This window comes from Amblyomma americanum, chromosome 1 (genome assembly GCF_052857255.1).
Source record: "Amblyomma americanum isolate KBUSLIRL-KWMA chromosome 1, ASM5285725v1, whole genome shotgun sequence".
Taxonomy (NCBI): Eukaryota; Metazoa; Arthropoda; class Arachnida; order Ixodida; family Ixodidae; genus Amblyomma; species Amblyomma americanum.
In genome coordinates this window covers 476,553,399-476,625,487 of record NC_135497.1, presented here as the reverse complement: position 1 = coordinate 476,625,487, position 72,089 = coordinate 476,553,399, and the positions used below count along the sequence as shown (strand labels likewise).

The 72,089-nt window shown below is 47.7% G+C and overlaps 1 pseudogene; it reads left to right on the top strand.

Moving 5' to 3' along the window:
- The first annotated feature begins 27,618 nt into the window (after nt 1-27,618).
- LOC144116522 (uncharacterized) lies at nt 27,619-56,139 on the top strand (annotated as a pseudogene).
- Nucleotides 56,140-72,089: the final 15,950 nt, after the last annotated feature.

Genomic DNA, 72,089 nt, shown 5'->3' with positions numbered 1-72,089 from the left:
GCTGTAAAATGGCCACAGATGGCGGAGATCCGGTTGAAAAGTAATGAAATTATCATTCTACGTGCATTCAAAAAAGGCCCTCATATCAAGAGCCTACAAGCCGTGTTGGTGGGAGCCATGATGCTACGCCAAAGGATTCGTCACCTTGTGTTAACCCTGTAAAGGCGAATGAAAGCTATGCATTACGATGACTGAAGCTGTAGCATCCACACTGAAAGGCACAAAATACTCCCAAGGAATAAACGAATCGCTGAACCCGCGTAAAGCGTTAAACGTTGACCCCCGCTTAGCTTCGTGTTCTTCGTCACAATATTCTGAGACTGTCTCTGCGGGAAAACGTGCCTCCTGATAGTCTTCAGAAAGCATCACTTCCCTTGTGTCTAGGAGTGTACTGCCTTCATAAAGAACGTCATGGGCATCGAAGTCGGCGCTAAGCATGTTCAGCTGGCGTGGAACGCATCGGGGCAGGATGGATGCGGCTAATTGCGGCGAATGCCATTCACGGACACGGATCTTATCCTCATTTGCTTCAGCATCGACTCGCCGAGCTCACTGGTGAACATCCTAGAGTGTGGACGTCCGAGGCAAGCCACGTCTGCTCCACCGTGCACCCACCATCTTCGCGGGGATTAGAACCAACACACCCTGCGGAAGCTGGCTAAGAGCGGTTCCTTCAACGTCCTCTGTTCTTTTGCTTCACATCGGCTTCCACAGGGACCGCATGAGTGTGTGCATGTGTGTGTTCATATTTAATTATTGAATTCATTTATAATTCTTCCCAACCAGCCCTTGAGAAGCAGCAGCGGTCACGGATTCCAGGTGCAGGACACGCAAGACACCACGGCTGTTTTTGCCATTTATTGCTGCAATCATGGAAACTTGTAGCCACAGTGATATAACCATTTTTTTGCATGCTTTTACTTCACTGTAAGCAAATGCTGTGAAATTAGTCATTTTACAGAAAATCTCCGTTGCAGCGAAAATAAATTTCTGTGGCCAAACGGAAACATAGTTCTGGTTTCGGTAGAAACAGAACTTTTCTCTTTTTTGTCTCATTACTCGCACCTGTTAACGACAGTGAAATAAAATCAACTACCTATGCGATTTCCTCTATGGCTAAATATTTGCATCAATATGCATTGAATTGATGTGTGATTTATTGCAGGTAAAGAATACTAGCTGAAATGTCGCAACGCATTTTTTTTCCTGCGGGATCTTGAACCTATGTCGCACCGCTTCTATTTCTGTACTGCGATTTTAAGTGGTTTTTATTTGATTGTGCTCTGTTTTGGCGTTTATGCGCCCGGTAGCGGGAATGATTCATGCGGATTCACATTACTCGGAACGCTGTTGCATGTGCTTATCGGGCTTTCACAACCGTTGATACGAATCTGCTGTTGATTTTCTCTAGATATAAAGTTTGGAATTTGTGAGGCTCTAGCTACTGAAGAATGAATGCTCGTGATTAGACGGTAAGCCATGATGATAGCCGAAAAAAAGGCTTCCGCCATTATGTCGGGTAAGACCTCTTTCGTAGCAATAGCTAAGCTACGCCAGCCACTTCGCGAGGTCAGCGTGGCTGCGCGCTGATTCGTGGAAACCACTCCGCCAGCTGTGCGCATGCGCGGAGTGACATCATAGCCCGCAGCTGGTGTGGGAACCGCACGCCTCGCCGCTGCTCCGACGGCAGAGCAGATGCCGCCCACCTCGTCAGTTGTGCGCATGCGCGGAGTGACGTCAGAGCACGCAGCTGTTGTGCGCGCCGCACACCTACATTACGCTACCATTTAGAGCCTTCAGCTTGGTGGTGCCGTGGCCACCATGGCAGCTACCGGTGGCGCAGCGCGCCGGCGAAACCGACTGGGGGAGGAGTGTAGAGGGGTATTAGAGGGAATCCACGTCCAGGGACGAAGATGAAGAAGGAACTCTCAGCGAAACGCAGCGGCAAAAGCCTTCGCAATTCGACTAAGGGAGTTCCACTGGGCCAGATGTACCTATCGCGGAACTTCAGGTTTAACCAGAGCTGAATCACAGCAGCCAAGCAGACCATCCGGATAATCGAAGGGGACGACGTCCTGTGCCAGCCGACGAAAGCAAGGCTACCAATGTTTGATGGTCTGTTCGCAAGACAAACTTTCTACCCCAGAGTTAGATATGCCAATTCCCGCAAGCGAAAAGAGATGACAAGGCTTCTCTCACATCCGCAGAATAGCTCCGTTCTGCAGCCCGTAACATTTCCAGAAGGACCACGGCAGAACCTGGGAATAGACATTGGGGGATCGCTTGAGGCGGCATCTTCCAATTGCAAATACTATTAACACTGCCCACTACTCAAAGTGGCCTGAAGTTGCATTTGCACAACAAGTCACGTCGCATACATTCTCAATTTCCTGCTAGGAGTATTTAGCTGCGAGGGCTTTCCGCATGAAAGCCCCTCACAGCGGGCCACAGTTGTTCCAAATGCTGCAAGAATTCTTGCGTGAGAGGAGCAATATACAGAGTTGCTCTTCAGTATAATACCCGCAGGGGAACGAAGCAATCATAAGATTCAACCGGGTACTCTAAGAATGGATACATTGGGCGAGGTTGCAAAACGCCCGATGCACGCTTCCTTGGTCGAATACCTAGGCACGTGTAAGTCGACACCGCATGCGACAACTGGCGTGTGACCTGCAAGCTCCTGCATAGGCGCCAACTCAGAACACGACTCAGTATTACCAGAATGCTCTCTATGGGCGACGTACACTCTACCGCTGTGCTGAAACCGGTTCGCCAGAGTGTCCAAGCCATACAGCCATACTCCAAGCAGTACACTGACAGCAGACGCGGTGCTAATTGACCTGGTTCGGGTGAGAACTGCCACAACTGGAAGCAATGCATCGCAATCATGTCTGGGTTCGTTAAAAATACTCAGAAAGAGAGGAAGGATTCCTTCATGCTGAGTGACGGCCGCTGATGGAATGCATATATCTGAATTAGTTCGCGTGACAGGAAACAGGTCTGACTAAGCACCGCCCTGGGCACTGTCTCTAAACAATAGTACAAATACTTCTGGAGATCGCACAGAACCAGCACCAGCCTAAACAAGACATTCACACCACATTCATCTGCTCCAGCGGTTGAGGCAAACAGTTCAACTTCTCAGAGTAACGACACAGGACAAGCGCTGCATTGAAGAACCAGAGAGCGTCGTCCAGCCGACAGACTTCAGTTGTTGTTGACCTCTAATGGAATAGCACATACCCACAGGGGGGGATTGGCCAGAGTGTGTTGCACATTAAAACATTGGGAGCAATTAAGATTGACGTAGGTGAAATTTTGTTGTAGTGGAGATCTTCATATAATTGTAGCTAACAAAGAAATCTCCTTGACGCAATGATGTAGTCGTGAAGGTAATGGCACCCTGGTTTTAGGAAATATCCACTGGCGCTTGTTCCAAATGAGAAGGACCGGAAGAGAAAGTGGAAACCCTAATCAGTCGAATGGAATCTCCAGATGAACTCTACGCAGAGAAGCAAACCGCCGAGTAGAAAGGAGAAAGAGATCAAGTGATTCAATTTTGCCACTTGATTCCCAATGGTTCAACCCAGAGAACGCCGATTGGAACAAATAAAGATTCAGTCGTGGTATTTTGCACTGCAAGGGGGCCATAGACTCCTCGAATTGCTTTGAACTGCATAAGCGGACACTCCAAGGGAATGCCGAAAGCTGAAAATTCGTTGTAGCAAGAGATGCTTATGACTCAAGGAGTGCATTTGCAGGAACCATTGAAATCGGGCTATTGTCGAATGCACTCTGTTAGGAATTAATGGCACTAAAGGTCCCCAAAGCGCAGACTTTGTTAAAAAACAGCCATAACATTAGCATCAGTGCCGCAGTGACCTGGATCCCTGTGAAAACGCACTTCTTTAGTATGTGGTTAAATGAAGAATCTTAGGGAATGGCTCAGAACAGCGGCCCTCGAGCCGTAAAACGCAGTCAGGACAGAAAGGCTATCAGCAAGAATTATGACCTGTTACATTGAAATGCTTCTCTTGTAAGGCGATCTGAATCGCTAGCAATTTGGCAACAAATATAGCCGTAAAATCAGGGTCCCGAAAAGAATAACCGTAATCAAGAGGCGTGGAATTAATTCCTGTAGCTGCCTTTTCGATTTGCTGGGAAGCGTCTGTGAAAACTGCAGTTAGGATAGAAAAATTGACCAGATACTCCTCCACAACACCGTTTAACACATTCACAGGGAAATGTTTTACGGACAAATAGTTGCTTAAATTTCCATTGTAGTTCTCTTTAGCTTTCGATATACTCCTTTTAAATGAAGCTGCAAATAATTTCTAATCTATCCAATTGTTTGGGCACTGGTTGCGCTCTGGGCTCTTCCATGCAGCCTTCCTGCGACGATAGGTCGTTTCGCAGTCTTCATTTCACCATTACGAAGAGATTTTGTTTTTCACAGCTGAAATAACCGTAAACACAGAACGCTGAGTGGCTTGTAACACAGACGTTAAAACTCGGGTGCTCCGGTCTGAGCTAACCAAGGGAGCAGTAGAAGATAATGCCTGACCGAGTAATTTCTTGAATCTTACAGTGTTATCCAATTTTTGCGTAGAGCCAGTCACCCTAAGGTGACTGCACAGTATACTGAAAGGCGTCGTGTAGTAATCACTCGACGTACCGCAGTCAACTGGAAACCACGAAGTCAACTGCAGACCCAACCCTATAAACAGCTAATTGAAAGCGATCGCTGAACGAGAATACGCTTGTATAAAAGTTATAGCACGGCTGTTGTAGCAACGCACATCATTTGCAGACATTCAAGATCAAAGCACTTGCCCGCTGACGTCTGTGCGGAAATCCGATATATCATGATCCGAACTGAAGTCCCCCTAAGAAACCACGCTGCTGTTATTGCGCATTAAAGCGCCCAAACAATCCGTCCTACGGAAGGCAGCGAGGAAGTAGCTATTCGCGACTGTTAGAGCAGTACACTGTGGTACAAGGATATCAACTGCAAAGATCTCGCATTCCGGGCGCATACCTTTTTGCGACATATTCGCACCATAAAAGAATTTGGGTGAAATCAATGTCAACAGGCCGCTTACTCCTGTTCTTCGTGCCATCAGCTCTAAACGCACGAAAATTCTGAAGTGGGAAGGACCGATAAGGAAAAGCCAGCTTTTCTACAGTAATATAATGTCTGCACTATGCATAAGTGTTAGCTTATTTAAATCATCAAAACAAGATGCGATGGAGCTAAAATTCCATTGGAGGACTGTTGATCCCGGCATTATTATTGTTTTAGAAGTGAGCCGCTAACAGCCAGTTTCAACATGTCAGACTTCGTGATATCTGGTGAATTTTTTGGGGGGTCTTTACATGAGTACGTTCAGATTTAGACGGCGAGGACGAAGCGCGAAGCTTGAGTTGGACATGACATTTCTATGTCACAGTGCAAACGGTACAGAGAGGGAGTGTTTCAGTGTCATTCCTCAACACTGCCGTTGATTGAGGAGAGGTAGGTGGTTGAATAGAGTCAACAGTTACACAAGAAGAAAAACTTGTTGGTGGCGCTTGGCTACTCAAAGCAGATGAAGCGACCTGTGCTTACATGACCTGGGAAAGGGCATCGCGGAACGTGCTGATCATACGATCAACGACACCGGCAAGAGCCTTCTCCAGTGGAAACCTTGCCTCACGAACTTGGCCAAGGATGCGCGCAAGAGAGAGAGCACATCCTCTTGGCTGGGGAAGTTCGACGCGCGCTGTTGTTCAGGCGCGGCGCTCCGCTCTCTGTCAGCGGGGCGACGCCTCGTGGCGAGGAAGGTCCTCCTGCATCTGGTCTCGTCCGACCGCGGAGTATCTCCTGTCCTAGCGTGGGCGAACATTCATTCGTAACCCTGCTGGTGAGTCGGACGACTTCGATTCTTTAGCGTGTTTTGTTGCTAGCTGGCGTTATGGTTGCTGTAGCAGTAAAGGCATTGTTTGTGTCATCCAGAGTGCCGTTCCTTTGTTTTCCTCAGAGCAAGACCCGCCGTGGTCATAGTGAGCTCGGTTGCGTACGCGATCACGTGGTGGGGTCCGACATTTTTTAGCTGTGTCAACTGCAAATAAATGGGAGAAAAACGTATTTATCTCCTCTATTACCCCCCCCCCCCGCACACACACACACACACACTCCACAGCAGCAACAACTGACTTCTTCAAACTAGTTTCATCAGTACTAGTTGCGCGGATAATAACTGCATAGAGTGGTTCTTTCTATACGGCAAGGCATACGCATCTCCTCGCGAGCACCTGTCACGCTGAATAATATCTAGGACACTGCTCATTCGCACGCTTCGGACATAAGGGATAGTCAGATCGGTTGGCACAACGGCAACCCCAAGAGCTAGGTGATTTAGAAATGCAGGAATCTGATTGGTGGTCATCACTGCGAATGCGACAGCGCATTCCCAATTTACATGACTTGCTGCAGTGGCCAAATCGCCAGCAGTTCCTACACTGAAATGGTCGTAGCTGCAGTGTGGCTACGCGGTAGACAATGGCACACACCTTAAGTTCGCATGTATCAGAAGACCTGGAGAAAATTGTAATTACATATTCTGTCGGCACACGAGAATCAACAGCCTCCCTGCTACAGCGGTAAACAGACAGAATGCCAACTAAGCATCTTGGAAATCCTCAAGAATATCTTAGGGTGTTGCTCAAGCATCAACACCGCGGATGATACCTTTAGTGCGGACAAGCTGCTAAGAAATAAACGGCTTGACGGGCCCTGGACAGGCACTGGAGCAAATCCGCCACACAGTCTAAATGAGAAGGCCTGTACTCAATATCCCTAATGCTGAACGGTCTTTCTTCTAAAATGTCTAAATGGTGGCTGATCACAAGCTTCAGCTGCTCCTGAATGATGGGAACGTTTTTCAGTTAAATGGTACCATCTCCAATTGGGACCAACGCAACAGGGATCGCCCTGACACCATTTTTACTGAATGACTGCAAAGTCAAGTTCTGAGCCGGAATACAGGCGAACCAGTATGCCGGACATGCGCCTGAGAAGGTCTGGCATTAGCACCAATTCTTACAGGGCAAAAACCTGACCAAAACCGCACCCTGTGGAGTGGCCTCACCAGGAACTGAAGACAAGCGAGAGGAGGTTGCAGCAATGCTCTAGCAGAAGCACGACGCTGGAGCAGGGGCTTTATGAACGGAACCACGGCGGTCTTCACGGAACCTAGTTTATGATACGTCAGTTATAACCTCACTGTGTCGGTTCTTAGGCGTGGTGATTTTTTTGCGTGTGTCGATTTCTTCAAGCAGGAGCTGGTTTTGTATCCCGCCCAAGTTTCGGTTTCGTTTTACCTATGGCCTACACTATCATCGTCAACACTTATCTCTGCTCTGTTACCTACACTCTGGTGAAGATAAACAGTCTACCATGAGGTGCCGTCTTCGCCGGTTGGTTCATTCCGCCCGGATACCGGACACCCGGACCATGTTAATCACATTGTAACAAGAATATCTCGCATAATTCATCTCATTTATTAATGTTGCCAAGTACTACCTGTCAATCTTCTCCTTGTAGTGTATCTATCACATTGCATTGAAAAAGAACCAGCGAAAATAGACGCAAGAAAAGAACAAAGGAGGCACACACCACAACGCTGGTTGTGGTGTGTGCCTCCTTTCTTCTTGTCTTGCGTCTATTTTTGCTGGTTCCTTTTCTATGCAATATGAACCAACTAGCCCAGCAGTTTGCACTCCTGTATCTATCACATTTTCACTCCCACCTTCATTAATGTAGTTTAGTCTGGGCTGCAACGCCACAACAAAATCTTCAAAAGGGATTTCTCCTACAGAAGAATTTTCTCGGGATTATCGAAAATATTCCTAAACATATCATCCCAAGCAACTCTTTGTCAAATACAAATTTCTTCCGGCTACCAAAATATATGACTTCTGCTTGTGTCGTGCCATTAAGCGTTATTTGCTAACACAACACATTTTCTGCATTAATTTTCTAGCATACGAAAACAGAATACGTATTGGCCAAGGGGACATTAAAACATTTAGAAGTAATTGTTGTTTTGAAACACTACAAAACAACTTCCCACGACTGTTTGATAACTTGTATGAATGTAATATTCTTCTTCAACTCATCATGAGTCATAAACTGAAATAGCATTTTCCTTTTCATTACTTACTCTGGCTTTCGATTTATATATTTGTTTTCACTGAGTACTGTGCAACAATGAATAAAGCGTTTATTAGCAATTTGTTTTGTTTCTAACTGCTTTTGTACAATTGTTCCTTAAGGACGTATAATTGTCTATTTTACCTATATTTAATTCATAACCTCATGTTGTAAGCCATTCTATTTCACCAAATTCGAAGGCCGGATTCCGGTGGCATAGTCAAGCTGCCAGAAGATCGCTTTTATTATGGGCACCCTGAAATCATGTACTGCATGGAGGTGAAACGAGCATAATTCTAATTTGAAAGCGAGGTAAAACCCAGAGGACTTACCTGATTCTCTTTACCCCGGTCAACCGCGCTTGTCACATTCGTTTTTTAGTGTTGAGTGCACTGTTGCGGCAGCCGAGGATACAACAATACTTCATATCTGTTTTCCTTCGGCGAAACTGCTTCGGTGATCACGAAAACAGCGCCTTGCGCAACTCGCCCGTCTCACATGCGCACGAAGCTAGCAATGCGGCTGCTCCGGCGCCCCCGCGACTGTCCGCGGTTAATCGCAAATGGAGAAAAACGGCGCTAGCGTCGCGCTCGGTTTCATTATAAAGCTACTGTAAAGTACGGCTATCATTTGAAAGGTCATTCTTCGCTCTTTTTAATGCACATGCTCTCTTTTTTTTTCAAGAGCACTGCAAGGCGCTGGCAGTAGCAAAGAGAGATAACTTGGAATTTTAGAAATAACGAGGCATAACTTGCTAGAAAAACGAAATCGGAGGTGGGATTCACGCAAACTTCAACACGCGACTAATCTAGCATTTTTACCCGCCACCACGTTCGTTCGTCTTTCTGCTTGGAAGTGCTTGTGTGTCTTTTCTCCCGCAAACTGCTGTCTAAGAAGAAGACTCCCCAGGCTGTCGAAATTGCTGACTTTTACAGCATTGGGTTCAGTGCGAAAGCCCGGTCTTTTTTTTGTAAAGCCTATTTACTGATTTTAAATCCATGAATCACTGAACTGAGGCACAGATATGATGACTGATTCAATTTTCTCTCTTTCTTTAGCGGACACGCAAAATACGACTTTGCTCGGGTCCGAACCTCCTGATTAGTGCTACGTAGAAGACGACGATTAGTGGGCAGTGCCGCAGGAAGGGGCTTTGGTGCTATGCCAGCTGTGGACATGCAATATTACTAAGGGTACAATTACAACAGGAAAGAGGCTATATTTCGCGGACAGATCCACCGGATTAATGCTTCGTAGAAGACGGCGATGAGCGAGCAGTGCCACCGGACGTAGAGCTCGGGCTAGGCCAGCAGTGGCACATAGCACGCTTCCAACGGTTTCAGCGTCTCCACAACTCGAGCAATGAGCTTCTCCTTGCTGCAGCGTATTTTCAACACCTGGCATTTCTTAGAGTTTGCGCTTGTGCAGTTCAAGGCAATGTAAGGTGTCCATGACCCTCATTCGCTGCAGCATACCACGACTAAATCTCTCTTTATATACATCAATGTTAACTCGGACAAAACTCTGTGAGTCTTGCGGCGAAACTGAGTCTTTAGATCACTTTTTCCTCTTTTTCCAGCGGTTCGCTTCTATCCGCAGAAGCTACTTGGAGATATCCCTCACTCGACCGGGGATTCCTGTATCTTTTACGATTCTCTTCTTCTTCGGGGCGAGCGCCAAGGGATGTGCTTTGAAACTAGCGTGTGACTTTATTCCCTAATATATAATGGCATCAGGTAGATTCCTCTGTTAGAATGAGAATTCACTGCTTCTTCATTTTCGCTTTCTTAATCGACATTTTAAATCCAAATTCGAGTCAAGGTTACAAAATTGTACAATTACTGCACTCCTTGCCCATGAGTGCGTTTGTATCAGCTATACACCGTGGCCAATCCCACACCGTGGGTGTGTGCCATTAAGCCTGAATACATAGTTAATCATCATCAGCGACACATACCAGCAAGGGACGGTTTTCCCAGGCTCTGAATCTAGGGATTAGTGCTTTCTCACTCAAACGGGAACACGGCACCGCTCCATCAAAATGTGAGGCAAGCGCAGTAGAGGATGCGGTTTGGCGTTTGCTATTTCCTTGCTCTTCTCTCCTTTGCCTAACCATAACGACAAAGCTGGAATGTTTTGTTAAATTTGATGACTAGTTCTGTTATTTTTCGTTTTGCTAGAAAGTCATGACCTTAGGAAAAGAATCCTTTCATATCCAGTAACAAATACGCCCGCAGTGCACCTCCTCTGATTTGAAATTTTATTAGGTTGGCGGCTAATAGTAATAATAATTGGTTTTTGGGGAAAGGAAATGGCACAGCATCTGTCTCATATATCGTTGGACACCTGAACCGCGCCTGTATGGGAAGGGATAAGGGAGGGAGTGAAAGAAGAAAGGAAGAAAGGTGCCGTAGTGGAGGGCTCCGGAATAATTTCGACCACATGGGGATCTTTAACGTGCACTGACATCGCACAGCACACGGGCGCCTTAGCGTTTTTCCTCCATAAAAACGCAGCCGCCGCGGTCGTGTTCGAACCCGGGAACTCCGGCTACGATTTCTGTTTTTGATATCGTTCTTCACAGCGAAAACCACAAAATTTCAGAGACCACTGCGAATATGGGAACAATAGAAGAACCACGAATGTTCGAACGGTTTTTGACGCGATAGCGTTAAGGAGCTCGTGTCTCAGAAAGTCAGGTATCGTCATCGTCGTCGGCGCCGTTGACAGTAAGCGAAAAATCCACGAAAAATCCTCAGAGAAGCAACTTAGGAGGCAGGTGCAGGGCCACCTATGTCGCACAACCTTGTGGCGTCATCAGGACATGACCACCGGATTGTGAGCAAACTGGAAACCGTGGCAGGTGGCGGTTAAATGAATGATTGGTCTTGCTCTGTTGCTCGGGAAAAGGAACATGGGTTGCACGAGTCCCACTGATGGCAGCAACCGCCATCACGGGCCCGGGGCGCATGGCTTAACCGCTACACCACTGCGCCAGAGTGGTATGAGGACTCCCAGGCATCTACGAATGTAAAGTAGAGAAAAAATAACTCTGCCTATATAGGCATTAACCTATTAGCTTCGGGTCATACCCATAATGTGGAGCTTAAGTGACCCCTAATTTTTTTCTCAAACTCTCACGCGTGATAACATGACTGCGCAACCTCCTCGTTACGCGTATTGCTCCATCACATCACACACAATAAACAGATGTTCATCTGTTTGTCCAAAACAATTGATTTCTTAAGCATCCATGCACAGTCCCTTTTGTCTCAAAAGGTGCATGTCTTCTAGCACATGAACACAAAGTTGCGAAATTCCGCAAAAAGTTCCTACAAATTAAATTATTATATACAGAAAGTTTCAGTAGAATTGAGAAAGCGCTTCAAAAGGTGTATTTTTAACGCACTATTTGAGATTGCAGAGGAAAAGTACGGGATATTTTAGCGTGGAGAGCTATTCGATTTGATAACTAGTAACACGAATAAAGCCGGCAGAATGGACGCAGATGGAGTGAAAAACGCAGGAAAATGTATCGTCCCGTTAAGGATGAGAGTTTTGGATACAGGTTGTTCTTGTGAACAACCACTGGGTGCGGTGACATCAAAATAATTGCGGCGAGTGCACCTTGACGTTACTCATTTCGAGAGCAAATGCCGAGTGGCTGCTCGGACATCACAATCATAATAAAATATGTTTCACTCAACCCCTACGATTGAAACTTGCTACAAGGCATATTCTTATGTTCATGAATTATATCCTTATTTTGCGTTCGAATTTTTGCGTCTGTACCGCTTTAACATTGCTTTTGGCCGAAAGAAAAAACTACAACGCGCTTCAATAGTTAGAAGTATATCACAAGGACAACTTCACACACTTATCTTACAAGTTCCTCACCCTCTTTCTCAAAGGCATCAAGCCTTATGTTGTCTTCTCTGGGTTGATTTCGGAGGCAGAAATTTCCCTGCCCAGTGTACCAAGATCTCACACACACACTCGTCCTCTGAGCAGAAAATTCGCCTTCAAAACCGCCAATGGAAACTTTGTGTAACCATTCGCCCAAGTAGTATCCTAACGCCTCGAGTACGGCCAATACGGGCACAACTGAAAGCCCAGTTGCGGAAGCTTTTGGATGCGGTAAAGGGACGATCGCCTGACCGCCTAGCCAGCCCGACCACGTCCAGGAGCATTGCTTCCGCTTCATTCTCAAGATGGCAGAAGTTGGCGTCTGTGATTTCGCCTTGGTGCCGGTTAGGGGAAACACAATTCTGCGGTGGCCGTGTTAGCGAGGCAGTCGCGCCGAGTAAAAGTGGTCAAATCCCAGGGCAGCAGAGAAGCGTCAAGAACTCAGCCTATGAAGTGGGGCTGAAAGTATACGTAGCTGTTCATTATGGGAATTTCAAAACTGCCTAATGCGCTGTGCGGCCTGGGCGGAAGGATGCAGTGAATTTAAGAGAATTCTTGTTGGACTAGTTGGTAACTGATTATTGTAATTAAGAGGCTTCAAACCACACACACACACACACACACACACACACACACACACACACACACACACACACACACACACACACACACACACACACACACACACACACACACACACACACACACACACACACACACACACACACACACACACACACACACACACACACACACACACACACACACACACACACACACACACACACACACACACACACACACACACACACACACACACACACACACACACACACACACACACACACACACACACACACACACACACACACACACACACACACACACACACACACACACACACACACACACACACACACACACACACACACACACGCGCGCGCGCGCGCGCGCGCGCTTTCTATTTTCTCGTGTGTATTTGTGTGGTTTTCGCGCCTATTAATTACGATATAGTAGTGATATTAGCTTGGTTATTGTTCCTTGTAAAGTTGGGCGTAACGCAAATTGTAATTGCATTTTGTTAAGTATGGTTGCGCTGGTGCAAAGCCGTAGCCAATTGACGAGGAAGAAAGTTTTTTATAAACTATAGGAAATGGTATACTGGGTTTGCGTTCCAAAGGCAACATATAGGATATATGGGACGACGTAGTGGAGGGTTCCGGATCCATTTCGATACGGCCGTCATGCATTAATTTCGCCTTCATCAAAACACAGCCACCGCGGCAGCGATCGAACGCTTGGCAATGGTTTCACAAAAAGAGTTTATTTTTCTTGTGTACAGTTTGAGCTGCACAGAAACAATATTGGATCACACACGTTTTATAAAATACATCTTTATACAAAGAGCAACAAGAAAGAACTTATGGTAAAGCTGGTGGCACCATGTAACGAACAAAAAATATTGCACATACTTTCTGCGGGTTTGTCGTCTAAACCATTACCCGTCCGAACAACACAACAGTTGTCAACAGCTAGACACAATGGGTTAAAAGGCACGTATATCACGCTCGATTCCTGCACATCAGGAGCTTTGAGTGATAGGTTCATAGGCTGTTCAGAAATAAAACACGCCATTGTTCATACATCATAGTAACCCAACAGTAAGCTTGCACTCTTCGTAAAATGCGATTATTGCGATTTTTTGGTCAAGATGTAGACACTGCCAAAAAAATCCACCTGTAGCGAGCTGACAATCCCAGAATCCTGTAGGCTGAACAGTTGGAATAGCCGTCTTCTTCAGCGAAGTCAGTCATCCCGTGGTCCGTGAAGTCATATGCCGTGAAATGGCCCCCGCAGATACGGTACTTGGCGTACAGCTGGGTCGGCGACCTTTCTAACAGGTCGTCCCTCTTGGCATACTCGATCCAAGCCTTCGACCTGAAACAATTATGACGCAGTATAACGTGTAATTATTATAATCGCTGGCTTACTAAAATAACATGCGCATAGTAGCCGGTTCTAACAAGGGATTGGCAGAACTGTTTTATGTTTTCTTTAAACTACACAGAAAAGGCTTCAATAACCTGCTCTCACGAGGAATTCGGAAGAACTTCGCCCCCAGCTTCCTTTGTCTTCGCCCGTTGTTCCCACACCATGAAACCCAGCAGGAGCTTCCGCAATTTAATACACTGCGTGTTATTTCAGTGTGGGCTTGTGTACGTACTGCAAAGATTGTTGCAGTCATCAAACGGGAAAGAGAAATATAACGCAGCAAAAGAATAGAAAAGAAAAATAAACTCCGTAAAGATTTGTTTATAATATGTTTGCAGGCAAGAATGTTAACATGTCGTTAATGAAAAATTCTGTCTAACTAGCTTCAATCCCTTGCGGAAGCGAGCTGACGTAAACTGATTTTTTTTATAAAGCATAGACTGTTCTCAATGGTTGTCTCTATGGTTTTCTTCCAAACCGTACCTATATGCGGTACGGACCAGTGATAAATTTCAACTTTAAAGTGATCGCACACAGGTCGTAGTGATTGCGTAGATCGGAGAATCCGCAACGACAGGCAGTGGCTAGTTCTAAGGAACCGTCAGCTGCGGCTTCCATGCTTAGCAGGTTAGACATACCAGCGCCTAGCGAGCGGTGCGATGCCAGCTCATTGGCGTCCGGCGCATCGCTGCAAGATTCTCATCACATGAGTGGTTGGAACACAGTCTTGCTTCTAGGCTGCAAGTTACCTTTTCGGTTGCAATTTTCGGCGTGCTCATGGGAGCGCGCCGACGATGAAGACGAAGTGTGCGTGTGCCGGTGGACAAAGACGAAGTGGGTGTGTGGTTCGGACAGCCATCTTGTGAGTTCCCTGCTGTGCGCTGGACTTCGCTGAGACCGTGATCTGTGCCGGTCCTGTCTTCGTTACATTTTTTGGTGGAGGTGCTGGGTACTATCCAATATCTACGTGCCCCGAAGGCTCTCTATGAACCCGGATTTGACTCCGATTCATCGGAGTACGAGCCGCCGAATCCAAGGTCAGTCACCAGAGTACGGTCCGTTATCCCCTAGGACCAGGGCTCCGGCTGCTACGCGCAGGACTGACGCGGCACCTATGGCTAGCAACGGAGACGCGGCAGCTATGGCTGACAACGGGAACTCAGCTGCTCATTTCCTGGTCCTCCAGCCGCGAACGCCGCCGACCTTCCATGGCGAAGTGTTTGAGGACGCGGAGGACTGGCTTGACCAGTTCGAGCGCGTTGCCAGGTACAACGGCTGGGATGCGGAGCGGAAGCTGCACAATGTTTACTTCGCTCTTGACGACTCGGCGCGGACGTGGTACGAGAACCACGAGACAGCGTTTCCTTCTTGGGAACGGTTCCGTAGCCAGTTGCTGGCGACCTACGTCAACACCGACCGTCGGGAACGAGCTGAATCGGCGCTGCAGTCAAGGAACCAGCGACCCAATTAGAGCGTCGCAATGTATTATGAGGACATGACACGACTGTTCAGAAGGGCGGATCCAAACATGGCCGAGGACAAGAAAGTGCGCCACCTGATGCGCGGGATAAAAGAAGAACTGTTTGCTGGGCTTGTGCGAAACCCACCTAACACCACTTCGGAGTTTCTATCGGAGGCCACTACCGTCGAAAAGACCCTGGAACAACGCGTCCGCTATTACAATCGCGCCGTGAACACCGTATCAACTGCCGACTTTGCGCCAGCCTCCAGCGACTCCGCTGACACCCTTCGGGAGCTGGTTCGATCTATCGTCAAAGAAGAGCTGCACAAAATGCGCCTCTCTGCCCAGTCGCAGCCGCAGTGCCCATCGTTAGCACAAATTATCCGAGAGGAAGTGCAGCAGGTGGTTCCTGAACCTGTTGCCCCTGCTGCCCTTACACCGACGCCCCCGCGCCAGAAGTACGCGTCGGTACTCCGACAGAACTGCGACCTCGCCCCTTGGAGCACAAGCCCATCTGCATCTGCTTTCCAGCCGCGGCCCCCGCCTGTCCCTGTGTTGCCCGAGGCCAGACTGCGGAAGACGGACGTGCGGCGGGCACCTGACCAGCGGCCCCTTTGCTACCACTGCGGTGAGGCTGGCCATATCTTGCGGTGGTGCCCTTATCGTCGAGCTGGAATTCGCGGATTTCATCCGCGAGTCCCCTGTCCGCCCAATGGCGAACGGCCCCGCGAAATTGAGGAGCACCTGTCAACGCGCCGGGATCACACTCACACTGATTTCCCTCGCCCTGACTACCGCCCACCAACCTCTACCCGCTATCGTTCGCCGAGTCCCCGTCCTTCGACAAGCCGTTTCAGCCGCTCACCGAGTCCTCGCCGGGGAAACTAGACCCAGCGGCCTGCGGAGGTAAGGCCGCTGACGAGCGAACAGCCGAACATCCTCCATCGCGTTCCCGACCAGACAACGGCTATCAAACGAGGACACCTGACGATCACAAAGGATGTGCAGCTTCGGACTTACGGGTCGATATCGACGATTTAGTAGTTACGGCATTGGTTGATACGGGAGCGGACTATTCGGTTATGAGCAACGAGCTAGCAAAAGGACTGAGGAAAGTTTTAACCGCGTGGACTGGGCCTCAGATTCGCACAGCTGGTGGGCACCTAATTACCCCTGTTGGCCGGTGTACGGGGAGAGTTACAATCCACGGATTCGTTTACGTTTGTGACTTTGTTGTCCTACCTCACTGTTCGCGCGATGTCATTCTCGGCCTGGACTTTTTACAAGCTAACGGCGCCGTTATCAATTTACAAGAGCCGCGCGTGACGTTTTCGCCGACGCAAGCAATTGAAATAGCCGACCCAGACGACTCCAGGATACCCGCCCTGCGTATTGCTGCTGATGACGTGACGGTGCCTCCGCGGTGCAGCATGATGGTCCCCGTGAAAAGTGACTCGCCCGGTGATCGAGACGTTATGGCAGAGAGAAACGTCAGCCTTCTACTCGAGAAAGGAATCTGCGCCGCAAGAGGGCTTGTTCGCTTACGGGATCGCTCTGCGACACTCTTGATCACCAACTTCGGAACAGAGTTCCAGCCTATTGCGAAAGGAACGGCCGTCGCATACGTTACCGACTTCGTTGAGCCCGCAGAAATATGTGCTCTGGAGCTACCGTCGCCGGACGGACGCGATGCAGCAGCCGTTCTGTCTACCGTGGACATTAATCCCGGCTTGTCGGTGGGTCAGAAGCAGCGCTTGTTAGAGCTCCTTCACGATTTCGCAGAGTGCTTCGCCACGACATCAAAGGTAGGGTGCACCCCGGTAGCCAAACACCGCATCATCGTCAACGAGGAGACTAGCCCCATATCCCAACACCCGTACAGAGTGTCGCCGGTGGAACGGGAGGCTATACGATCCCAAGTGCAAGAAATGCTTGCAGATGACGTAGTCCAGCCGTCCACGAGCCCCTAGGCTTCACCTGTGGTATTGGTGAAGAAAAAAGATAACACCTTGCGATTCTGCGTCGATTATCGGAAGTTGAATCGTGTCACGAAACGTGACGTTTACCCCCTTCCACGTATCGACGACGCCTTGGATCGACTGCGTGACGCTAAATATTTTTCTTCACTCGACCTTAAGAATGGCTACTGGGAGATCGAAGTGGACGAAAGGGACAGAGAGAAGACAGCGTTCGTGACACCTGACGGCCTTTATAAATTCAAAGTGCTACCCTTTGGACTCTGTTCTGCGCCGGCAACCTTCCAACGCATGATGGACACCGTTCTTTCTGGGCTGAAATGGCAGACATGCCTAGTGTACCTTGCTGATGTTGTCATTTTTGCTCCTAGCTTCGAGGAACACCTCAACCGGCTGCGAATGGTGTTACAGGCGCTCCGTTCGGCACAGTTGACGATAAAGCCACAAAAGTGTCACTTTGGTTTCGAAGAGCTCAGTTTTCTTGGTCACGTGATAAGCGCTGACGGAGTCCGTCCTGACCCGGAGAAGACTGCCGCTGTGGCACAGTTCCCGCGCCCAACCGACAAAAAGTCCGTTCGTAGGTTTCTGGGCCTCTGTGCCTATTACAGACGTTTCGTTGAAAACTTTTCCACAATTGCCGAGCCCCTTACAATGCTTACTAGAGACAATGTATCTATTGTGTGGCATGATGATCAGGAATCTGCCTTCAACGAGCTACGCAGCCGCCTACAAACTGTCCCAATACTCGCCCATTTTGATGAACGAGCTGCCACTGAAATTCATACTGACGCCAGTCTCGGCGCTATTCTCGTTCAGTGGCAGGATGGCAACGAGAAAGTCATAGCGTACGCCAGCCGCTCCCTCTCGAAAGCAGAGGCAAACTACTCTACCACAGAGAAGGAATGCCTTGCGGTAGTGTGGGCGATTAGCAAGTTCCGACCATATCTCTATGGTCGCCCGTTTCGAGCTGTCAGTGACCATCATTCGTTATGCTGGCTAGCCAATCTCAAAGACCCTTCGGGACGGCTTGCGAGATGGAGCCTTCGCCTCCAGGAATACGACATCACGGTAGTGTACAAGTCCGGCCGTAAGCACAATGACGCCGATTGTTTGTCACGTGCACCTGCCGACGTTGCTCCGGCCGAAACTGAGGACGACTTCCCGTTTTTTGCTCTCGTCACGTCGTCCGATATGGCCCGGCGTTAACGGGCTGACTCAGAGTTGCGTCCGCTCATCGAGCATCTGGAGGGCCTTAACGTCGCTGTTCCGTGGCTTTTCGTTCGAGGTTTGGGTTCCTACAGTCTCCGAGATGGCGTCCTTTACAAGAGGAACTTCGCCCATAACACGGAAACCTTTCTTCTGGTTGTGCAATCCGAACTGCGTCCAGAAATCTTGCACGCCTGCCACGACGAGCCATCGGCTGGCCATTTGGGTGTTACGCGGACGTATGCCGGCATTCGTGCGAAGTATTACTGGCCAAAGTTGCTCTCATCAGTCCAGCAATATGTGAGGACCTGCCGTGACTGCCAGCGACGAAAGACACCACCAGTTAAACCCGCAGGGCTTCTCCAGCCCATCTCACCGCCTACAACACCTTTCCAACAAGTGGGCATAGACTTGCTGGGCCCATTCCCATTGTCTTCCTCTGGGAACAAATGGATTGTTGTGGTGACGGACTACTTAACGCGGTACGCTGAGACACATGCGCTCCCCCATGCTAGTGCTGCAGAAGTGGCTCACTTTTTTATGACATCAATCGTCTTGCGTCACGGTGCGCCATCAGTCGTCATCACGGACCGTGGAACCGCCTTTACGGCGGCATTAATGCAATCTCTCTTCGAACTCACCCACACCAGTCACCGGAAGACAACAGCCTATCATCCCCAAACAAACGGCTTGACTGAACGCCTCAACCGGACGCTTGCAGATATGCTTGCTATGTATGTCGACGTTGAGCATCGTACGTGGGACGAAGTTCTTCCTTATGCAACCTTCGCCTACAATACGGCAGAACAGGAGACTACCCGTCTTACACCTTTCCAGCTGGTCTACGGACGGTGTGTCACTACCATGCTGGATGCTATGCTACCCGCTGCTCACAACGACGGAGACATCGGCCCCTACGCTGACGTTGACACATTCGTCCAGCGGGCTGAAGAACCCCGCCAACTCGCAAGGTGCCGGATTCGACATCAACAACAACTCGACGCTGGTCGCTACAACCTCCGACACCGATGCGTTCGGTACGAGCCCGGCGACTCTGTATGGGTATGGACACCTGTGCGCCACCGCGGACTCTCCGAAAAGCTCCTCCGACGCTACTTCGGTCCGTACGAGATGGTTCGTCGTATAAGTGATGTCACATACGAAGTTTTTCCGCGGGACACGACCTCCTCACCACGTCGGCGCCATCCGACCGAGACTGTCCACGTGGTGCGCATGAAGCCCTACCATGACAGGCTGCAACCCGCCGCTTTACCAGCTTAACAGCTCTCTGTATTCTCTGCCGTCCGCCGTCTATACCGAACATTACCTTTGCTGTCCGTGTTCGTTTCCGGCGTCGGGCCGCCGCCTTGATGGAGGGGGTAATGGCGCGTGCTCATGGGAGCGCGCCGACGATGAAGACGAAGTATGCGTGTGCCGGTGGACAAAGACGAAGTGGGTGTGTGGTTCGGACAGCCATCTTGTGAGTTCCCTGCTGTGCGCTGGACTTCGCTGAGACCGTGATCTGTGCCGGTCCTGTCTTCGTTACAATATCGACCTATTTCCTGATATGCTTCGTGTACGAAATATCTAGTTTCGAGTGTATTACAATTTTTACATCTTGGTCCGGCTGTTGTGAATTTCGTACACTATTTCTAACACAATGCAGTTCAGAAGGACAAGTCATCTTAGACTTCGTTCTTAAAGTCACCAGCAAATGGACATGAACCGTCCTGATGCTGTGCACGAATATTTGCCTCTTCTTTAATTTTATTATCTGCAGCGTTATCCACAACAGTTGTAAGATAATGCACTTAGCTCAGGTTCGCTGCCACGATGCACTTCAGTGTAAACAATTTTTCAGGCCCAAATGCCAAGGACGCTGCTAAAACTGCCAGCGTCGTTAGAGCAACGGATAGATACAACATACAAGTCCTTCTTGGCGATAAGTTACAAATACCACCGCGAAAACAACGATAGAACTTCACTTCAACCATTACTTCATGAAACAGAATGGTTTAGACTTGGCTCTTATATACTGAACAGTCCTTCAATGCTAACAGGAATCAAAGCAGGAAGGAAAGAGAATTACATGACAACGATAAAAAAAAACCTACCAAGAAGATCATTGGTCGAATACGTTGAACAGGAGACAAGAACGCACTAAACAGCAGGTGAGTACTGCAACGATTATTCCGAACTGTTAGTTGGTATATTTCAGTGATCATCAGTGAAAATAGGGAGCGTTTAAATGCGTTTCTAAAATAATCCATCCAGCACCAAACCACCTTAGCCAATATGATGCGGACGCGTACGCCTTTCGTTTGCATTCTTGAAATTTTAAGTATTGCGGTAAACATCTCGTGCCTTGATGTGCCTTCTATTCCTAGATAAGCGGTCCCAACGCAAACGGCCATGGCACCGTTTATAAAATGATAGTCGCTGGGCGTAGACGTGACACGATTGCTTTAATTCGAGCTCAAGCCCACCGAATAAATAGTAAACTGAGGGACCAAAATATTCCCTAAAATCGGCCCGATATGAGTTAACAAAATTCGACTGTTTTGCATTTGAACCGAGTGACAAATTGAACTCTTTGATTTCTCAAAGAACACAAATTCGTGGGTTTTATCCTCGATAACCCTCTGACGGGGTTGCTGCAGAAGTCGAGTGGAGCTGAGCGACACAATTGCTCAGGTGCGCAGCTCTTAGATTTGAACCATTCCTCCCTTGCCCATGGTTCGTCTATGTTCGGCAATAGAAACATGCGTACTGTCCATGCAATTAAACTCATTGCCACAGGCGATGGGAAAATGCGGCTTTTATGTTGGTTTCTCATGTCTATTTTAGCCAGCCCGCACAGCGTTTGAAGCTGTGATAGGCACCTGTAAGAGCCCTACAAAGGCTCGAGTTGAGACGCTACGACTGAAGAATGAAACGGCGCTCGTGGCCACGTCATATTTTCTCACGTCATGGCTTTGAGACTGTCATACTCGCGTTTTACGAACAAATAAGTCCCCTAAACTTTCGTTCCAGCTGAGTGTAATATGAGGTACTTAAGAGGAACTAATAAAGAATCCAAATATTTTGCTCAAAACGATGTGAGATTGCGGGGCCTGCCGCATCTATAGCTCTCACAGATCCAAGGAAGTTTTTCTGCATTGCAGATCAGAATATCGAAGGCCCAGTGAGCAACGCTTATGAAAAGTTCTCAAGAGCTCAAGAACCTACCCTTTATCTCTAGATTCGGGTCAGAATAAGATTGCCTTCTAAATTTAGGTTTTTGTGGATGAAACAAAAAAACTACAATGTCACGTACCAGTGAAACATGCCATAACCGTAAAAGAGCTCGAGTTGCGTGATGTGACCTAATATCTGACAATACGATTAAGACCTGGAACCACTAAAAATTCCGTGGCTGCTGCTTTGAGCACAGTGAGTTAGACATTGTGTTGAAAAATAATATAAGAAAAAGGCCTAGACACACTGATTAAATTCCAGGCCCAGTTCCTACATGATGCCATCGAACCTCGAAGCATGTGCATTACCGGGGCAGGCTTCTACCTACTTGACAGGCCTGTTCTTGTATCGGTAAGCGCTTCCTTGAAGGGAAGGTTTGGCTGTCCGTTTTAACAGCAGCTAACTGAACGTTAGGTTTGAACCAGTTTCATAACATATTAGAAATGAAAGAAAGAACACCGAGATTTGGGAAATCAATATCTCACAACGGGATGACACACGACGGATGGAAAACTGCACGAGCACTCTCCTTCATTCTTGGGAACGCGTTCGCCTTCGTGAGAGGCTCATGAATGAAGTGAAACAAAGCAAATCATGGTAGGGTGTGCGGGCTTTAACCTGCATGTGCTTTATGAGGGTTCTTCGGATTGATTTCGCCCACCTCGAGTTCTCTTATACGCGCTGACATGGTAAAGCACGCAGCTGATTTTGTTTGTTTTTTGCAATTCGCGGCCGTCGAAATCTGGCCCCCGCGTATAAGATTTGATCCAATGAACTCGGCTTCAGTAAAGCAAAAGGAAGAAAACTCGGGAGGGATAAATTGCAGGACGGAGCATAGTCATATAAATAAAACGTAAAGCTATAGAGCGGTAGCGTCTAGTCGGGTTTGGGTTTCGCTAGGTGCGCTGTCCACGCTGCGCTCGAATTTTGACGCCCCCCGTGGCAAAACCCGCGGTGGTGGCTCAGTTGTTAGTGCTCTTGGCTACTGATTCAGAGTACCCGGAATCGAACCCGACCAAGGCGGCCGCGTTTCGATCGAGGCGAAACACAACGGCGCCCGTGTTCTATGCGATGCCAGTGCACGTTAAGCATTCTCAGGTGGTCGAAATTATTCGGGAGCCCTCCACTATGGCACCTCTTTCTTCTTTTCTTCTCTCAGTCTCTCCTTTATCCCTTCTCTAGCAACGCGGTTAGGCGTCAGTCGAGATATGGGATACTGCGCCACTTCCTTTCCCCCAAAACCAATTATTATTATTATTATTATTATCAAAGGAGGTAGTGAAAGAAGAAAGAAAGAAAGAAAGAAAGGAAGAAAGAAAGAAAGAAAGAGAGAAAGAAAGAAAGAGGTGTCGTAGTGGAGTACTCCTTAATAATATCGACCACCTTTTCCGGGTTCGAACCTGTCCGCGTCGGCTGCGTTTTTATGAAGGCTAAGCGCTAAGGCGCCCGTGTGCTGTGCGATGTCAGTGCACGATAAATGTCCCTAAAATAATAATAATGATTGGTTTTTGGGGAAAGGAAATGGCGCAATATCTGTCTCATATATCGTTGGACACCTGAACCGCGCCGTAAGGGAAGGGACAAGGGAGGGAGTGAAAGAAGAAGGGAAGAAGGAGGTGCCATAGTGGAGGGCTCCGGAATAATTTCGACCACCTGGGGATCTTTAACGTGCACTGACATCGCACAGCACACGGGCGCCTTAGCGTTTTTCCTCCATAAAAACGTAGCCGCCGCGGTCGGGTTCGAACCCGGGAACTCCGGATCAGTAGTCGAGCGCCCTAACCACTGAGCCACCGCGGCGGGTTGTCCCTAAAAACCTATTTTCAAATTTCTGAGAACGCTGAAAAAAAGTGTTTTCTGGGCAAAGGAAATGGCGCAGTATCCGTTTAACATCTCGGCGCTCACCTGAACCGCGCCGTCAGGGAAGGAATAAAGGATGGAGTGAAAGAAGCAAGCAAGCAAGGAAGGAAGAGGTGCCGTAGTGGAGGGCTCCGGAATAATTTCGACCACCTGGGGATCTTTAACGTACACTTATATCCCACAACACACGGATGCCTCTTGCGTTTCGCCTCCATCGAAACGCTGCCGCCGCGGTCGGGCTCGCACCCGGGTACTCCGGATCAGTAGCCGAGCTTACTAACCACTGAGCCACAGCGGCGGGTCTGAGGCGGAGTACCCGGGTTGGAACCGGTGCCGCTGCCGTGGGGTTCGAACCCTGAGCCGGAGTATTTGTTGCTCGAACGCCAACGCACGTCAGCGTTTCGATAGAGGAAAAACAGATCCTCTTTTCCTGTCCCCTTACCTCTTTCATTTCATTGCTCCATTCTGCCTGCTATCCTTTATTTCCGCTCCCCGAGCTCAGGTGATTCAGTGTCGATAGCAGATGCCAGGGCTAGGAAAAGTATTTTCCTTCTCTTTCATCATGATTTTAATAAACCACTACTAATACTACGACTCCGTAATCCGCACCCGTCTCCTGTGCGATATCAGTGCGCGTTACTATCCCCAGGTGGTCGGAATTATTCTGGAGACCTCCACTAGGAACCACACTGATGTGTGAGGAAGTTACTGCGTCGTCTCCTTTCCTCTTAAACCAATTTTCTGTTTATTTTGCAAAGTTCTAGACTCCGATTATTTTGAAGAAAGGAAGACGGGTAACTGGTTCCCTGGGGCAGTGGACGTATCAACCGCGCTTTGAGGTACGTGTCGGTGGGGAGAGGTGTGGGCTGTATGCATAACCGCTGACATTGTTGTGGTAGACATGCGGCACTGCAGCAATGGGCGCAGATTTCACTGGATGACCTACCTATAGTTCCTGCTGCGGTGGTTTAATGATTAGCGCACTCGGCAACTAAGCCGGGAGTACCTTGCTTCGAACCCGACCCTGGCGGCCGCGTTTCTATGAAGCCGAACAGCAAAAGGCGGCCGTGTGCTGTGCGATGTCAGTCCACGTTAAAGATCTCCATGTGGTCCAAATTATTTTGGAGCCCTCCACTGCGGCACCTCTTTCTCCCTGTTATCTTTCACTCCCACGTTCCTCTGTTTTTTACGGCGCAGTTCCGGTGCCCACTGAGGTATGTGAGACAATTATTTTGCCATTTCTTTTCCTCAAAAACCAATCTTTAATCTTCAACCTCACGCGATCACCTGGCAGGGGAGGCGCGTTGCCTATCCAGTGTGCGGAACGCAGTCAACCTTACAGGTGTTATTGTTGTTGTAGTGACTGCAGGAAGAATAAAAAGGAAAGTGCAGAGGCCTGCCCACTGGCTCAAGCTGAGTCACAATTGCTGCCACGTGCAGACAGTTGAAGAGTTCAGAGAGATAGGAGAGGAAAGATTGAAAGAACGGACACACGTCACAACAACGGCGTCATCTGAAGTGACGACGCCGGTTTAACAACAGGTACCCCCGGTGACAAGAAGTCCCCTGCGCATGCGCGAGCCCCCCAAATTCAAGCCCCGTAATACCAGGAAGCCACTGCCTCGTCTCCTTGCCTCAAAATTACAGAGGCCACGCCGCGGCTACTTGGCCGTTACGCCACAGCTTTCGCTCTTTAATCAGGTTCAGCAGTGGCTGGACCGCAGATAAATTTTTGTAGAATCCTGGGAGACCTTATTGCTCAACCACGAGGTAGAAGAACAACGCAAAGTCATCGTCCTCTGTCTGACCGCCGCCGAGTCCCAACGGATTCCGGCCGACAATTAGGGGAATGAATGGGGGTGTAGGCAAAAGCCTTCTCTTCCGTGACTTTTTACTGGTGCAAATTGAATTTATTTCTCTCTCTCTCTCCTTCATGGGCCGCAGTGATCGAACACCGTAGTCACAGCGGGTAATCAAAGCTGGATAACGCGCCATATAAATGTAATTCGCAATCAAAAATTTTCAGCCATGCCCACTAATGCGCGACGAGGCTATAATACTGCGGGGTCGCCTGTGCCTTCTATCCTCGCCTTCTCCTACCAGCGCTAACCGTGACTAGGTAAGGGGAGGGACTCACGCAGGAGTTTTGCGTGCCTGTTTATAACCTCGTCTTTAAAAACCTTGGACCCAGATCTGAAGCTCCGGCTTCCATCCGGCCTACCACGACGTGAAGCAATTTTGGTGTGTCGTCTGCCGCTTACTGTAGCTGTCACCAAGCATTACTTTTTCTTAATCGGTATGGCTGATAGCCCTGCATTTGCCAACAGCTGGTGTGACAAGACTACAGCCCGCATTCTTTGTGATTGTCCTGCCTACAGCGCCGAAAGGCAGTCTCTGCCGTGCACTAGAGCGTGTAGATCCGCACCCACTGAAGGAAATGAAGATTCTTGGCCACTGACTGCGCCGGTCGTGGGCGGTGAAGGCCTCCAAGGCACTGCTCCGCTTCTTGAGGACTTCTTGCCCGCACAATAGGCTGTGACTTTAACGAACGCTGTGACTGCACAGTGACTTCAATTTCCTGCGACTCTCTTTTCTCCATCTTTTTATCTGCTCACACCTTTCTCCCCGACCAGGGTAGCAAACCGATTATTATTCTGGTGTACCTCCCTGCCTTTCCTCTACCTCCTTTAAATAATTGGCGTTGGCGTTGACAACATTCTAGACACTGATGATATTAGACGGGCTCTGAAACGCCTTCCGAGGAGAGCACATTAACTCAATCACTGCACTGTGTTACCATGCAAAACAAGAGCCAAACAATACTCTTCCACACGCAGCAGACGACCCACAATCACGCGTCAAGGTTGGCGAGCCCTTCACGCCGACTTTTTCATGCTCGCACCCTCCTCCGTCCCCCGCATCTGCGTAGACACGGTGAGAGGCGGCCATTCATTAGATTCTTTCAGACGTCAGGCATCTACCGTGGCCGCGGCCAATAAGCCGCTTAGCTCCGGCGGGTCGGGAAGCCCCGCTGCCAGAGGGGGGTCGGTGAAGGAGCGCCTACCTTCCAGCGTGCAACAAGCGACGAGAGGAGAGAGAAAGGCGGGAAGACACCAAAATTCAAATTTTAGCTTCAGAAAACTCAGCTTCTACAAAGCGCATTTAAAAAATCTTTGTTGGACACTATTCGTGGAGCGGCGTGCTTCAATATTCCAGGCATGTCGCAACTTTATTATAGCCCCCTTCACAGCCCCTTACAGGAAAGCAAGGGCGCCATAACTGGCTCCCTAGGTCAGTGGACGCCTCAGTCGCGCTTTCAGGTTCGTGTCGGTGGTGAGAAGTGTGTGCTGAATGCATTAGCACTGACAACGTATTAACGTTAGCGTTTTGTTTATGGAGGCAAAGCGCTAAGGCGCCCGTGTGCTGTGCGATATCAGTGCATGTTAAAGATCCTCAAGGTGTCGAAATTATTCCGGAGCTCTCCGCTTCTGCACTTCTTTCTCTGATTCTTCTTCCACTCCCTCCTTTATGCCTTCCCTTACGGCGCGGTTCTGATGTCTGCCGATATATGAGACATACTGCGCCATTTCCTTTCCCCAAAAACCTATTATTATGTACAACGCGGCACTGCAGCAACAGGCTCACCGTTCATTGGCTGCCCAACCTCTCAATAGGGTGCGTTAGGCAAAATCACGTGACAGTGCTCCGGAAGACTACATAGCCGCATGGAGCAAAACTAGCAGGTCAGGGAAGGACGCGTGATAGCTGCCAAACGCTGGGATATGATGGCCGACGAAGTGGAACAGTCCTCGATGGAGCAGGCCGGCAAGAAGTCGGACTCGGGGGGAATCTCGAGGTAAGGCGCCGCTTCTTCGTCACGACAACGGTCGCTCTGTTGTAGTACGATTCCCAAGCCCTGACACCGGACGGCGTCGAAGAGAACGCGCGTCTTCGGAGAAGGATTGCTGCTGTATACATAGCCACGTCCTTGAGGCTCTAGTTTTGCACTGCTGCCCGTGTGGGTAACTGAACCTGTGCGTGGCCTTCCGGGTTTTAGGAACATTGGCGCAGCGGACAGTGCAGTAAGCGCGGGGAAGGTTTGTCAGGCTCGGCGTTCCTTAGATCCGGCGCGCATGTTTCGCCAGTTTGTCTGAGCTGTCCCTGACAGAGTGGCAAGACTTCGTGCCGGTTGAGCGTTCATAGCACGCCTTTCATTCCTACTTGCTAACCGTCGTCGACAAGGGAGGGGTGTCTGTAATTTGCGGATTGATGTGGCGTTCGGCCGCCTCATGCTTGAACGTGGACTGCGTACAACTGAATCCCTAGTGCCCTAAATTTTTTAATAACCACGCGGTTTGGCTGTTTTGCGCACTGTTTTAGTCGAAGTGAAGAATGTGAAAAGAGCGCTGTTTTGTAAGCTACTTCCGAGCTTCTATTTTTAATGTGTTCTTCGATGACCTTCTGGGCACCCCTCCACACCATCGTGCGCGGGATATCTTTTCACGCTCTTGTTCGAGCAAGGCCATCCGCCGAGCTTTTCTTATGCGTCTGTTAAAATCTTCGAACGCCATTGCGCTTTTTTTGTGATATGTTCATTTATCTTTGCACCTTTGAACTCTGCCTGTGATGTAGTGCTGTGTCGTTTATGGCTGTTTTCCGGCGTTCGCAGCCGCTTGCCTCTGCGCTTACTGTTAATAAACGCGAGTGAACTACGGCTCTGCAACAAGCGTGAAATTACCTGCGCTACGCCCGTCTTTTTTCCTCCTTTGGGACACGCCTGGTTTCAGCGCTGGACGCAAGGCTGAAGCCATTTAGCTGCGCCTTCTAGTATGCACTCTTATTCCCGCGACCGCCAACGATCTGCGCGTGTTCCTGGTGGCGTCCCGACTGTTCGCTGTAAAGGAGTCATTTGCGCATTCACCGACGGCAATACGCCTCCGCCACCACACCACTGCCGAAGGTATGCCGACGGTTATCCGCCCGCACAACTGACGCGTTTTGTGACTGCTGGTCACGAATATCATTAACGTCAGCACATCGAAACAAGCATGCGTTTCTCATCGGTGGTGTCTTTCACGTGGCACTCTGAGCTCAGCGTCGAATGAAGCCACTACACGGGATGCGAACTGGAAGTACCGGTACCCGGCTTAACTCGGTGATGATTTCGCACACGTTAGCCTCGTTTAGCCAGGTGCAGGTTTTATTCTGTTTTTTAAGGCGAAAGCCTTTAATGGCTCATACTTGCGGCCATGGCCGTGTCCGTTCTCTAGTCATGATACACCGATGACTGAATAAACTCGATAACATAAAAAAATTCTGTAGGCCTAGCTCTGTTAGGCAGGAATATACGTAGCGAAAGCACGGCGACTTCTGGATGTGAAGAGTTAATATATGAAACCCGTGCATCCACTAAATGCGCCTTTATTCTTGATGCAAGCCTGGGCCGTCATGGCGGAGTGATAGCGTCTCCAGCTCAACCGCCAAAGGCCTTAGTTCGATTCCCGGCATCGACACAGGGATGGTTTTTATTCATTGAGTGCGCGGGGGATTCAGGGGATCCCACAGATAGCGCCACCGAATTCGTTGGTTAGCGGTTAAGCGCGTAAGGGAGGCTAAGGGAAATGGCGGTTAAGGGTGGCTCCGCGGCGATGGAAGGAAGGAAGGAAAAACTTTATTTGCGACAGATTTAAAGTTACGGGTCACTGAGCGCCGTGGTCGACTCTTGCTCCAGGATGCCGCACTTGACAGCTGCCATCGTGGCTCGGCGTACGAGAAATCGTCGTGCTTCCTCGTCCTGGCTGGTAAACAAGTGCTCCCAATGCGACACACTCGGGTGGTCTATTCTACGCTCTAAGCCTGCCTTAGGGCAGGTCCATGTGACATGCTCTATACTCCGTTTCTGCGCATCATACATCAGGTGCAACGCCGTGAAAGGTACGGAAGTATTCCGTACGGCAAAATAGGGGAGGCGTGTTACTCCGCGCTTATTCTGTCGCCGAGTGGTATAATGCACGAGAAAGAGACAGCTTGTCATCAGCAGTAAGAGTGCATTTCATCAAGCTTATGACAAATGTGTCATGTATTAAGCCTGCAGGCAAAGCCTTTAATATGCTTCGCTCGACACAAGGAGCGCAGTACTTTTTGGTTGCAGATGCAGGCAGCGCAAACAAGGGCGCTAGCTTCGACAGCGTTGCACCTGATGTATGAAACGGAGTGTAGTGTAGGTTTACCCTGGCATCATGGACATTCGTCTACATATTGTGTAGGAAAAATCTTGTGTAGTTTGTGCAGGTGCGGGTAGGTACCGGTTTGTAGTCTGCGCCAGTCTACCGCCTCATTTTTGGTTTAACTTTTTGTGTGGGGCTGGGTAGCGTTTGTGCTGACCCCTGTAATGATCAAGTATGTCTGAGTACGTGGATGTAACAGGGTCCAAAGCGCCCCTGGAGTAAAGAGCTGCCGTGCGATATTGCAACAGCAATGGCGGCCTCTTCAGTTGTCTCTATGCTTGGGTTGCTTATAGTTACGCTGGTTATTTCTTTCCCTCCTTCGTCTGTTATAACGAAGATCGTTTTGCCTTGGTATCGGCACTTCGGTGCGTCCGTGTAGACTACGCTTTGATTGTCACGGAATTCCCTGCTAGGACTCTGGCTTTTCGTCTTTAAAGTTTTATATCTGGGTCCATGTGTCTGGGTATGGGTCTTACCCGGATGCTGTTTCTGTCTTCATTTTTAATCTGTTCCTTGTATTTTTGTGCGCCCAGGTATAGCCCTAATTTCTCCATTAGGTGTATTCACGTTCTGGTTTGAGTCAGTCTGTCTAGTTGCGCACTACGTTACGCTTCTCTTAGTTTCTAGAAGGTGTTCGATACTCCCAGTGCAATTAGCGTTTCGGAAGGGGTTGACATTGGAACTCTGAGCGCCGTTTTGCACGCTTTGTGTAGTATGTTGTGGATTTCTAGAGTCTCTTGCTTGTTTAGTTCGTGGTAGGGGAGACTTTACGTTACCCTGCTCGTGACGAGACTGTCTATCATGTCTGAGGGCGTCCTGTTCTCTCATCCCCTTTTTTTACTGCTAACTCTTCGCACGATTCTGGCGACTTGCTCTGTTGTACTCTTAAGAGAGGCGATAGTTTTTTTACACCGTCATGTGTTTTGCAGCCACATTTCAAGCACTCTAACTTCCTTTTTTCCCGTATTGTCTCGTTCTAAATTTTAGGGTGATTTTGGAGCCGTATTTCTGTGTACCTTTTTATATTTTGATTTTTCTGCTGAGCACGATAGTCCTTTGGCCCTGACGTATTGTTCGCTATGGACGATCGCTCTCCGAAGCACCTATGCTGGCTAGAGCAACAGATATTGGAAGTGCACATGAGATCCCAGCGATGTCGTCACTGCTTGACCTCGTGTGGTGGCAGTATTCAGCGTCACCCTCCCGGTACGCTATATTTCGGGAGTCAGGAAAGCAAATGAAATCGGGAGCAGTTAGGTCCGGATGAGGTCAGACAACACCCCCTTGGATTATCAGAGGCATTCTGATGATTACAAGTAACCTGCTCGAGCTGTACTCCATTCTATGCCATCCTTTACAACCGTCGCCATCCCTGATGCGTTTGCCGTCCGACGCCTTGATCGATAAGGACGATACGGAGCGTCACGAAAAGAATATTGGTGAGATATGTGCCGGCATCTGACTTTCCAACACCGCTCATACAGCCGCTCTCGCGAGCCGCCACCGAGGAACCACCGACAAGAGACCTCAGTGGTTCTGGCGACGCAATTGCCGCGAGGAATTGCTGATTACAGGTTGCCACTCGGCGCGCCACATCACTCGCGCTGGCACACAGCCCAGCTGTGCGCGATCGGCACGCTCGGACTGCGCGGCGGTGTGGCAATCCGCGCGATGCTCAGAATTGACAGACGCGCGCTTTGAAAGACGTTTCGACGCAGAGAAACGCGCGCGTTGCCGCGCCTGAAAACGCCGTGTCTCATATTTTGATTGCACCCGTCCTCAGCACGCGGTGTAGAGGAACTCGCTATGAAGTTTGCGGTGTCGATTGCAGTGCCATAACACACTGCCTAGCGAGAAGAGCAAGCAGTTTTGGGTAGTACTATTAGTACTTTGCAGCGACACCTTCAGGTGCTTATTGGCGTGAGCCTCCGCGCTCTGTCGAAGGCGCACGCGCCGTGCGTGAGCTATCTTGGCTACGCCGAGAGAAGCTTGGCAATGAATGCTGTCAGCCAAACGAGGGTATCCAATCGCGCAGAATGTGTTCTCGCGTTTGCAGCGGCCCAAGCGGCTGACAAAAGCAGGTTTGAGTCACTGAGTGGAAAAATTGCAGTGCCATCTTAGCAGCGTAGGTTCCCCATAGTATACCTGCGTCCAAGCACGCTCTCGTGCTAAAACGAAAAATAGATGTCGCGAAGACGATGCGCGGTTTTCATGCCGCATTCGTCACGCCCCCCTCCTCGGCCAAGTGACGTTCTGATCGCCTGGGCGCGTGCCTTGGCCTACAAATATAGCCGTTCTCTCGTTGATTATCAGTTTGCGCACGCGTGCGCCAACCGGAAATTGTGTTAGATGGGAACACGGGTTGCCGCCGCCGAGCGCGCATGCCTAACGCGCGGTACCGGGAATTCCCTTTCCTGCGTCCAACCAGCTGTGTTCGCGCAGGAGCGCCCGAGGCTGTGATCCGCGTGCGCTGCTGTGTGGGGAGTGGACCGAGGCTTCCCGCTCCGAATCTACGGTGTAGTACAATCAGATGCGATTTGAAGGGGATCGCTTTAGGCTTAACCTGCGAACGAAATAATTTGGCCTCATGCTGGTAATTCTTACAAGAAGGCGAAACCAAACTCGTGCGACTTAGCCGCTTCGTTCCGGTAACATGCGCTGTAATTTTGTCTTTGAAGGGTAAATAACCACCCAAGGAGGCCGATTGTGTTAGACCGTACTGGATGCCCGCACCCCTGGAGGCCGTATCGTCGGGAAAAAAAAACAAGCATGCAAACTTCGTGAACGATCCCGCACCAGCAAGCTAAGGCGAAACAAGAGAAAATGAGGAGCACAGGACACGCAAAAAAGACGCGTTCTTGTGATAAAATGACAGAATTGCTGCAGGCGTAGCTCTGTTAGGCCAGCCTATACGTAGCGAAAGCGTGGAGACTTCTGCATCGGAAGAGTGCATTCACTAGATTTTGAAGATTAAGCCATCGTGGTGGAGCGGTAGCGTCTCCGCCTCAAACGCTAAGGGCCCTGGTTCGACTCCGAGCCTCGGCACAGGGTTTTTTTATGCGTTTGTGCGGGGGGGGGGGGGGTTCAGTGGCTTCCATAGATACGGCCATCGAATACGTTGGTTAGCGGTTGAGCGCAGGCTCTGTTAAGGAGCGTTTATACTCCGGCGTAACGTCGCGTCGGCCAAAGCGAGACCCTGTATACTCCAGCCACTCTTGACCGCCGACACGTTCTGCGGCTTCGGCGCACTCTGACCGCACTGGCGGAGACTTGGAGCATGGCTAATTTCCGCCGAGTGCAACAGCCACCGCAGGCTCGTCCAGACCGGTTCGGCTCCGCGTCGAGGCGCGCGTTGTGACGTCATGTGCCTCCTCGGAGCACCGCCACCGCGAAATCGCAAGTTCGCGGCCAGTAAAGCTTTCCCTTTAAAAACAGATTCTTCCTTCATTCTCTCAGTTCCTCCTTTTTCTCTACTCTTACGACGCGGTTCAGGTGTCTGCCGAGATGTGAGACAGATACTGCGCCATTTCCTCCCCCTCCCCTCAAAGAACAATTTTCAATTTCAAATTTCTTACTACACCGAGAAAGCGAGCAGTTTCCAATTAGGTAAACGCATAACGAAGAAAGAAGAAAAAGCAAACACCTGGAAGGTAGCGATACCCGGCCGATGAAGTTGATGGTATGTAGCTGTTTCCTTTGTATCGGGTTGGTGTAGGACTGCGCCCGAGGAGGGAAAAATTAATAAAGGGAGTAAAAAGAAACAGGAAAATTGAGTATAGGGGAGGCGGGCTGCTGTTACGCTCAAGCGCTCACCGCTCCCTCTAGTAGCGATAAATGGCACCGTTAAAGTTCGAAGTCGGCACTGTTTTGCCGGAAGAAGGGAGCGGCGCTACTCAGTGGTTAGTGGTTGGCGGCTCAAAGTCCAGGACTCTTTGGCATCAATTTCGAATGTCGCAATATTGTAAGGGACCGTTATGGAAATATTGAAGGTAACGGCCCGTTTGCTATGCGATGACAGTGTATGTTAAAAATCCACCAGATGGTCGAAATTATTTCGGAGTCATCTACTATGGCGCCTCTTTATTCTTCTTTCACTCCTTCCTTTACCTCTTACTTTGCGGTGCGGTTCGGGTTTCCACCGAGATATGTGAGACAGTTCTTGGGTCATTCCCTTTCCTCAAAAGAAATTCTCAATTTGCAATGCTTCTTTCTTCCGATGCCTAGCTAAAGCTTTCTTTAAAATTTTATCCATCGCCCACATCGCGTAGTTATGACTGCCATAGAAAAAATTTGCAGTGGCTTAGTTCGGCTATGCCTGGATATACGTACCGAAAGCTCAGGCGTAGCATGGTTAGCCTTGGTTAATCTTGATTGGAAGTCCAGGTTAGTGTGGTTGTCTAGCTATGTTGTCGCATTAAAGACGACACATCTGTGGTTGCGGCGCACGTGAGTTCCCCTTCTCAATTCTCCGACATGTTATCATGAATGCGACACAGGTGGCGAAGCGAGCGGAGGCGAGCGCAACGACGAGGAACACGGTGTGACGTCATACCGAACGGCGGCGGTGAGCCGCGCGAGATGCAAGATGGCGCTGCGCAAGATGCAAAATGGCGCTGCGAGCGTGCAAAGCAAAGTATCCGTCACATATCTCGGTGGACACCCGACCCGTGCCGTAAAGGAAGGGATAAAGGAGGGATGGAAAGAAGAAAGAGAAAACTGGAAATTGAAAGTCGAATTTTGAGGAAAGGCGCTGCGCAGCGGCGGAATACCTGGGGCTCGGTGCTACTTATGGCGCATGCGCAGTTGTGACTAGAGAGCTAGAGAGAGAGAGAGAGAAATATCCGCGGCGAGACGCGCGTTCTGATTAATTTGCCTCCTCAGAGTGCCGCCACGGCGAAATCGCAAGTTCGCGGCCAGTAAAGCTTTCGCTTTAGTAAGAAAGCAAAAACGTGAATAGCAAATACGTGAATAAGAAAAAAATGCTAGCGTGCAGAAGGAAGATCTGCAAATATATTGATTGTTGCAGTGAAATTTTACGATATTTGAAAAAGTTGCGTTCATAAACTCTTTCCCGTTGAAAAATGCGCTTGTCCAGGATTTCTGGGTACACCGTCGCCACTAAAAAGTTTCTAAAAAAACGAATGATTGGAAGAAATTAATCTTTTCTATCAGAGCGGGGTGGAGAGGTTCTCGTCCCTTTTAAGTTTTCTTTCCTCCAACGCTTTGCACTCTTTTCCTACATCGATAATGGCATACAGAGGCCAAGAAGGAATTCTGACATCGCGACATGACAGTGATGGATGGTGCGCCCTTCGCTCACACCTCGGTCCTCCGGGAGTATAGGTTCCGCCGTGAGCGCTTCACTTGATCGTTAGTCCCCCAGCCACATCCTCTGCTAGCACAATATGAAGCGACATGTTGGAGAAGACTTCAAACAGGAGCCTTCCACAACCTTCATATTCTACATAAGATGTATCCGGAGCAGTATAGGGATACATATCCGTAATGCAGGGCAACCCCCACGCTGTATCATATGACATGGGAATGCATACACTATGTAGCTTTCCGAGGTAACAAAGAGCCAAATGCGGAGCAGTGGGAGGACCGGCAAACCAGCAGCCAGCTCAAGGTCCAAAGAGACCTAGTGAGCCACGCATGCCGGGTGGCCAGGGAAAGTGGTGCCTTGGACTAGGGGCGCCAATCACGCTCAGCCTGGAAGACATCGGCAATCTTCGGGCAAGCAGCAATACACCTATATTAGAGCAATAAATTCATTCACTCACTCACTTATCGTTAGTCACTGCACCGCCATGTTTCTTTCCACGAGCCCTGCCGTCACGTGATAAACACGAGAACGAACGATGAAGGAGAGAAAAAGAAAAGAATGAATCATCTCTTCGCAGCGCGTGCCAACTATCTTCATCGTCGTCTGCACCGCTCCTCATGGCGTGTCTACAGACCCACGACCTCTCATGACCTCGGTCGAGTCTGCCCTCAGTGATGGCCGCAGAGGTGGAAGCTTACCCTCTTTCCGGAAGCACTCCGGATGCCCGCGAAGTCTCCCACCCGTTGGATGCAAGACTCGTTTTCGAGTTCCAGGGCTCCGGGTCCCGTTGTGGGGACGCCGGGTGAGGGCTGGTAAACTGCGCACAGGCGAAAACGCGGGGCGCTCTTAAACGGCTGGCCGCGAAGGCGACGAAATCCCATTCATACCCCGTGATTGAGCTCTTCGTGTCTGGGAGCACATCGCGGTCTCGGGACCGCCGCCCACGTGTTCCATCCGCGCCAGTAGACTCTCGAGTACTGATACCTCCACCGCGGTGTCTGCGCCTTCTTCCACCAGCCTCCTCTGATAACCCTTCGCTGACCGAAGGATACTCCGCGGCCCAGTATGTCTGTCGCCCAGATAGCCATGGCGCTCGAAGCCGTCGTCAAGAATAGCCGTCGGAGGTACGTTATGCGGCTTTCGATTCTTGACCGTGACTTCTGCGTTTGGCGACCCGCCCTCCCAGGCCCATTTGGTATTCCGCGCTCCGCGTGCTCCCGATATAGAGCGACGTGTTAAAGAGTATAAGACCACGAGCCGGCAACACTTCGGCCTACTCCTGCATGGAGGGAGGCAGGACGTCATTAGGCCAGATTGCCTTTTTTTTATCGTGGCGAGCGGTCTCGAGCTCATGCATCGTCTTCAGGTGACAGCCTGCAAGGCAGTCTGGTGTATACCACTTCCCACTTTTTCTGTCGGTATGTTATTGTCGAAGTGTGGCGGGCTGCTGGGCTGCTGTTTCACCAAAGAGTTGTCGAATACTATCGGCAAAGAAACATTGCCACGACTACACGTTCGTTCGCTGCATCGCCTTCTCAGAGAAGGGTGGGCAGAGCTCTGCTCTTTAATTTTACGAGTCGTGTGAGAGTTCAGGTTGTTTAGCGGCCGTCCTGTCTTGAGTTTCGGCCTCGGTTAGTGATAATCAGCAATCGGACGTTCACTCTCACGGTTTTTTTTTTAGGGTCCTGAAATTATGTGCTTACACCGGAAGCAGCTAGAATTAATTCTCGCGCATGAGAGATTGACGCTTCCTTCGCTTTTTTGACCGTAGTCAAGCCATGCCTTACACATTATTTCACCTGCTCGGCAGTGAGAAAGAATTATGAGTAGTATGAACTTATCATATTATCATAATTGATATCAGGTTACCATAACATACCATACACTCTTAACAAAAAACGCCAAATTGGGAGTAAATGGCTTGTCCTCTAGCGCACACCCAAAAGGAGGTTTTCTTTACTGCGTATAAATGGAGCATTTTATTTACTCCCTTATGCAAGGGAGGTAATTAGGAGCACAAGGGTATAATTTTTTTACTACGTATTGAAATGGAGCCCAAATATTGCGTCCTGTTTATTTATCCTCATTCAGGCCCATTCTTACAGTAGTGCCAGCGGTGGGAACGGGCAGTAGATGCGCGGGCTGCCGACAGTCCAACATGCAAAAATGCGCTGTCTTAATGGGACCCCGAGTCGCGCGTTCTTTTCGCCGTCTGCAAGCCCAGCGGTGCCGTAGGCAGAGACGGCAGCTGTCGTCTGCTTGTCATCTGCTTTTGTTGTACGTGCTTGTTTGCTTGGCTATGTTGGTGCTTAAATCGATAAAGCATTAGAATCAATATTTCAAATCTGAAAAGGAGTCGTGAGGTATTTTTCACGGTCTTTACCACGCTATATTTGACTAAAAACCGGAACAAAATAGGCTCAAAGCGAAAACAACCTTGAAGGTAATTTGGTATGGCAGTGTTTTCTTTCATATTCACTTATTTCAGGTTTGGCATTTCAATATGACTGAGGAAAAATGTAGCCTTGCTCTTCGGCTCAAATAAGAGCTCCGCGTTGAAACGAAAGTTTCATGTTCATGCAACGCATTATAATCTGCTGCAACACACAGCGAGACCCAAAATGAAAAAAAGCTGTGAGAATTAGCCCTAAGCGAATGCTCTAACGGGATGGCGACACTAACAAAAGGTCAGGCACGGGTAGAGCAATGGAGTCTTCTCAAGAGGGTTAAATTATGTAGCTTACAGTAACGGAAAATGGCGACAAGCCGATATCTCGTACCGCGGCAGGCGCCCGTGAAGGCGCAGAATAAAGAGAGATCCAGAGACGATGGTAACCAGGAGGCCGTCACTACCGCCATTATAAGACGACTGACCACAAGCAGACGAGACGCTATACGTGGCGCAGCGGATGACGCAAAATGGTGTTTTTATGCGAAGCATACTAGCCGCACATCGGGCTCTTCCTTGCTGCGCCGCGCGCGGCCGCGTAGCTACCACTTGACCTATATCAGCGCACCACGTGATATGACGTCACAACAGCTGTGAAAGCTGGGGCTCAACTCGTGCGCTCGCTTGCGGACGCTCAGCCTCCGCCGGCGGCCTAACTCCCGCCCCTACCGCTAGGAGATACTGACGTCACGCAATTGTATAAAAGGCGACGCACTCGTTGAGTCAGTTGAGCAGCGAGATGTCGGCCAGGGAGAGGGCGGCTCGCCAGACCGCAAAGCGCAAGTTACAAAGAGCCACGGAAACGGGAGAAGAACGAGAAGTACGGCTTGCCAAGCGACGTATGCTTCGCATCCTAGGCTTAACCATAAGCTAAACCAGGCCATTTTTTTTTTCCATTTGGGACTCAGGGCGCATTAAGACAAGAAACTCCATTTAAAAATGGGAGTTATAAGGAGGAGAATTCTGCTTCATATCCCAATATTTAGTACATGGAGTAAAGTAGGTTATATAGCACATGTTTAGTTCATATTGATGGAGTATATGTTTCCGCATATGGAGTATAAAGGTTGGCGCCAACCACTTAAACTCCCATTTGGATTGATTCTTATTTACAGTGTACGAAATTACCTGTTTTTGGTTTCTGAAAGGCTACATTATTTTTGTACATTGCGTGATTCGAAATTGTTTGTGCTAAAAATGTTGTATTTATTAACTGTCAAACGGCGCATCATGAATTCATCACTATTGCTTTCCCAGTGGCACTGACTGACGGTTGGAAAACGCCCTCACTTTTCGGTAATCTATTAAGCTGATAGTTTCACGTGCATAGCTGTGCAATTTCTCAATATTTTTCCCCTCCGAATGAAGACGGTTTGATTCTGAAATTCGCGATATGCGGCTAGCCTTTTTGGGCTGGTTTAGGGATTCTTGTGTTTTGTCTAGGATACAGAATCATTTGTACTCTCCATGTACTATACACTTTGCTACACATTTTGTGAAGAGTTTTTCGTGCTGCAAGTTTGTATCCTGCAATGGCAATTCACTAACATGGGGATTATGTTTCAATTCGCTGCCCAATGCACACATCACAAAATAGTCCGTGCTGCGCCACAAGTGGTTTGTGGGTGGCTGAGTGGTTATGGCGCTCGGCTGGTGGTCCGAAAGACGCGGGTTCGATCCCGGCCGCGGCGGTCGAATTTCGATGGAGGCGAAATTCTAGAGACCCGTGTACTGTGCGATGTCAGTGCACGTTAAAGAACCCCAGGTGGTCGAAATTTCCGGAGCCCTTCACTACGGCTTCTCTCATAGCCTGAGTTGTTTGGGGACGTGAAACCCCCATATACTAAACTAAACAAGCGGTTTGTGAGGATCCTTAGGTTTGGTGTCCTTACGCAAGGGGATCGAATCAAATGTCGGATTAGCCCAATCCTGTCCTACGGCATCACTGCTGTTTTTTCGTTCCCGACACTTGTCAAGCGAAAGATTAAAAGCGACAAGCTGCTTATACACCTGTTCACTGTTTACAAATTGGTGTGCTTTCTGGACTGTGCTACGCGTGCGCCGTCCAATCGGCCAATCGGAACGCTGCCGCCGCTGTCCAAAGGCATTATGGCTGCGCCCAACAGGCATATATATCCGCAAGTATTGTTAATAATGCCTCGCGACAGTCGATGGCGCGACAAATCAGCGCCTTACAACGGTGATAATCGAAACAATCGGGGACAGTTCGCGCAACCGCCGAAAATCCTCTCCAGGACCAGCGTCATTTGCTACGGTGTTCTGTTCGGGACATATGCCGTGGCACATATGTTTGTAGCCTGAAAGTGGTGTGATGTTTGATCACCCCCCGTGATTGTGTTTCCACTTCGCAGCGGTCTACGACAAATCACAAGATTCGCATCTGGGTCAATATTTCGTGCCAGCCGATAACATATTTTCCTGTATATTGTTTTCTGCTTTTGTTGTTGCTGTTGTTTCGCATGAATGGGCTCCAGTAATACGAAGCAAATACAAAATCGGAACGGTCATCCCGCTGACAAAAGTGATTTCAAGTGGAAGGGTGTGTGTCCTCGTGAACGGGACAGCGCAACAGACAGCACTCGGACTGCAGATTACTTAGAGCCCATGCGCGAACTCTCGCTGATTTCCCAGTTTATCGACGTTATAAGGCGCTGACTTCGCGCACGGTTTACGTTCGCACAATATTATTAAAAATCCTGAAGGTTGTGCATAGCGACAACCACCAAAAGGTACAGAAAGCAGATTGAGGAAAATTAGATACTCAGGGCTCAGTACTGCGGCACGGTGTTTCATAAAACGGTGCCTGTTGAGAAGATGTGCTGTGCGTCGGCTAATTTGTTTGCGCTCTCCCTGTTTTCCTGCGCAGCGCCAATGGCGACGAGACCAACAAGAGGAAAAGCCCCATGCGCTTCTCTGGGCAGCGCGACATCCGGCTGCTGCAGGAGGTGGTGAGCCTGAACCCGTTCAAGGACGCGTCGCCCACTACCACCTGGGCGTCCATCTCCAGTAACCTCGAGCACCTGTTCAAGATCAGCTCGCGGCGATGCCGGGAGCGGACCATCCTGCTGCTCGAGCAGTTCATCAAGGGTGACTACCCTAGCCTGCAGTGGCACAGCACCAAGGAGGAGTTCGCCATCAAGGTGCAGCTCCTGCAGCAGGTACAAGCGCGGCGGTAATTGCTTACAAAAATGGTCTATACTGTCTATAAACTTCTTTTAGACATCATTGCCTTCCTAAAGATAATTTGTTTCTCTATTCATAGTCTATAGGCTGTTCATAGACAAATGCCTACTAAAAGCGTAAAATGCCTACATAAATCTATAGTTTGTCTATAAACTTACTATCGGATTTGCATTGCCTATAGACTGTTCTCTCGGTAATTTCTATAGAGAGCCTCTCAAATATAATATATAAAGAGAGTAAATGACAGTCTAAGGATAGTCTATAGATTGTCTACAGAAATGTTTATAAGGGATGGGCCAATTTACATGGCCATGTCAGCGTCAATGACGTCCTTGCTGATCATTCGAGGGCCGCTTCTAAAGAATGATGGCCTCTTTTCGTTACACCTCCACTGATGAGGACAAAAATAAACGGAGCATGCTCTTCTGTTCTAGGTGCACTTACACCTATCCTAGCAAAAGTCAATAAACTTCGCATGACCGTCCAAGACCATACCAGCGGTGCAATCTATCATATCATCCTGATCTCCTTGAACAGGAAGAAACGCGCTGAAATGAAAGACAAACTAGAGGAAGCCGCTCCCTACACACTAAACACAAATCAACCCAGATGGGTGTTTTAGGCTTGTCCTCTAGCGTCCTCCTAAATCGAGGTTCGATATACACCGTGACTTGCGGTAGATTTCAGCACCAAAAAATACGGACTTACGGCTGGCGAAGGGAGCAGATTGGGTGTAAATTTTTACACCAAAAAATACGAAGCACTTGCGGTTGACAATGGGAGTATATTTGGTGTAGATTTTTACACCAAAATATACGATGCACTTCCGATTTGCAATGGGAGGTTTCAACCGCGGCGATACGCTGAGCTGTGGCTGCGGTGTCGTGTATATGCAGGCGCCGATTTTGCAACGCCGGCATCTAGGAGGAGGTGATGACAGTGGTCCGTTTTTCTATATTGGATTTTTGCTCTTTCTTACAGGGCTACTAGAACTGCTAACTATATAGGCGGAACTGTGCTAGTTAGTTAATCACAATAATCAGGTTCTAATGCGGTTTGTAATCATGAACAAAGCCCAATCGAACTTCAATTTTGAGATATAACAACCAGCCCCGTTCCGTCCATGCTGTTACGAAGTAGTACTGTAAGGAACAGGCCAAGAACGCTGGATACAAAGTGCATCGGACCGCTGTCTTCAACTCCTGGATGCCTGCGTTGCACGATCGTGGCACCATGCATACACACGACGTCGCAGTCATGTCGCAGCGTACTGCCGTACATCGCGGAAACAAAACGAGACCAGCGGCGGCGGCGGCAAGGAAACGTCTTTAATCTGACTCCGCTGAGTATGCGGCACTTCTGTAAAAAATTTACAAACCATGGCTCCGGCGCTAGCCGGAGCTAGCCGAAAGTAACTTGACGGGGTGGTTCGCAATGAGCAAGAAAAGCAGAGTTGGGGAGACGACCGGCAATGAAACTGAAAAAAAGACCATGGTAACGAATCTACGTGCCTAATTCCTGCAACACATTTTTCTTCTCGTAAAAGTATACCATCTCTTTACTGTGGTCCTAAAACCGAACCCCCAAGTTAAAGAACCTGAATAGTGCATAAGCCACTTGCGGGCAGCTCCAAATTGGACAAATAATGTTTGCCTTCTCTCTGCCATTAGAAGTTTTTAAAAAGCATGCATTTGTATATTGTATCCTTAAAATCCGTTCATTACTGTTACTTATTTTTGCAGTCCATAATGGACCTTTTTAAAGAAAATTTTGAATTCCGTGCTCCATTCGCGCATTGAAAATATTTTTCGAGCACTATTTTTATCCAGTCTATAAGTCCTCAAAGTCGATAAAAGCAGGATTCGCAGTATTACACAAAAACATTGCATATAGCTTGTGCTGCGTGGTTTTATTTTCGAACAAAAATATAGTTCTTCGATTTTACCTTCATAGTTCAAGGTAGCTGTGTAAGTTTGTTAAACATTTTTTTTCGAGACTGCAGTTTAAGCACTTTACAGAATATTGTTACTAGCACGTCCTGAAAACAGTTCGCAATTTAACTTGTGCATGCGACTTACATTCATTCCATTGGATGTTAGAAAATGCTGAATTACACGGACCACCGCTACAAATAGCACTGGATTATCACAAATGTCAGTTACTAACCTACACACATATCAAATATTAACACCAGCAGCATTAAAAGTCTGCTTAACATGTCAACCTTATTCAATTGAAGAGAAATTGAAGAGCCTGCGTAAAGTAAAGAAATGGTAACAAAGACCTGTAGATTACAATTTTATTTTTTTTTAATGGAGGACATTAAACAACATTTGAAACCACAATTCTTGGACAGGTATTAGAGATAGGGACTAACTTGAAATCAGCACCTAAAAGTAATCAAAACGATACAATAGCAAATATTGAAAAACAATGCAGAGTTGACTTGAAATCTTCTTAGCTAAACTTCAGGCTAACTGGTGCTGTCAAATCAGATTATCTAAAAAAATATTATGCACCAGACAATTCCCAGTGGCTAATTCCAAGTGGCTATCTTCAAGAGGCAGATTACAAACTACAGTAAAAGAAATACTAAACAGACATCCTAAAGCAGCCCACTAAATCTACAGTAAGATATCACAGGTATCCAACCTCTAATGTTTGTGTTTGTTCTTGAGAAACACATAGGATGAACATAACCTTAGAAAATGTATACAATACAATCAATTTAACACAATCACATAAAAAGAACACAAAACAAAACTTTACACTCAGTATATGGAGGCATATGCTCTAGATTATGTGCCCCGAAACATATGTTAGCCACCCATTTGATGGAGCCTGTCAGAAATGAAATGCAGCACTCATAACTTATATGGAAAAAATGAGAATACAGAAACACATGCACACATGCTTTTCAATCTAGCTAACAAGTAATGACTAATGGTGAAACACAAGGAAATAGTCAACCTGGTATTACGTGACTGTGCGCACTACAAGCAAAGCAAAAAAACATGGGCTAAGGTCAAAGCGCTTAAGACACAGGCATTCTCTTTGATCGCGAGAAAGGCATTCATCACCATCACTTTGGGACGAAGTGAAGAAAAATTTCAGAAAAGTTCCCATGGCAACTGATCAGACTAAGGACTAGTAACTTTGTGATTAAATAAGTAATTAAATTTCTCAAGACCTGTATCTAAGCCCATATTTGCTTGAAAACTTAATTGTTCACCAAATCCATTATCACCATTATTTTGTTCTAATTAAAGGATATGTATAAATGCTAGCAAATGTGTCATGTGGCAGAACAAGAAGTCTATTAAGAAAAAAATTACAAAATGCTGACAATGCTCCCAGGAAGCTGTCCGAGCTAGATGCAAAAAGATAAAAACCATGACTAGCCCATGCAGGGACAAGAAACCAGTGGGGTGATGATTCTTAGGGTCAACAAAATGTTGCTGTTCCTGTTTGTCATGTCTTTCCATGCTGTCACATAATGCGAGTACAGCATTTGTCGAAGTTTAGAGCCCAAGGAATTCGCTTCTGAGCCTTGTTGTGCATCGCTAGCATTCCAGATCTCTTGAAGGTACAGAAAATCTTGCCCTGACCACCGTGAATGTTGGACATCCATGGATGCTCAGAGGCCTTATTACATTGCTTAAAAGACAAACCCTTTGACTTTGTACTTTTTGACAAAGGCTATACATCAGTTTTCTCACAGATTCATGCTGATATTGTTTTCGTCTGTCTCCGCTCTGGCCAACTGTATGATGTTAACATTGATAAGTTATAGCAGCACAGTTTGTGTTCCACTACCAGTATTCCAAACAGTACTAAAAAAACTGGACATGTAAAACAGTACAGGCAGATAGAAGAGGCAGCTGTGAAGGAAAGACGAAGTGGTTTTTAAGAACTGACGAGCTCAAAACCATCGAAGCGTGGTTTATTTTAAGCCATATATCTAAAAGCACTTTCAAGAGTGGTCAGCACACAGAGTGCCTTCTTTAGATTTTGCAAACGGAACACCCAGAAGGCTGCAAACAGCAGAATCCCCACAGAAGCGCCGAGGTTTTCACTAAGGGGTGATGGCCAATGAACTGGAAAACTGTGCCTTGATAGGTGAGGAGGCCTGCTGTAAGTGCTTGGTCCTGCAAAATTAAAAACGAAATATAATTGACATTTCTAACACGTGTAGAAGTGCAAAAAATACTGTCGCATTTCAGTATAATGCACATTATGACTACACTATCCTAGGAATAAATTCATGAGGGGGTAGTCTTCCCTCCTCAAAGTGAGAAATTTTACATATAAAACCATGCTCAACCCAATTTTTTCAAGAATAATGTCAAAGAAATGCGAGGTTCAAACTGACCGATTTTAAAGATATTGGTAACCAGGCTAATGTACTAGGAGCTATCAACACTGTCTAGCTTCAACTTCATTGCCCACTACAATGTGCAGGAGACCTTGGTGGCAAGTTTTGTATCAAAACTTTTTCATTCATGATTCGTTAGTATGGATGAATCACTTTGCGAGAATTTTGCTCGGAAACCAAAGTGTCCATATTGCAGAGGTGCAACTGTACATATGATTTGTCCATTAGAGCCATGATCACATTTATTGGGCCACCACAACTATGCAAAAGTTAAACAAAATGCTGCAATGGCCTCCCTGCCAAAGATTTGAAAACCATATTCTAGCTATAAGACAACTGAGCTGCTCAATCTCATTTAATTGCAACCAGTGCAGCAACAGCCTAACTGTAATCGAACTAGAGGCTAAAGAAACCATGGTGAGCCACTGCTCTTAAGGGAGCGTGATACAAAGTGCGTATTCGAAAGGTACAGCTGCTCACGAAATCTACCACTCTTGCTTTATCCGTGACATTTGATACATATGGCGACTATAGGAATTTTTGCTGAGCATCGAAGAAGCAAATGTTCTCCAGGGAATCACATTTTGAGCACCTATAACAGCCTGGGATGCAACAATCAGTACTCCCCATGAATCATATTTGCGTGTGTATAATAAGGTCCTAAAAATACAAAACTGGTATGGTGTTGTTCAAAGTGTACATCGCCATTATACACAGCTTGTGAAGTAGCACTCCACAATGATTGGCTGCCATCGAAGACTGCAACACAAAACACTCTTTTCCAACTGAAAATAAAAAATAGCTGCACCGTATACAGACCTCATTACCATTTGTCATTAAAATGAAAAACCCACAGTCGCAAAAGCAAATAATGGTGACCGCCTCTCCATAATTTCGTGCAAGTATAAAGAAACCACTACCGTCTGAACATTGGATTATTGGTTAGTTGAAAAGAGTGGTAGTGAACACGCGCGAAAATGAGACAGTAGCAATGCAAATCCGAAAATAGCAGCGTGTCAGTACGCTGTATCTGGTTTAGTCATGAAATTACTCTATTTTCAGAACTGAGCATAGTTGCAGCAGTTACACAGGCTCCTTATTCCTACTACTGTTTTTTTTAATTGCACAAGTAACTATGCCTGAATTTTAACGAAAATCCCTTGGGGGTCAGCAGCTCCTTACTGTCACTGTTTGCATCCCGCCTATTTGCAAGAAAACGAAACACCAGGGCTTTGTGCCAGCCCCACTCTAAAATAAATAATCACAAAACCCAAGGTTTGCTAAGGCTCGTGACATGAATGACTAAATTTGAGTAAATTCTGTGCCTAAAAGGTAGTCATCAGATGCTCAGATAAATACTGAGCTGTTATTGTCGTGCAAAAATTTCAGTTCCTGCCTATGTCCACCAATAATTTGCGCAAAAATACCTACAAGTGTTCCTGCAGTGGGCATCTTTCTTTGCGACTTAACTCTGCACTGTTTGGTACTGCTTGTAGATTAAACTGATGCAACCTTGGAGTTCTTCATAGATTATAACCTGTATAGAACAATGTCCAGTCAGGTTTGATACCAAACAAATCATTATGAATAAAATGCATGCCGTTTGAATTACTGGCTCCAATAATGATAGGTGAGCAAGGCAATGAAGTATGTGATGCTTTGAAAGTAAAGCAGCTTTGATATCTTCACAAATAGTGACAGCACGTTTATACTGCATCCATCGAAGTTATGCCACAACGAACCGCAGAACATAAGGCAAGAACTGACAGCCGTTGCTTTCTCGCTTTCACTCGTGTTCCAGTGACAAAGAGATTGCGCCATTGACTGAAAGCAACAAATAATCAAATTGGAATTCTAAATGTGGCGGCCCAATCTATGACGGCACAATACAAGTATGCACTTCAGAAGCTTTGAGCAGATTCATACATTTGCTGCGACGCGCACGATAAGCAAAATTATATTTTTTGTGGGGAACCATGGCATTTTAGAAAACGCGACCTGATTTTTTCATGTTAATAGCGATGCCGCATACCTCGTTCTGCGAACATGCATGAAATTAAGAGTGGCCAAAAATGCTGCACATATCCAAAATAAAATGACACAAATACTTCGGAGGGCACTAAAATAACAATGCCGAAAACATACAGCCGCTTTCAATGTTTACTTCAGTGCAGACGCAAGCAGACTTGTACTACAGAGCGCTCGTGCGGTGTTTTGCGGAATGAAGGCGAACTTATAATGCAGGCAGTGGGATTGACAGACAATGCAGGTGCTCAAGCGCTGGCGCTTAGGCATATAAAACAACCCATACACTGGCAGCGCGTCGTTAAGAAAACTGAGCTAGTGTTATGCTCCATTCCGCAGCACAGTGCTTCAGCGCTCCACACAAGCCTGCTCACGTCTTTATTGTACAACGATATATAAGACGCAAAATCACTTACCATGACGGCAAGACGGATGTGAGACGGCAGGGATTCAAAAATATCCTTCCGGGCAGCAGTGTCGAGGTAGAAATTTCTCTCCCGCTCGCCAAGGGCGCGGCAAAGCCAGCGCTTGTCTCAATTCGCTCACAACGGCGCCATACCGCCATTCGCAAACCAGAGCGAGGGGCAAGCTCAGCCGTCGTTTACGATACCCACTTCGGTGAACTCGGTTAAGCATCCATCTTTCCTTTCACCGTTGCGCATCGAAAAGCAGCAGCGGCAAACGCACAGTCGCCGCTCACGATATCCGTTCCAATAGAGGCTCCAGACAACCCGCCGCGCTCAATTCTGCGACGCAAATCCGAGACGGCCCCGCTGGTGCTGCTAGGCCTAGCGCCTACGCCGCTTCGGTCACAGCGTCCGCACTCACGAGTCACGGCTCTCTCGCCGTCTTCTGATCCTTTGCGCCGCCTGCTGTCGATTGCATCTCGACCGAAACCAAAACTTGCTGCTTCGTTCCGGAACTAAGCGAAACAGATAAAAGTACACAGTTCCACTGGCGCGTTCTTTTGAACAGCAGCAGGAATTCGACCTCGCTCCGTCTCAGCTGCCGTACGGTGTTTTTTTTCTACACCGTTCGGAAGGTTCCGAATGGCGACAACCACTCCGTTAGAGACGGCTGATGAACGATTGCGGACCTCGTTAGCACACCGTCAATTCTAGCTGGTGTTGCTTCGGTGTTTATGATATCATGTGCACCGTTTTACCGGTGTTCTCGTCTGGCTATGCGGTGTTTTAAAGCGGACGAAGACGGATAAACCTCCAATCACGTGTCATTCGTGTTTAGTGTGTAGAACACGCGGCGCCGCGCGAGTGTCAGAAGTGCGCGGTGCGGGATGTCAGCATGAATTTACCCCATTTAGGATTCTTTTCAGGCAGAAAAGGGCCAGCACATGACTGAAGAGAATTAAATCGCTGACTCCGCATTCTATCTCTTCCTATTTTTTCATTACAATGCAGTACCCGCAGCAGTCCGCGTGTAAGATGTTGTCACGAAGACCTCAGCGTGCATGGTCTACTTCTTTTCCCACCACTATGATCCCCTGGCATCACTATTTGAGTTTAGTTCTGGTGCGTTTTGTAGCCACAGCTACATTACGGTAGCATTTCGAGCCTTCAGCATGGCGGCGCAGTGGCGGTGGCGTCGCCGCCACCATGTGGCAGCGCCACCACGCTGTCACGTGGTTGGTCACGCGGTTCGGAGCAGCTTCCGGTGGCGTGGCGCCGTGTCTAATCACGTGGTTTGTCACGTGACCAAGTTTCACTCTGTGAGCTGTAGCTATCACGTCACTCTAGGTTTAACCAACGCTAAGCACCGCCAATTTTTTTGTTCACGCCATCAAAACGTGGTAATAAAAGGAAGGTTAATAGCTTTCAACTAAATGAACTGAGGTTACAAAGGGGCTAAGTGCAAAGTGTCATCGAGCTATAATGGCACCGCGGAGCGTCTGTTGACTTCATCTTGGTGTAATATGGCATGTCTTTGTGCGCAGGACACAAATTGCATGCACCTCGGCCTCTACCTCCACTTTAAAGTTTGTGAACAATTTCACACCGTTTAGTGGGAAGCCTCCTGCTTAACGCTAGCAGTCAACTCGGAAGCCTCAAGGGGCAGCATTGTTTCTGATTCTTCCTTTATCTTGAACACGTGGGGGCTTCGCCTTCAACCATATTTTACTGCATTTTGGCTTCCATTTCGGGCGTTTGCGCTGGTCCTTGCACTCGGCAAGAAAGTGATTTTGTCCGTATGGACCTGCCTCCCTAATTTGGTTATCAGGAAAGCAAAAGCGCATTACCGTCTCACACTCGGTGGGCACCTGAACCGTACCTTGGTGAAAGAGAGCAAGAAGGGAGTTAAAGATTGAAGAGAGACAGGGGCCGTGGTAGCGCGCTCCGGATTAGTTTTGACCATTTCGGGTTCTTTAACGTGCGTTGGCATCTTACAGAACACGATCGAGCTTCTTTTTTGCGTCTCGCCTCTGTGGAAACGCGGACTCCGCGTTTTGGTTTGAAGCCGCGTCCTCGGGCTCAGCAGCCCAATGATCTCACCGCTGAGCCACCACGACGGACAGCTCAATAACACCGTGCTTCTCTCGTCTACAAACGGGCTGCCTTCTCGGCACATGTCTCATTTCTGTAAAACTCTGGTGTGTGCGAACGCCTGCGGAAGGTCGTGACCTTGCTTAGTCTTCCTCGTATAATTTGCTGGTCGGTGCGCCGGTTTGTTTCCACCGTTTACGCCTGCGTTGTGGGATCCTCCAAGAGAAAGGTAGAGGTAGAAGGCGCCATACGATTTTGGAAATGGCACGCAGAATGTGAAAGCAGCAGTTCCGCCTTCTTATTGCTCGGCACTTTGTTAGAGCCAGGTCTGTAGAGACATGCAGACGCATATGCCGTAACGCCACTTATTCGTTGAGTAGAGAAACAAGCTCATTTCCTAGTTAAAATATGCCTTCAGTGGTACGCCAGGTTGTGGTTCTTTGTTGACCCCCCCCCCCCCCCCCCCTTCCCAAATACATCTATTTCTCGTCGTTTGGCGCAAGGTTACCCTAGCCCCATCCTGCTATGTGCCTGCCGTGGGGCAGATATGGTCATGAAGGCCTGGTACTCTTCTTTATCAGATATTTAACTTAAGCTATCACGAACGTAATCTATCGCACCTTCCCAAGCTGTCTCTTGCTTGTCTTCTACTTTTTGGGCCGTGGAGTAGTTCAGGCGGCCACCGTTCAGTGAGGCAGTTACGGTTCTGACGACCAATTTTATGAGCGCCACCGCCACTACCACTTTACTATTACTACTACTACTTGCATTGCTGCTACTACTACTGCCCCTACTAATACCACCACTAGCACTCCACTACCGCAACTACCGTGATTACTGCTAGTACAGCTACTTCTAGTGCGACGACCTACCACTACTGCTAGTATTAATATTGCTGTGAACACTATTTCGCCCATTGCTGCTACTATTGCTACTACTACTGGGGCAGCGTATTGAGCAAGGCTCGGTGTATATCCTCGCCGCGCAGGTTCTGCAGCAGTACCAAGATGGCGCGGGCGGCAACATCTCGCGCATCGGTGGTGTGTTCGTGATGGCTACGGCGGCGGCCGCGGAAGAGGAAGAAGACGATGATGACTTCGACCCGGAGAAGAACCGACCGCTAGTCATTCTTCAGGAGGACTCCACATCTGATGCGTACACTGCTAGGCAGGGTGAGGAGCAGAACCTTTTCCTTGTCTGCCCTCCACTGCGTTTCTTAGAAAAAATGTGACTCTAGCTGACAGACTTCACAGTTAGGAGTCCAGTTCCTGAGCCAATTCCGCCAAACTGCGCCAAATGGCAAATCGTTCTACATGCTGCTACCTAACCGAGGTTCTTGCAGCTTTTTCTATACACCTACGCCAAAAGGTAATTCCAAAACTTTCACGAGAACGAAACCGAAACAGGTACTTTCGCTTGTTAGCTACATGGCATTTCCACATCAATAGGCAGGTTTAGCATACCGTGGTACTGTGATCGGCACCGGTGTACCGGGAGCCTTCGCGCAGCCAATGCGCATGCGCAAATCGCCTTGATGGTGCCAGGAATCCGGCAGCTGCGCGAGCCTGCAGCATCAGAACCAATCAGCGTGTGCTCACCAGTGCTGGGTACGCTTCCGGTACTTCGGTAACGCTGTACACGGTATGCTAAATGTGTGTAATGTCTCACAAAGTAGAAATATCTAAGTATTCAATATTTTGAATTGTTCGTGAATAGAACTTGCGGTTCGATTAGTGCCATACCGCGCGTTTTCGAATTATGCCACGAATATGCCGCAATTTTGATGTATGCCACGAATATGCCGCAATTTCGATGTATGCCACGAATATCTGAAAAATAGATTTTCCTGCACCGCCAAACTTGCGGTAAAAAATTATTCATTTCTAAACAGCGCTCACTACCTTGACACGCTCGGTCTCGTGCTTGTCGCATAAATGGCACCTCGATTTTCTCGTCTGTTCGATCGTGAGGAGCACGCGGCACAAGTGCACGCGCGATAGCGAGAGGCCTTGCGCGAAATATTCGTTAATATGCCCCGCCGCGGTGGCTCAGTGGTTAGGGCGCTCGACTACTAATCCGGAGTTCCCGGGTTCGAACCCGACCGCGGCGGCTGCGTTTTTATGGAGGCAAAACGCTAAGGCGCCCGTGTGCTGTGCGATGTCAGTGCACGTTAAAGATCCCCAGGTGGTCGAAATTATTCCGGAGCCCTCCACTACGGCACCTCTTCTTCCTTTCTTCTTTCACTCCCTGTTTTACCCTTCCCTTATGGCGCGGTTCAGGTGTCCAACGATATCTGAGACAGATACTGCGCCATTTCCTTTCCCCCCAAAAAAACAATTATTATTATTATTACATCGGGAGTCGCCGCTGACGTGATAGTGTCAGAAAACAAATGCAGCTCCACGAGGCGCGTCATTGGACACATTAAGCATACCGTGTACTGTGTTGCCGTCACCGTTACCGTAGTACCGGAAACTCGCCCACCGGCAACGAGCATGCGCAAATTGGCCCCGATGCGGAAGGGTTGCGGGCTTTGGTACTCCCGTCACAGTAGCGGTAACACGGTACACGGCATGCTAAAGGTGTCTGTTAGACACCGCTACCATACCGTGCACCGTGTTGCCGTTACCGGAGTTCCGGCAGCCCGCCCACCGCCAATGCGTATGCGTAGATCGCCTCAAGAGCGCAGATGGCGCCAGGTAACAGGCAGCTGCACGCACGCCTGTCGCTTTGGGACCAATCAGCGTTTGCGCACTGTCTATGCTGAAAATGTCTGTTGCCTCGTGCCATTACGCAGCCGACAGTTCGTCGGGAACGCGCATGCGAAGAGTGTGAACAGGCGTCAGAGCTGCTACCTTTCTTGACCTCTACAATGTGCGGCGGTCAATAAATCAGGGCTTGCATAGAAATGCAGGGAAGGGCGGCAGCCCGACACCCGGGCATCCCAGCGGGCATTCGCTTTGGCCACTGTCACCCTGCGCAGTTTCAGTCTGTTTGACATACGCGTCCTCAATGGGGAGAGTACCAGATACAGCTCCCGATGCATGGTGACGTCGCGTTGAAGGCTACTAATTTTTATGACAGGTAGAAAATCGAAGGCCGCCTTGAATGCGTTTGTGTGGTGTAACATATCAATGTTTGCCGTTATTTTGCATAGCTTTGTATAAATTACGTTGTCAATGAAGCACCTACCTTTTAGTTTTGTTTTACGGTGCGATGATCGGAAAGACGCTTGGGCTAATTGGTGGAAAGTATTGAGGAAACAGGACTAGGACAAATGTGACAGGAGCAGGCCGCGGACAGAACGCTCGAGCACTTATAGTGCCTGTGTGCGCGTGTCAATCTTGTCCTTGCGCTCTTTTTCAATGTCAAGGCTAGAGATGTGTCGATCTCTGCCTGTTCGTTTTCGTTTTGCTCCTCCCCCTCTTTTTGGTCGTAATATACGGGGATGGAATCTGCGAAGTTATACTTTATTCCCCTAAGCAGTGATCGCTATAAAATCATTGGTGGTGACATCATTGGTCGTATGTAGAAGAGTCACTGTAAGCTATGTCAGCTTCCCGCATTCTTCCTTTCCACGCCTGATGTTTCCAGAATAAAGATCCCCTTTGCAATGCCGTGCATATCTGTCTTCGGAGCGTCGTTATTTTGAGTGGTAACTTAGAACTCTGCACAATTTTTGAACCTTGTTTAAGCAGCACTTTGGGGCATCAGGTCGTACAGTTACATACCGTTAGAGGGGGGGGGGGGGGCGCTTTATCCCCGAAGACAAATATGCACGGCAATTCACCTGTAAAGCCTCTTTCCACCTGTTCTCGCAAACCTGAGCTCTGGCAGCTGTGTGCCTTCCATGCCGGGCTGCACGACGAAAATGAATGCGATAATTGTTACTTTTTCCCGTGACTCTGCAATCTAGAAAATCTCAACGTCATCTGTCATGGCTGCGGGTACCTTCAACTTGCCATCAAGAGGAACCTGTTAGCCCGAAGCGGCACAGGGAGTCGCGTTTCTTTGCCGTTCTCAGTTTGCAGCGGGGTAGCCATACGCCAGTGCGCGTCGCATAGAATCGTGGGGTGAATGACAGACTTTTCGGTCGATGCTGACGCACGGCCTTGCTTAGTAAGTACCCCCTGGTGTCAGCGACCTTTACGATGTCGAAAAATTTGTGTATAGTCCGTTTGTTAGCCTTATACCACCTGTTAGGATTTCAGCGCTAAACCGAACACGGCGCAGTTGCGCGAGCCCTTCCGTTGGAACGCTATCGGGGATTCTGAACTCCGATCGAACCTGGAAGCTCGGCTTGTGATAAAGATAAATACCCTTCACTGAATCGCTCCGTTGGGAAATCTCTGATGTAATCACCTCCACACAGTGGCAAAGCGAAGCTGCTTCTATAAAATGTGTGTTTCCTTTCTCTGCTTCATGTACGCGTGTGAGGCAGTTTTCTAACGCACCTAGGAAAGTTAATAGACGAATATAGGGAGGTGTCTTAGGGGCCACCCACCCGCCTGTTGTATCATTTGTAAATATTCTAATATTTATTTATTTATTTATTTATTTATTTATTTATTCAATACTGCAGGCCTTTACGGCCCAAGCAGGAGGGGCATACACTTGGCATCAGCGTATAGAACGATGACATGGTTTCCCTGCTTAACCGTGCAGTAGCACGGCCTAATGCATACCTCAAATGGCGTAAAAATCTAAATAATGCGTTTTCTTGTCCCACCAACATTAATGTTTCGTAGGTCGTGCATGTCATGGTGTTTGTTGAGTTGTACGCAATAATAGGTTTGGGATAACTGCACCTCACATGGGAGACATTACAGACTGTTCATTTCACTTGTCCAAAGGTACATCTCATGCGCAAGGTAGTCGTGAGGAAGGTGGGACTTCTCCCACATAACTGCATAACAGCGGCATAACAGCGGCGAGAGTAAGACAACTAAATTGCGAAGGTCTTTTACACAACACTCTCTTGCATTGTTTTTTAGCTAGGTTCCATGTCTGGTCATCAAGTACATAAAGAGATCATGGGTGTTTAACGTCCCAAAGTGACTCAGGCTATGAAGGACGCCGTAGTGAAGGGTTCAAGAAATTTCGGTGACCTGAGGTTCTTTAACGTACTCTGACATCGCACAGTATACGGGCCTCTGGAATTTTGCCTCTATCGACATGCGACCGCCCCGGCCGGGCTCGAACCGCCGTGTTTCGGGAACACAAGGAGACCCAGTGCCCAGTTCGCTGAAAGCAATAAATCAGAAGATCTGGGCTGGGTTTGTCCCGTTATTTACGCGCCGGGCAGATGAAGTACCGGCGCTCAAGTAACGAGAAAGACTCAGCCCAGATATTCTGATTTATTGCTTTCAACGAACAAGGCACTGCTGCTGTAGCATAGAAGCATTGCAGACCAGAAGGCTGGTATATATTCGTGTTGAAAAGCTGCGCACACCCGAATTGCGCATGATCCAAAAAGCAGAAAGAATAAAGAGGAACAGGTGTGCGCTTGTCTGTTCTTCTGTACATGTATCGTCCTGATGTGCATGCATCGTCGTGATGTGCGCAGCATTTCTTCAAGCTTTTATTCGGCAAATCAGGTGTTATTTTCACATTAATTATTTTTGTTACTCAACTGCTTAAACGCATGATTTGTGCCATATCTTATGTTTACTGTAGTGCTGTTCTAGACGCAGGTGGCAACGAGCACGAGCAGCAGATGCAGAATGGCACGCCCTCTGCGAAGGAGCACGCGACTCCAACGGCCAAGCGCGCGCGCATGGCTGCCCCATCTACCTTCTCCATCAGCGGCAGCGCCAAAGGCAACAGCAATGCCAACAGCATTGGCGGAGACAGCAACGGCAGCCTCACCAACGATGTCCGGGTTCTTGAAGAACTCGCCATGGCCGCCGTCATGGGCGACTTCGAGGCGGCCGACTTCCCAAGCCAGGTGATCTCGGTCCTGCTCACTTGCCAGGCCAAGGAGATGCATGTGCGCGAGCAGGAGCTCAAGCTGCGCCGCGACGAACTCGACCTGGAGCGAGCCAAGCTCAAGCTTCAAGAGGACCAGCTCGCCCTCGAGAAGGCGCGCTTCGAGATCGAGCGCCAGGAGCGCGAACAGCGACACCGCTGTGAGCGCCAGGAGAATACGCTCTTCATAGAGGAGCTCAAGAGGGTCACGAGCTCTGGTTTTGCGGACTCCTAGCCTGTTCGCTTGTTGGCCACTCGTGCCTGCCACTTTGTGCCGTTGGCAACTGTGGTGTGTGCGTCTGTGCGTACAACGTGCACCGTGTGCTTGTTTTGATCGCGGAAGTGTCAGTGTACGGGATGTAAACATAAACAGACCTTGTCGCGTTGATTCCTAGTGTCTGCCAGTTTACCTGAGTTGAGGGGCTTCAGGAACGAACAGTGGTAGCGGATTAAACTAAAGGCCATAAGGAAAGGAATTGTAGTCATGGGTCAAATGAAAATTGTATTACGTTATCGTATACACAAAAAAGGGCAGAAAAGGAGGGGGGCAGCAAGTGCATTGAAAGTAATGTCAAGCAAAAACAAATATTTTATGACTTATACTTTACTGCGCATCTTTTGGGGACTTCAACTTACGTTGCACTATTTTATTTTATTTTTTTTTCTTCAAATACCCCAGGGGCCCACTGAGGGCATTACATAGGGAGGGGGGAGATAAATTGTAGCACAATTTTCAAATAGGAAAAAACCACGTCATGAGGTTAATGCAGGAAGTTGAGAAATAACATAACAACGTAAACACTTACAAAAAATGTAGAAACAACAATGAAAGAAAACAATGGTTTGGGCACTGTCTCTAAACAATAGTACATATACTTCTGGAGATCGCACAGAACCAGCACCAGCCTAAACGAGAAATACATTCACGCCACATTCATCTGCTCCAGTGGTTGAGGCAAGCAGTTCAACTTCTCAGAGCAACGACACAGGACAAGAGCTGCATTGAAGTACCAGAGAGCGTCGTCCAGCCGACAGACTTCAGTTGTTGCTGACCTCTAATGAAATAGCACATACCTACAGGGGGAGATTGGCCAGAGTGTCTTGCACATTCAAACATTGGGAGCAATTAAGATTGACGTAGGTGAAATTTTGTTGTAGTGGAGATCTTCATATAATTGTAGCTAACAAATAAATCTCCTTGACGCAATGATATAGTCGTGAAGGTAATGGCACCCTGGTTTTAAGAAATATCCACTGGCGCTTGTTCCAAATGAGAAGGACCGGAAGAGAAAGTGGAAACCCTAATCAGTCGAATGGAATCTCCAGATGAACTCTACGCAAAGAAGCAAACTGCCGAGAGGAAAGGAGAAAGAGATCAAGTGATTCAATTTCGCCACATGATTCCCAAAGGTTCAACCCAGAGAACACCGATTGGTACAAATAGAGATTCAGTCGTGGTATTTCTCACTGTAGAAGGGCCATAGACTGCTCGCATTGCTTTGAACTGCATAAGCGGACACTCCAAGGGAATGCCGAAAGCTGAAAATTCGTTGCAGCAAGAGATGCTTATGACTCAAGGAGTGCATTTGCTGGAACCATTGAAATCGGGCTACTGTCGAATGGACACTGATAGGAATTAATGGCACTAAAGGTCCGCAAAGGGCAGACTTTGTTAAAAAACAGCCATCACATTAGCATCAGTGCCGCAGTGAGCGGGTTGCCAGTGAAAACGCACTTCTTTATTATGTGGTTAAATGAAAAATCTTAGGGAATGGCTCAGAACAGCGTCCCTCGAGCCGTAAAACGCAGTCAGGTCAGAAAGGCTCTCAGCAAGAATTATGACCTGTTACATTGAAATGCTTCTCTTGTAAGGCAATCTGAATCGCTAGCAACTTGGCAACAAATAAAGGCGTAAAATCAGGGTCCCGAAAAGAATAAACGTAATCAAGAGGCGTGGAATTAATTACTGTAGCTGCCTTTTAGATTTGCTGCGAAGCATCTGTGAAAACTGCAGTATGGATTGGAAAATTGACCAGATATTCCTCCATAACCTCGTTTAACACATTCACAGGCAAATGGTTTACGGACAAATAGTTGCTTAAATTTCCATTGTAGTTCTCTTTAGCTTTCGATATACTCCTTTTAAATGAAGCTGCAAATAATTTCTAATTTATCCAATTGTTTGGGCACTGGTTGCGCTCTAGGCTCTTTTATGCAGCCTTCCTGCGTCGATAGGTGGTTTCGCAGTCTTCATTCCACCAGTACGAAGGAATTTTGTTTTTCACAGCTGAAATAACCGTAAACACAGAACGCTGAGTGGCTTCTAATACAGACGTTAAAACTCGGGAGTACCGGTCTGAGCTAACCAAGGGAGCATAGAAGATAATGTCTGACCGAGTAATTTCTTGAATCTTACAGTGTTATCGAATTTTTGCGTAGAGCCAGTCGCCCTAAGCGGACTGCACAGTATACTGAAATGCGTCGTGTAGTAATCACTCGACGTACCGCAGTCAACTGGAATCCACGAAGTCAAATGCAGACCCAACTCTATTCACAGATAATTCTAAGCGATCGCTGAAAGAGAATAAGCCTGTATAAAAGTTATAGCACGGCTGTTGTAGCAACGCACATCATTTGCAAGCATTCAATATCAAAGCACTTGCCCGCTGACGTGTGTGCGGAAATCCGATATATTATGATGAGAACTGAAGTCCCCCTAAGAAACCACGCTGGTGTTATTGCCCTATAAAGCGTCCAAACAATCCGTCGTACGGAAGGCAGCGAGGAAGTAGTTATTCGCGACTATTAGAGCGGCACACTGTGGTACAAGGATATCAACTGCAAGGATCTCGCATTCAGGGAGCATACATTTTTGCGACATATTCGCACCATAAAAGAATTTGGGTGAAATCATTGTCAACAGGCCGCTTACTCCTGCTCTTCGTGCGATCAGCTCTAAACGCACGAAAATTCTGAAGTGGGATGGACCGATAAGGAAAAGCCACGTTTTCTGCAGTAATGTAATGTCGGGATTATGCTTAAGCATTAGCTTATTTAATTTATCAAAACAAGATGCGATGGAGCCAAAATTCCATTGGAGGACTGTTGATCCCAGCATTATTACTTTTTTAAAAGTGAGCCGCTAACAGCCAGTTTCAACACGTCAGACTTCGTGATATCTGAATTTTTTTTGGGCTATTTACATGAGTACGTTCAGATTTAGACGGCGAGGACGAAGCGCGAAGCTTGAGTTGGACATGACATCTCAATGTCAGAGTGCAAACGTTACAGAGCGGGAGTGTTTCAGTGTCATTCCTCAACACTGCCGTTGATGGAGGAGAGGTAGGTGGTTGAATAGAGTCAACAGTTACATAAGAAGAAAAACTTGTTGGTGGGGCTTGGCTACTCAAAGCAGATGAAGCGACCTGTGCTTACATGACCTGGGAAAGGGCGTCGCGGAACTTGCTGATCATTCGATCAACGACACCGGCAAGAGCCTTCTCCAGTGGAAACTTTGCCTCACGAACTTGGCCAAGGATGCGCGCAAGAGAGAGAGCACATCCTCTTGGCTGGGGAAGTTCGACGCGCGCTGTTGTTCAGGCGCGGCGCTCCGCTCTCCGTCAGCGGGGCGACGCCTCGTGGCGAGGAAGGTCCTCCTGCATCTGGTCTCGTCCGACCGCGGAGTATCCACTGGCTTAGCGTGGGCGAACATTCATTCGTAACCCTGCTGGTGAGTCCGACGACTTCGATTCTTTAGCGTGTTTTGTTGCTAGCTGGCGCTATTGTTGCTGTTGCAGTAAAGGCCTTGTTTGTGTCAGCCAGAGTGCCGTTCCTTTGTTTCCCTCAGAGCAAGGCCCGTCATGATCGTAGTGAGCTCGGTTGCGTACGCGATCACGTGGTGGGGTCTGACGTTTTTTAGCTGTGTCAACTGCAAATAAATGGGAGAAAAAACGTATTTCTCTCCACAATTAAAGCCCCCTAAGCTCCACAGCAGCAACAACTGACTTCTTCAAACCAGTTTCATCAGTACCAGTTGCGCGCATAATAACTGTATAGAGGGGTTCTTTCTATACGGCAAGGCATATGCATCTCCTCGCGAGCATCTGTCACGCTGAATAATATCTAGGACACTGCTCATCCGCACGCTTCGGACATAAGGGATAGTCAGATCGGTTGGCACAATGGCAACCGCAAGAGCTAGGTGATTCAGAAATGCGGGAATATAATGGGTGGTCATCACCGCGAATGCGACAGCGCATTTCCAATTTACATGACTTGCTGCAGTGGCCAAACCGCCAGCAGTTCCTTCACTGAAATGGTCGCGGCTGCAGTAGGCTTCGCGGCAGACAATGGGACACACCTTAATTTCGCATGCATCAGATGACCTGGAAAAAATTGTGATTACTTATTCTGTGGGCACACGAGAACGAACACCCTCCATGCTACAGCGGTAAACGATCAGGATGCCAACTAAGGCATCTTAGAAATCCTCTAGAATATCTTAGTGCGTTGCTCAAGCATCAGCACCCGGATGATACCTTTAGTGCGGACTAGCTACTCAGGAATAAACGTCTTGATGGGCAATGAGGCTAACGACAGGCACAGCAGGAAGTCCGCCACACAGTCTAAATGAGAAGGCCTGCACTCAATACCCCTAATGCCAAACGGTCTTCTGAAATTTCTAGATGGTGGCTGATCACAAGCTTCAGGTGCTCCTGAATGCTGGGAACGTTTTTCAGTTAAATGGTACCATCTCCAATTGGGACCAGAGCAACAGGGATCACCCTGACACCATTTTTACTGAATGACTGCAAAGGCATGTTCTGAGCCGGAAGACAGGCTAACCAGTATGCCCGACCTGTGCCTGAGGAGGTCGGGCATCAGCACCAATTCTTATAGGGCAAAAACCTGACCTAAAACGCACCCCTGGGGTGGCCTCACCAGGAACCAAAGACAAGCGACAGGAGGTGGCAGCAAGGCTCTAGCAGAAGCAGGACGCTGGAGCGGGGGCTTTCTTCACGGAATAACGGCGGTCTTCACGGAACCTAGTTTATGATACCTCAGTTATAAACTCACTGTGTCGGTTCTTTTGCGTGGTGATTTTTTTTTTGCGTGTGTCGATTTCTTCAAGCAGGAGCTGGTTTTGTATCCCGCCCAAGTTTCGGTTTCGTTTTACCTATGGCCTACACTATCATCGTCAACACTTATCTCTTCTCTGGAACCTACACTCTGGTGAAGATAAACAGTCTACCGTGAGCTGCCGTCTACGCCGGTTGGTTCATACCGCCTGGATACCGGACACCCGGACCTTGTTAATCACATTGGAACAAGAATATCTCGCATAATTCATCTCATTTATCAATGTTGCGAAGTACTACCTGTCAATCTTCTCCTTGTAGTGTATCTATCACATTTTCACTCCCACCTTCATTACTGTAGTTTAGTCTGGGCTGCAACGCCACAACAAAATCTTCAAAAGGTGTTTTGTCCTACAGAAGAATTTTCTCGGGATATCGAAAATGTGCCTAAACATATCACTCCAAGCAACTCTTTATCAAATACAAATTTCTTCCGGCTACCGAAATATATGACTTCCGCTTATGTCGTGCCATTAAGCGTTATTTGTTAACACAACATAATTTCTGCATTAATTTTCTAGCATACGAAAACAGAATACGTATTGGCCAAAGGGACATTAAAATATTTAGAAGTAATTGTGGTTCTGAAACACTACAAAACAACTTCCCACGACTGTTTAATAACTTGTATGAATGTAATATTCTTCTTCAACTCATCATGTGTCATAAACTGAAATAGCCTTTTCCTTCTCTTTATTACTCTGGCTTTCAATTTATATATTTGTTTTCAGTGAGTACTGTGCAACAATGAGTAAAGCTTTTATTAGCAATTTGTTTTGTTTCTAACTGCTTTTGTACAATTGTTCCTTAAGAACGTATAATTGTCTATTTTACCTTTATTTAATTCATAACCTCATGTTGTAAGCCATTCTATTCCACCAAATTCGAAGGCCGGATTCGCGTGGCATAGTCAAGCTGCCAGAAGACGGCTTTTATTATGGGCACCCTGAAATAATGTACTGCATGGAGGTGAAACGAGCATAATTATAATTTGAAAGCGAGGTAAAACCCAGAGGACTTACCTGATTCTCTTTACTGTGGTCAACCGCGCTTGTCGCCTTCGTTTTTTAGTGTTTCGTGCACTGTTACGGCAGCCGAGGATACAACAATACTTCATATCTGTTTTCCTTCGGCGAAACTGCTTCGGTGATCACGAAAACAGCGCCTTGCGCAACTCGCCCGTCTCACATGCGCACGAAGCTCTAGCAATGCGGCTGCTCCGGCGCCCCCGCGACTGTCCGCGGTTAATCGCAAATGGAGAAAAACGGCGCTAGTGTCGCGCTCGGTTTCATTATAAAGCTAGTTTAAAGTGCGACTGTCATTTGAAAGGTCATTCTTCGCTAGCTGTTTTTAATGCACATGCTCTCTTTTTTTTTTCAAGAGCACTGCAAGGCGCTGGCAGTAGCAAAGAGAGATACCTTGGAATTTTAGAAATAACGAGGCATAACTTTCGAGAAAAACGAAATCGGAGATGGGATTCATGCAAACTTCAACACGCGACTAATCTAGCATTTTTACCCGCCACCACGTTCGTTCGTCCTTCTGCTTGGAAGTGCTTGTGTGTCTTTTCTCCCGCAAACTGCTGTCTAAGAAGAAGACTCCCCAGGCTGTCGAAATTACTGACTTTTTACAGCATTCGATTCAGTGCGAAAGCACGGTCTGTTTTTTGGTAAAGCCTTTTTACTGATTTTACATCCATGAATCACTGAACTGAGGCACAGATATGATGACTGATTCAATTTTCTCTCTTTCTTTAGCGGACACGCAAAAGACGACTTTGTTCGGGTCCGAAACTCCAGATTAGTGCTACGTAGAAGACGACGATTAGTGGGCAGTGCCGCAGGAAGGGGCTTTGGTGCTATGCCATCTGTGGACACGCAATATTACTAAGGGTACAATATCAACAGGCAAGAGGCTATTTTTCGCCGACAGATCCACCGGATTAATGCTCCGTAGAAGACGGCGATGAGCGAGCAGTGCCACCGGACGTAGAGCTCGGGCTAGGCCAGAAGCGGCTCATAGCAGGCTTCCAACGGTTTCAGCGTCTCCACAACTTGAGCCATGAGCTTCTCCTTGCTGCAGCGTATTTTCAACACCTGGCATTTATTGGAGTTTGCGCGTGTTCAGTTCAATGCAATGTCAGGTGTCCATGACCCTCCTTCGCTGCAGCATACCACGACTAAATCTCTATTTATGTACATCAGTGTTAACTCGGACAAAACTCTGTGAGTCTTGCGGCGAAACTGAGTCTATAGATCACTCTTTCCTGTTTTGCCTGCGGTTCGCTTCTATCCGCAGAAGCTACTTGGAGATCCCCCTCACTCGACCTGTATGCTTTACGATTCTCTTCTTTGGGGCGAGCGCCAAGGGATGTGCTTTGAAACTAGCTTGTGACTTTATTCCCTAATATATAATGGCATCAGGTAGATTCCTCTTTTGGAATGCGAATTCACTGCTTCTTCATTTCCGCTTTTTTAATCTACATTTTAAATCCAAATTCGAGTCAAGGTTAAAAAATTGTCCAATTACTGCACTCTTTGCCCATGAGTGCGTTTGTACCGTGGCCAATCCCACACCGTGGGTGTGTGCCATTAGGCCTGAATACATCGTTAATCATCATCAGCGACACATACCCGCAAGAGACGATTTTCCCAGGCTCTGAATCTACGGATTAGTGCTTTCTCACTCAAACGGGAACACGGCACCGCTCCACCAAAATGTGAGGCAAGCGCAGTAGAGGATGCGGTTTGGCGTTTGCTATTTCCTTTCTCGGCTATTCTTTGCCTAACCATAACAACAAAGCTGAAATGTTTTGTTAAATTTGATGAGTAGTTTTGTTGTTTTTCGTTTTGCTAGAAAGTCGTGACCTTAGGAAAAGAATCCTTTCATCTCAAGTAAGAAGTATGCCCACAGAGCACCTCCTCTGATTTGAAATTTTATTAGGTGGGCGGCTACGATTTCTGATTTTGATATCGTTCTTCACAGCGAAAACAAAATTTCAGAGACCACTGCGAACAAGGGAAGAATAGAAGCACCACGAATGTTCGAACAGTTTTTGACGCGATAGCGTTAAGAAGCTCGTGTCTCAGAAAGTCAGGTATCGTCATCGTCGTCGGCGCCGTTGACAGTGAGCAAAAAATCCACGAAAAATCCTCAGAGAAGCAATTTAGGAGGCAGGTTCAGGGCCACCTATGTCGCACAACCTTGTGGCGTCATCAGAACATGCCCACCGAACTGTGAGCAAACTGGAAAACGTGGCAGGTGGCGGTTAAATGAATGATTGGTCTCGCTCGGTTGCTCGGGAAAAGCAACCTGGGTTGCACAAGTCCCACTGATGGCAGCAACCGCCATCACGGGGCCGGGGCGCATGGCTTAACCGTTACACCACTGCGCCAGAGTGGTATGAGGACTCCCAGGCATCTATGAATATAAAGTAGAGAAAAACTAATTCTGCCTATATAGGCATTAACCTTTTAGCGTCGGGTCATACCCTTAACGTGGAGCTTAAGTGGCCCGTAATTTTTTTTCTGAAACTCTCACGCGTGATAACATGACTGCGCAACCTCCTCGTTACGGGTATTGCTCAACCACATGACACACAATAAGCAGATGTTCATCTGTTTGTCCAAAACAATTGATTTTTTAAGTACCCATGCAGAGTCCCTTTTGTCTCTGAAGGTGTATGCCTTCTAGCACAGGAACACAGTGTTGCAAAATTCTGTATAAAGTGCCTACAAATTAAATTATTACATACAGAAAGTTTCAGTAAAATTGCGAAAGCGCTTCAATAGGTGTTTTTTTTACGCACTATTCTATTTGAGACTGCAGAGAAAAAGTACGGGATATTTTAGTGTGGAGAGCTGTTCGATTTGATAACTAGTAACAAGAATAAAGCCGGCAGAATGGACGCAGATGGAGTGAAAAACACAGGAAAACATATCGTCCCGTAAAGGGTGAGAGTTTTGCATACAGGTTCTTGTGAACAACCACTGGGCACGGTGACATCACAATAATTGCGGAGAGTGCACCTTGACGTCACTCAATTCGAGAACAAAAGCCGAGCGGCTGCTCGGACATCACAATCATAATAAAATATGTTTCACTCAACCCCTGCGATTGAAACTTGCTACAAGGCATATTCTTATGTCCATGAATCATATCCTTTTTTTGCGTCCGAAATTTTGCGTCTGTAACGCTTTAACATTGACATTGGCCAAAAGAAAAAAACTACAACGCGCTTCAATAGTTAGAAGTAAATGACAAGGACAACTTCACACGTTTATCTTACAAGTTCCTCACCCTCTTTCTCAAAGGCATCATGCCGTATGTTGTCTTCTCTGCGTTGATTTCGGAGGCAGAAATTTCCCTGCCCAGTGTACCAAGATCTCACGCACACACTCGTCCTCTGAGCAGAAAATTCGCCTTTAAAACCGCCAATGGAAACTTTGTGTAACCATTCGCCCAAGTAGTATCTTAACGCCCCAGGTACGGCCAATACGGGCACAACTGAAAGCCCAGTTGCGGTAGCTTTTGGATGCGGTAAAGGGACGATCGCCCGACCGCCTAGCCAGCCCGACCACGTCCAGGAGAATTGTTTCCGCTTCATTCTCAAGATGGCAGAAGTTGGTGTCCGTGATTTCGCCTTGCTGCCGGTTAGGGGAAACACAATTCTGCGGTGGCCGTGTTAGCAAGGCAGTGGCGCCGAGTAAAATTGGTCAAATCCCAGGGTAGCAGACAAGCGTCAAGAACTCAGCCTATAAAGTGGGGCTGAATGTATACGTAGCTGTTCATTATTTCAATTTCAAAACTGCCCTAATGCGCTGTGCGGCCTGGGCGGAAGGATGCAGTGATATTAAGAGAATTCTTGTTGGACTAGTTGGTAACTGATTATTGTAATTTATAGGCTCCAAACCACACACACACACACACACACACACACACACACACACACACACACACACACACACACACACACACACACACACACACACACACACACACACACACACACACACACACACACACACACACACACACACACACACACACACACACACACACACACACACACACACACACACACACACACACACACACACACACACACGCACGCACGCACGCACACACACGCACACACGCACGCACGCACGCACGCACACACACACACACACACACACACACACACACACACGCGCGCGCGCGCGCTTTCTTTTTTCTCGTGTGTAGTTATGTGGTTTTCGCGCCTATTAATTACGATATAGTAGTGATATTAGCTTGGTTATTGTTCCTGGTAAAGTTTGGCGTAACGCAAATTGTAATTGGATTTTTGGCAAGTATGGGTGCGCTGGTGCAAAGACGTAGCCAATTGACAAGGAATAATGTTGGCATAAACGATAGGAGATGGTATACTGGGTTTGCGTCCGAAAGGTGACATATAGGATATATGGGACGACGTAGCTGAGCGCTCCGGATCCATATCGACACGGCCGTCATGCTTTAATTTCGCCTTCATCGAAACACAGCCACCGCGGCCGGGATCGAACGCGTACTCGGACGCAGCGTTCCTGCTGTGCAACCATTAAGGATGGTGAGCTTCATTACAATGCGCCTACGTATTTCTCCTTTCAGATAGCGTGTGCGCATCAGCGTCATTTTGCTAATACCACAGAGTTGCGCGCAATGCACATCACTGTGAATATTGCCGCGAATCTCTGCAGTCTTTGTTGTCGAGTGCGGTCCGGCAGGGTCACGAACTCAGGCTTCTCTCCCTGAAGACGTCTGCTAACTCGTCCTCCGGTGCGGAGCGGAGAGGGCTGGCGTCACGACTTGAAGGGGGCGTCCGGAACATGGAAGGCTACCCAACACCTCCACCTGATGTCACGAAGTGGTGACTGCAGTCCGGAGAGCATAGAGGCTCCGCAAATGGTGTCTAAATAAAACTCTTCATTTGGGCTGACTTGCGCCCAGATGAATTGAATCCCTCGGCGGTGGCGCAGCAAGAAGCGCGCTCGGCTGTCGTCGAACAGAATGCCCACCGCTCTCAGCAGTGCTCAATTTAAAGCTGACAGCGAACTTCCGAGATAAAGCGTGCAAAGTTGCTAGAACATTGTGGAACAACGTAGAATCAGCTCTGGCTGGATGCGATCAATCGAGATAAATCTGGCCGCGTCTTGCATCGCAAACAAAGCGATAAAGTGGCGTGGCGGCACCTTTGAAGAATGAACAAACGAACACTGCAGAGATTCGTGGCAATATATCATTCCGGGAATGGTAATTGAGGCCTCCGCCATTAAACCACATCGAGTGCAAAAAAAAAAACACTTAGAACCAAAGTAGTCGAAAACTGCTGCGAAATGAATTTCCATGAGGCGAAATTTGTTCTTTAATCGACCAGCAGTGCTGGACATTATCCCACAGAGAAACATACTTACGTAAAGAGCGGACAGTCCCGTAGGGACCTGCGGCTGAGCTGCTACACTGCAGCCAGCGCCCCGAGCCTGTGGTCGGACCGCTAAATTCGTCCTCCGAGTATGTAGGCGAGCTCCTGCTCTGTTTCAGTTTCGGTTTCGATATCAATGATTTCGATTCTGTTTACCTTTGGCTATTAAAATATTCATTGACATCGTCTCAGTGGAGCTCAAGGGCTTTAATATTTCATTTCTAAACATGCCATACATATAGACGTAATAAACGGTCGGATCACAGAGGATCGCCAACTTTTACTGGAAATACCACCAAGCTTCCGGAAGAACCTACCCAAGCTTATTTAGTTCATGAAAGTTGGAATTATGCAATCAGAGCTGTCCTTACTGTAACTTTGTGCCGTCATTACACCGCCTCCTTCAGTTGCAGACATAGAAGGCAGAGGTTTCACAAAAAGAGTTTATTTTCCTTTTGTACAATTTGAACTGTACAGAAAAAATACTGGATCACACACATTTTATAAAATACATCTTTATACAAATAGCAACAAGCAAGAACTTATGGTAAAGCTGGCGGCACCATGTCACGAACAAAATATATTGCGCATATTTTTTGCGGGTTTGTCATCTAAAGCATTACCCGTCCGAACAACACAACAGTTGTTGTCAACAGCTAGACACAAGGGGTTAAAAGGCACGTATATCACGCTCGATTCCTGCACATCAGGAGCTTTGAGTGATAGGTTCATAGGCTGTTCAGGAATAAAAGCACGCCATATTCAATACATCATAGTAACCCAAAAGTAAGCTTGCACTCTTCGTAAAATGCGATTATTGCGATTTTTTGGTCAAGATGTAGACACCACGCTAAATAATCCACCTGTAGCGAGCTGACAATCCCAGCATCCTGTTGGCTGAACAATAGGAATAGCCGTCTTCTTCAGCGAAGTCATCCCGTGGTCCGTGAAGTCATATGCGGTGAAATGGCCCCCGCAGATACGGTAATTGGCGTACAGCTGGGTTGGCGACTTTTCTTGGCATACTCGATCCAAGCCTTCGACCTGAAACAATTATGACGCAGTATAACGTGTAATTATTCGCTTCGCTGGCTGACTAGAAAAACATGCGCATAGTAGCCGGTTCTAACAAGGAATTGGCAGAACTCTTTTTATATTTTCTTTAAAGTACACAGAAAAGGCGTCAATAACTTGCTGTCACGAGGAATGCGGAAGAACTTCGCCCCCGGCTTCCTTTGTCTTCGCCCGTTGTTTCCACACCATGAAACCCAGGAGGAGCTTCCGCAATTTAATCCACTCCGTGTTATTTCAGTGTGGGCTTGTTTACGTACGGCAGATTGTTGCAGTCATCAAACGGGAAAGAGAAATATAACGCAGCAAAAAAATATAGAAAGAAAAATAAACTCCCTAAAGATTGGTTTATAATATGTTTGCAGGCAAGAATGTTAACATGTCGTTAATGAAAAATTCTGTCTAACTAGCTTCAATCTCTTGCGGAAGCGAGCTGACGTAAACTGATTTTTTTTTATAAAGCATAGACTGTTCTCAATTGTTGTCTCTATGGTTTTCTTCCAAACCGTACCTATATGCGGTACGGACCAGTGATAAACTTCCACTTTAAAGTGATCGCACACTGTCGTAGTGATTGCGTAGATCGGAGAATCTGCAACGACAGGCAGTGGCTAGTTCTAAGGAACCGTCAGCTGGGGCTTCCATGCTTAGCAGGTTAGACATACCAGCGCCTAGCGAGTGGTGCGATGCCAGCTCATTGGCGTCCGGCGCGTCGCTGCAAGATTCTGATCACATGAGTGGGTGGAACACAGTCTTGCTTCTAGGCTGCAAGTTACGTTTTCGGTAGCAATTTTTATATATCGACCCATTTCCTGATATGCTTCTTGTAGGAAATTTCTAGTTTCAACTGTATTACAATTTTTTTCTTCTTGATCCGTCGGTTGTGAATTTCCTACACTATTTCTAACACAATGCAGTTCAGAAGGACAAGTCATCTTAGACTTCATTCTTAAAGTCACCAGCAAATGAACATGAACCGTCCTGATGCTGTGCACACAGATTTGCTTCTTCTTTAACTTTATTATCTGCAGCGTTATCCGCAACAGTTGTAAGATAATGCACTTAGCTCCGGTTCGCTGCCACGATGCACTGTAGTGTAAACAATTTTTCAGGCCCAAAAGGCCAAGGACGCTGCTAAAACTTCGAGCGTCGTTAGAGCAACGGATAGATACAACATATAAGTCCTTCTTGGAGATAAGTTACAAATACCACCGCGAAAACAACGATAGAACTTCACTTCAACCTTTACTTCATGGAACAGAATGGTCTAGAGTTGGCTCGTATATACTGAACAGTCCTGCAATGCTAACAGGAATCAAAGCAGGAAGGAAAGAGAAATACATGACAACAATAAAAAAATCCTGCCAAGAAGATCGTTGGTAGAATACGTTGAACAGGAGAGAAGAACGCACTAAACAGCAGGTGAGTACTGCAACGATTATTCCGAACTGTTAGTTGGTATATTTATGTGATCATCAGTGAAAATAGGGAGCGTTTAAATGCGTTTCTAAAATAATCCATCCAGCACCAAACCACCTTAGACAGAATGCTGCGGACGCGTACGCCTTTCGTTTGCATTCTTGAAATATTAAGTATTGCGGTAAACATCTCTTGCCTTGATGTGCCTTCTATTCCTAGATAAGCGGTCCCAACGCAAACGGCCATGGCACCGTTTATAAAATGATAGTCGCTGGGCGTAGACGTGACACGATTGCTTTAATTCGAGCTCAAGCCCACCCGGTAAACAGCAAACTGAGGGACCAACATATTCCCTAAAATCGGCCTGATAAGAGTGAACAAAATTCGACTGTTTTGCATTTGAACCGAGTGACAAAAAGACCTGTGGGATTTTTCAAAGAACACAAATTCGTGGTTTTATTCACGATAACCCTCTGCCGGGGTTGCTACAGAAGTCAGGTGAGTGGAGCTGAGCGACACAATTGCTCAGGTGCGCAGCTCTTAGATTTGAACCATTCCTCCCTTGCCCATGGTTCGTCTATGTTCGGCAATAGAAACATGCGTACTGTCCATGCAATTCAACTCATTGCCACAGGCGATGGGAAAATGCGGCTTCTATGTTGGTTTCTCATGTCTATTTTAGCCAGCCCGCACAGCGTTTGACGCTGTGATAGGCACCTGTAAGAGCCCTACAAAGGCTCGAGTTGAGGCGCTACGACTGAAGAATGAAATGACGCTCGTGGCCACGTCATATTTTCTCACGTCATGGCTTTGAGACTGTCATACTGGCGTTTTACGAACAAATAGTCCCCTAAACTTTCGTTCTAGCTGAGTGTATCATGAGGTACTTAATGGAAATTAAAAAAGAATCCAAATATTTTGCTCAAAACGACGTGAGATTGCGGGGCCAGCCGCATCTATAGATCTCACAGATCCAAGGTAGTTTTTCTGCATTGCAGTTCAGAATATCTAAGGCCCAGTGAGCAACGCTTATGAAAAGTTCTGGAGAGCTCAAGAACCTACCCTTTATCTCAAGATTCGGTAGGTTTTTGTGGATGAAACAAAAAAACTACAATGTCACGTCCAAGTGAAACATGCATAACCGTAAAATAGCTCGAGTTGCGTGATGTGACATAATATCTGACGAGACGATTAAGACCTGGAATCCTACCCTTTATCTCTAGATTCGGGCCAGAATAAGATTGCCTTCTAAATTTAGGTTTTTGTGGATGAAACAAAAAGACTACAATGTCACGTACCAGTGAAACATGCCATAACCGTAAAATAGCTCGAGTTGCGTGATGTGACCAAATATCTGAGGAGACGATTAAGACCTGGAACCACTAAAAATTCCGTGGCTGCTGCTTTGAGCACAGTGAGTTAGACATTGTGTTGAAAAATAATATAAGAAAAAGGCCTATACACACTGATTAAATTCCAGGCCCAGTTCCTACATGATGCCATCGAACGTCGAAGCATGTGCATTACCGGGGCAGGCTTCTACCGACTTGACAGGCCTGTTCTTGTATCGGTAAGCACATCCTTGAAGGGAAAATTTGGCTGTCCGTTTTAACAGCAGCTAACTGAACGTTAGGTTTGAATCAGTTTCATAACATATTAGAAATGAAAGAAAGAACACCGAGATTTGGGAAATCAATATCTCACAACGGGATGACACACGACGGATGGAAAACTGCACGAGCACTCTCCTTCATTCTTGGGAACGCGTTCGCCTTCGTGAGAGGCTCATGAATGAAGTGAAACAAAGCAAATCATGGTAGGGTGTGCGGGCTTTAACCTGCATGTGCTTTATGAGGGTTCTTCGGATTGATTTCGCCCACCTCGAGTTCTCTTATACGCGCTGACATGGTAAAGCACGCAGCTGATTTTGTTTGTTTTTTGCAATTCGCGGCCGTCGAAATCTGGCCCCCGCGTATAAGATTTGATCCAATGAACTCGGCTTCAGTAAAGCAAAAGGAAGAAAACTCGGGAGGGATAAATTGCAGGACGGAGCATAGTCATATAAATAAAACGTAAAGCTATAGAGCGGTAGCGTCTAGTCGGGTATGGGTTTCGCTA